This window comes from Schistocerca piceifrons, chromosome 3, assembly GCF_021461385.2.
Source record: "Schistocerca piceifrons isolate TAMUIC-IGC-003096 chromosome 3, iqSchPice1.1, whole genome shotgun sequence".
Classification (NCBI taxonomy): Eukaryota; Metazoa; Arthropoda; class Insecta; order Orthoptera; family Acrididae; genus Schistocerca; species Schistocerca piceifrons.
The window spans coordinates 437977291-438049379 of record NC_060140.1 but is presented as its reverse complement, the minus strand read 5'-3'; positions in this window follow the sequence as shown (position 1 = coordinate 438049379).

Genomic DNA, 72089 nt, shown 5'->3' with positions numbered 1-72089 from the left:
CTGTCTCATAAAATTCCCGGGACAGCGACGTTAACCAGTTCCGCACGTACAGCTGGACGTCATCGTCCGAGGTGAATCGTTTGGCCCCTCAGAGCCTTTTTAAGGCGACCAAAAATGGCGTGATCGCAGGGAGAGAGGTCTGGACTGTTTGGAGGGTGACCGAGAAGCTCCCATTTGAATTGCTGCAGAATTGCCGCGACTGTATTCGCCGTATGAGGCTTTGCATTGTCGCGGAGCAGAATGACCACACAGGTGTAATTGCCTGGTCGTTTTGATTTGATCGCTTGCCGAAGGGTGGTCAAGGTTCGCGAGTAGCGCTGGGCATTCACTGTTGTCCCGTGCTGCAGGAACTGAATCAGAAGGGGCAATCTTGGACAAAGAAGAAATTCAGCATAACCTTTCCTGCATTCGTGTGGACGACAACGCCCATCTGCACGCGCAGATCTGGTTAACATCGCAGGCCCGGGAATTTCATGAGACAGCAATTCAGAGCCTTGTGTCACATTGGGACAAGTGTCTCAACAATCTGGGTCAATACTTGTAACATACAGGTACTGGTTTCTGTAATTTTGCCTCGGGCTCATTTATTTTTGAACGCCCCTCATATTTCGCGAAAAGAAAGTCGTCTTCCCTCCAAAGATTCACATTTGAGTTCACGAAGCATATCCGTAGTACTCACATGTTGATCTAATCTACCGCTAACAAACCTAAAATTAATCAGTTTCATGTGAACACCTACAATGCACAATCTTCCAAGTCACTGCGCCAAGATACGTGCATTAAACATGCCGTGAATTTACGTTCTGCGTGCTACAGTTGAATGAATCTGCGACTGACACACAACAGTCTAACAGAATTCCAACAAAAATACATGGTTTCTACATTTATGCTGAGGTGACAAAACTCATTGGACACCGATGTGTACACATACACATGGCGGCAGGACCGTGTACACAAGGCATAAAAGGACAGCGCACGGGTGGAGCTGTCATATCATTCGTTTGAAAAGGTGATTATGACCGTACGGCCGGAATTAACAGACTCTGATAGCAGACTGGTAGTTGAAGCTAGAGCCATGGAATATTCCGTTTCCTTAATGGTTAGGTCTTCAATATTCCGAGACCCACAGTGTAAAAAGTGTGCCAGGGACGACTGACGCGAGTGCTTTTGCTAACAGCACGACGTGACCTGCAGCGCCTTTCCTGGTCTCGTAATCGTATCGGTTGGACAACAGACGACTGGAAAACCATGGCCTGATCAGATGATCCCCATTTGAGTCGTAAGACCTCATGGTAGGACTCGAGTGTGGCACAGAATTCATGAAGCCATGTACTGCATTTGTCAACAAAGCACTGTGGAAGCTCCGTAGTGATGTGGGCTTTGTTTACATGAAATGAGCTGGATCTCCTGGTCAAACTGGACCGATCGTTAATTGGAGATACTTATACTCGGCTACTTGGGGACAATTTGCAGCCATTCATGGACTTAATGTTTGCAAATGAAGAATGAATTTTGTGGGTGAGAACGCCATGCCACCGCAGCATAATTGTTCGCGACTGGTGTGAAGAACTTTCAGGATATTTCGAGAGAGTGAGTTGACTACCGAGATCTCCTGACATGAAAGCATCGAAGATTTATGAAAAATAATTGAGAGATCAGTTCGTGCGCAAAATCCCAAATTATTGACAGCAGCATGACTCAGTATTTCTGCAGGGTCTTCCAACAGTTTGTTGAGTCCACGCCATGTCTGTTGCTGCAATACGCCGAGCAAAAGTAGGCGGCATCCCATGACTTTTTTCAGATCCGTGCACAATGAAGATTAGTGCTTCCTACGGGGGTGCCCATTCTTTAGTTTGTTTTATTTATTAACACATACTTCTTCCCACCGCTCATGCATAAATGCGCTACATAGTGGGATGCAAGGCTGTAAGCAATGCATTGGTTCATCAACAGTCGTCAATTTTTAATTATCAAGTAAAAAGTTCCATAGGTGATTTTTAGTTTTCTAAATTTATAGACTCTTCCATCACTTTTTGGTAAAACATTCTCATATTTAAGGTTTACATACCAGCTGAGATGACGTTATACTAAGAATCGGCAGCAGTAGAGGTTGCCAGTTCTCATACTGCTTCCACTGCAACGACAGTTTCGGAATCTCCAGGACGAAAGGAACTGGCAGCAGCCATTCTTCATCTCACGTTGCGTCCACGGGCGCGGAGTTTGTGGTTTAGAGACTGCATGAAGCCAATCCGGAGGAGGCTTGCGGAGCGCTTTGCAGCTGCCGGGTGACAAACACGCACTATTTGAGCGGGCAAACTGCGGCCCAGATCGGCAAACGTTTGCATAACGGGCGGCTGGGCGGGCGGGGCGCGTGCCCGCATTGCTATGCGGCGCAGACGTGTCGCCCGGGAACCGCTCCTCTCTCGAGGTCCGCCAGCCGTAAACTCGCAGACCAGTCCGGACCAGCCGCCTGTCGAAGCCACTAAGCAGTTACATCACCCAAGGTGTAGGGAGTAACCTGCACCGTCGGACCTGTTTCTTAAAATCTGCCCTTGAAATTTCGAGAGTTACGAGGGATATTCGATAAGTAATTAAACTTTTTTTCTGAAAGCAGGATGCTTTTATACAGGAACTTAATGTACCATAGTATTCTTCACACTTTTCACTGAAAAACTCTATTTTACGACATAATCACAGTTCAATGCGACGTCCTTACTGAGAGGCTCTGAGCACTATGGGACTTAACTTCAGAGGTCATCAGTCCCCTAGAAGTTAGAACTACTTGAACCCAACTAACCTAAGGACATCACACACATTGATGCCCGAGGCAGGATTCCAACCTGCGACCGTAGCGGCGCGCGGTTCAAGAATGTAGCGCCCAGAACAGCTCGGCCACCACGGCCGGCTTACTGAGAGATCCTGTACGCCCACAATAGTACCACGTTACCGGTCAAGGTTGTAAGCAAAGTCTTGCTCCTTAAATAACCTACCCATCATTCATTTACTGCTTCCCGTGAAGTACATCCTTCATTGGTCCCAACATATGGAAGTCGGAGGGTGCGCGATCTGGTTTGTAGGGTGATTGACGAAAATCATTCATGAAGTTTGTGAACTCTTTTCGTGTGTGCAGGCGTGGGTGAGGCCTTGTGTTTTCGTGGAGAAGGAGACGTTCCTTTGCATTTTTAGTGACGACAAAAATAAATTGCCTGAGAGTAGCGCAGTACACTCGAGGGTTACTCGTTGTACCATGAGAGAGGACATCACACAGAACAGCCCTTTACTGAGGGTGTAGTTTTCAACTTTTTTTTTCGGAGGAGATGTGCCGTGTCGCCACCCTGTGAATTGCCGTTTTGTTCCGGTTCTAAGTGATGAACCCACGTGTCGTCGTCTGTGACAATGTTCTACAAGAAATTGCACGATCAGCCTCGTAATGAACGATCAATTACGTACCTATGGTCCTTCGTTGCTGTTTATAGTCTTAGTTAGGCAACGAGGAACCCGGCAGACAAACAGCTCTGAGTACCCCAGATGGTGGACGAGAGTGTCAGCACTACCAAGAAAGACGTCCAATTGAGCAGCGAAGGCGTCTGATAGTGATCCGTTGGTCACGTCGAATGAGAGTGTCCGCACGTTCTAGCATTGTAGGAGTCACAGCTGTTTGCGGCCGGCCGGCAGGTGAGAGATTGAACAAGTTTGCCCGACCTTGTTGCTTTGATAACAAACTTCTCTCCCAATGACTCACAGTGAATTTATTCACTGCCACGCCCCTGTAGCCATTCTGAAAACGTCTACAAATATCCGCAATGCCCTGGTTTCTACAGAAGAAACTCATTGACAGCTTTCTGACTGGAGCGCACCCCCCTACCGATGCCATTTTGGAGGCTACGTACAGCGCCACTAACTACCGGAATTCCGTGAAACTATAGGGGCTGAAGCGCAAATATTCCACGATGTCCCACATCAAATTCTGCAGCTTCTTTCAACCGCAATTTCCTAGAAAAAGGTGTGTTGCATTACTTATTGATCTCCCTTTGTATGTGTCTGCACGGTTGTGGGCAACGTTATCTGGATCCGTACTTCATCCGACCGTTCTTTATTTGCGTCCACAGGTCTGTTATCCACAACCACAATATTAAAATATAATAAACCACTTCAGCGGATCCGAAACGCAAGAGCATGTGTGGCTAACTGATGGCCCGGGCCAGATCAATCCGAGGTTGCGTTCGGTCCGGCCTGATGAAAAATCGTCCAAATGGTTCTGAGTACTACGGGACTTAACATCGGAGGTCATCAGTCCCCTAGAACTTAGAAATACTTAAACCTAACTATGCTAAGGACAACACACACATCCATGCCCGTGGCAGGATTCGAACCTGCGACCGCAATGGTCGCTCGGTTCCAGACTGAAGCGCCTACAACCGCTCGGCCACACCGGTCGGCCGGGCTGCTTAAAATCTGGTGGCAGACAGAGGGAGGCGCATGCATTGCACTTCGCCCGGGACTCATTTTCGGATACGTCAGCCGATGGTCTTGCATTTGCAGCTCATGACGCGGACCAGTAAAAATTTTCTTTGCTTCGCTGTGAACAATGTCTGTTCGCCTCCCTGGATCTAAACAAGAGAAACACGTTTCCACTCTGAGTGTGGTAATGTGTTCATGTGCGTGCGAAGAGTGGGGAAAACTGCTCACTTCCCAAGTAGGGGTGCAGGGAGATGTATTTCCGTCTCTGGATCAATGCTGGTAAAACACACGCATGCTGTTTACTGCACATTATCTGCGTCTGTGCTACACATTGATCGACCGCGAACATAATTAGTAGATGACAATGGCACGAAAATTAATGACTGTTCTCTTAACAAACTGGACATCTGTTCGTTAGTATGTCCAAGTGTATCCGCGCGTCTTTACTGAATGTAGTCGCAAGATGTCTGGCATTGCGAAAATTAGTTGCTGAATGTCACCACTTCCAGGAGAAATTGACGGAATATTATTTCCTTATCGTCTGCAAACCTAAATTTGTTTGCTTGTTGGAGAGTGTTTTAAATTTGTTATGAAGCAATGTAACATGAGAACGCACTTTTCGCCGGCCGGGGTGGCTGTGCGGTTCTAGGCGCTACAGTCTGGAACCGCGCGACCGCTACGGTCGCAGGTTCGAATACTGCCTAGGGCATGAACGTGGGTGATGTCCTTAGGTTAGTTAGGTTTAAGTAGTTCTAAGTTCTAGGTGACTGATGACCTCAGTAGTTAAGTCCCATAGTTCTCAGAGCCATCTGAACCATTTGAAGGCACTCTTCTGCAAAACACATTTGCTCAACAACAACTTACAGGGCAGTTAGGGATGAACAGAATTAAAATATTTGTTCCTAATTCGCGCAAGCAAAAGAGAATATTTGGTACCATTATCTGTTCGCCACTTGCTGGCTCCATTTGTATATGCCACGTGAGACGAATGATTTTGGCAGATACATTTTTTTTTTTTTTTTTTTTTTTTTTGTCATCAGTCTACTGACTGGTTTGATGTGGCCCGCCACGAATTCCTTTCCTGTGCTAACCTCTTCATCTCAGAGTAGCACTTGCAACCTACGTCCTCAATTATTTGTTTGACGTATTCCAATCTCTGTCTTCCTCTACAGTTTTTGCCCTCTACAGCTCCCTCTAGTACCATTGAAGTCATTCCGTCATGTCTTAGCAGATGTCCTATCATCCTGTCCCTTCTCCTTATCAGTGTTTTCCACATATTCCTTTCCTCTCCGATTCTGCGTAGAACCTCCTCATTCCTTACCTTATCAGTCCACCTAATTTTCAACATTCGTCTATAGCATCACATCTCAAATGCTTCGATTCTCTTCTGTTCCGGTTTTCCCACAGTCCATGTTTCACTGCCATACAATGCTGTACTCCAGACGTACATCCTCAGAAATTTCTTCCTCAAATTAAGGCCGGTATTTGATATTAGTAGACTTCTCTTAGCCAGAAATGCCTTTTTGCCATAGCGAGTCTGCTTTTGATGTCCTCCTTGCTCCGTCCGTCATTGGTTATTTTACTGCCTAGGTAGCAGAATTCCTTAACTTCATTGACTTCGTGACCATCAATCCTGATGTTAAGTTTCTCGCTGATCTCATTTCTACTACTTCTCATTACCTTCGTCTTTCTCCGATTTACTCTCAAACCATATTTTGTACTCATTAGACTGTTCATTCCGTTGAGTAGATCATTTAATTCTGCTTCACTTTCACTCAGGATAGCAATGTCATCAGCGAATCGTATCATTAATATCCTTTTACGTTGTATTTTAATTCCACTCTTGAACCTTTCTTTTATTTCCATCATTGCTTCCTCGATGTACAAAAAAAAAAATGGTTCAAATGGCTCTGAGCACTATGGGACTTAACATCTATGGTCATCAGTCCCCTAGAACTTAGAACTACTTAAACCTAACTAACCTAAGGACATCACACAACACCCAGCCATCACGAGGCAGAGAAAATCCCTGACCCCGCCGGGAATCGAACCCGGGAACCCGCGCGTGGGAAGCGAGAACGCTACCGCACGACCACGAGATGCGGGCCTCGATGTACAGATTGAAGAGTAGAGGCGAAAGGCTACAGCCTTGTCTTACACCCTGCTTAATACGAGCACTTCGTTCTTGATCGTCCACTCTTATTATTCCCTCTTGGTTGTTGTACATATTGTATATGACCCGTCTCTCCCTATAGCTTACCCCTACTTTTTTCAGAATCTCGAACAGCTTGCACCATTTTATATTGTCGAACGCTTTTTCCAGGTCGACAAATCCTATGAAAGTGTCTTGATTTTTCTTTAGCCTTGCTTCCATTATTGGCCGTAACGTCATAGTTGCCTCTCTCGTCCCTTTACATTTCCTAAAGCCAAACTGATCGTCACATAGCGCATTCTCAATTTTCTTTTCCATTCTTCTGTATATTATTCTTGTAAGCAGCTTCGATGCATGAACTGTTAAGCTGATTGTGCGATAATTCCCGCACTTGTCAGCTCTTGCCGTCTTCGGAATTGTGTGGATGATGCTTTTCCGAAAGTCACATGGTATGTCGCCAGACTCATATATTCTACACACCAACGTGAATAGTCGTTTTGTTGCCACTTCCCCCAATAATTTTAGAAATTATCATGGAATGTTATCTATCCCTTCTGCCTTATTTGACCGTAAGTCCTCCAATGCTCTTTTAAATTCCGATTCTAATACTGGATCCCCTATCTCTTCTAAATCGACTCCTGTTTCTTATTCTATCACATCAGACAAATCTTCACCATCATAGAGGCTTTCAATGTATTCTTTCCACCTATCTGCTCTCTCCTCTGCATTTAACAGTGGAATTCCCGTTGCACTCTCAATGTTAGCACCGTTGCTTTTAATGTCCCCAAAGGTTGTTTTGACTTTCCTGTATGCTGAGTCTGTCCTTCCAACAATCATATCTTTTTCGATGTCTTCACATTTTTCCTGCAGCCATTTCGCCTGAGCTTCCCAGCACTTCCTATTTATTTCATTCCTCAGCGACTTGTATTTCTGTATTCCTGATTTTCCCGGAACATGTTTGTACTTCCTCCTTTCAGCAATCAACTGAAGTATATCTTCTGTTACCCATAGTTTCCTCGCAGCTACCTTCTTTGTACCTATGTTTTCCTTCCCAACTTCTGTGATGGCCCTTTTTAGGGATGTCCACTCCTCTTCAACTGTACTGCCTACTGCGCTATTCCTTATTGCTGTATCTATAGCATTAGAGAACTTCAACCGTGTCTCGTCATTCCTTAGTACTTCCGTAGCCCACTTCTTTGCGTATTGATTCTTAGTGACTAATGTCTTGAACTTCAGCCTACTCTCCATCACTCTATATCTGCTTCTGGGTACGCCTTACAATCCAGTATCTGATTTCGGAATCTCTGTCTGACCATGATGTAATCTAATTGAAATCTTCCCGTAACTCCCGGCCTTTTCCAAGTATACCTCCTCCTCTTGTGATTCTTGAACAAGGTATTTGCTATTACTAGCTGAAACTTTTTACAGAACTCAATTAGTGTTTCTCCTCTTTCATTCCTCGTGCCAAGCCAATATTCTCCTGTAGCATTTTCTTCTACTCCTTCCCCTACAACGGCATTCCAGTCACCCATGACTATTAGATTTTCGTCCTCCTTTACATACTACATTACCCTTTCAATATCCTCATACACTTTCTCTATCTGTTCATCTTCAGCTTGCGACGTTGGCATGTATACCTGAACTATCGTTGTCGGTGTTGGTCTGCTGTCGATTCTGATTAGAACAACCTGGTCACTGAACTGTTCACAGTAACACACCCTCTGCCCTACCTTCCTATTCATAACGAATCCTACACCTGTTATACCATTTCCTGCTGCAGTTGATATTACCCGACACTCATCTGACCAGAAATCCTTGTCTTCCTTCCACTTCACTTCACTGACCCCTACTATACCTAGATTGAGCCTTTGCATTTCCCTTTTCAGATTTTCTAGTTTCCCTACCACGTTCAAGCTTCTGACATTCCACGCTCCGACTCGTACAACGTTATCCTTTCGTTGATGATTCAATCTTTTTCTCACGGTAACCTCCCCCTTGTCAGTCCCCTCCCGGAGATCCGAATGGGGGACTATTCCGGAATCTTTTGCCAATTGAAAGATCATCATGACACTTCTTCAATTACAGGCCATATGTCCTGTGGATACACGTTACGTGTCTTTAATGCAGTGGTTTCCATTGCCTTCTGCATCCTCATGTCGTTGATCATTGCTGATTCTTCCGCCTTTAGGGGCAATTTCCCACCCCTAGGACAAGAGAGTGCCCTGAACCTCTATCCGCTCCTCCGCCCTCTTTGACAAGGCGGTTGGCAGAATGAGGCTGACTTCTTATGCCGGAAGTCTTCGGCAGATACATATTAGCTCTAATTTCATGAGTTTTCTCGTTGTGGTCAGTTCGCGAGACGTGTGTGGGACGCAGTGACACGATGATCGACTTTTCCAGGCGTGTACCCTCCCAGAATTTAAAAAGTGAACAACTCCTTGATGCACAAAACCATTCTTGTAGGGTCTATCAGAAGACTATATGCAGCTGCGTTTGAAACGTGCCGGCTCGCGTCGATCAATCGATCGCAAGATCATGGTAGTCCTCCACGAAAGCGGCTTAGGACCGCACGAAGTTTGACAGAATTGGCGGGTCGAAGTGCAAGTGGCACTTGCAGGGCGTGAGACCTGTTTACCTATGGTGTCTGGAGCTGACAGTAAACGACTTTTGCACAAAACATACCTCATCGTGCGAAAACGGTATTTTTAGTTAGGTGTGGTGGCGAGGGTACTCTGGAAATTTGCCTGTACCGAATGCGTGGAGATTTTGAGTTCGTTTCGCTATCGATTCACCTAATATTTTGGTGGGTTATTTCTGCGGCGGTGGTAGGTGGTTAGTTCCTATGTGACCAAACTGCTAAGGTCATCGGTCATCGGTCCATAAGCTTACACACTACTTAATGTAACTTAAATTGACCTACCCTAACGACAACAACACACACACACACACACCCATGCTCGAGGGAAGACTCAAACCTCCGATGGAGGGGAGTTGCGCGAACCGTTGCAAGGCCCCTCAGACGGCGCAGCTATCACGCGCGGCTTATTTCTGCGCCTTGGTTTGTTAAAGTCGTAGCGTTGCGACTAGTTTCTCGCTCACGGAAGGTCCGCTGTGTTTGCTGTTTGTGGGCGTTCACTCCGAAAGAACTGAAGCTTACCTTAATGGAAGCGACTCTGTTTCATTACAGACAATAGCCGCAACTGTTTTTGAAATATGTGGAAGTTGTATCGTATTTGTTACATTGCTAGTTGAGGTACATTAATCAGAAGTGCCTGTTTAAATTGGCTTTCGATACCGTGGACCATTTTGAGGATTGAACTGTCTGTTGTTTTTCCTCTTAAATTCACTCAAGTCTAAATTAATCAGAGTGCCTTTTAATGTAATAATTTTGTTTACAAGACATTTTAATGGGGCTAGTCTAATTTAATCAGAGTGTCATTTCACTGTAATCAGTTTAATTGAGTATTTGTAAAACATTTTGTTGGGAATTTTAGTTGACCGTCACTAATATTTTCTATGGTAAATTATGCTAAAATAAGGATGTACCGTTCAACCTGGTAAACAAAGTTTGATATATAAGAATCGGTTGCTCAGCTACTCAAAATAGTGTGGTCTGCGTTATCGCTGCTACTTTAAATAGTGTTGTGTGCGTTAGCAGGAGCTGCCTGATTCGTCACTTAAGGCTAGCGTCTTCTGTAAAATTATTATAAATTTTAATGTTCTTCCATTTAGAAATAGTGTGTAATGACCGTCCTGCTGCATAATTAGTACAGGTAACTGTTTGCCAATTTATTGTGGGGGCATGTAAGCTTAATTGGTTTCCTCAGACCGTAATCAGAGTGCTAACCAGTTAGTAAGTGCTTTGTTGCTTGTTACAATATTCACTGATCGGGTGGATATAACGAAATATGTGCCGTCCCTTGTGAATCAGTGTACTGTTACTAGTTTTGTAAGGTAGTTTTTAGTCTTGCAGTTCAAGTTGGACGGGACGTGTCCCATGCATCAGCACACCCGTGGGTGGCGCGTTCGCACAGGCCATCCTGCCCATCGTGTTTATCCCGCTTGCCGTTAGGCTGAATTGTATCTGTATAACTTCTCTTGGTTCTGAACGTATGACACTAACGGTTGCAACACATTGCTGATGTTACTACTGTTGTTAACAAATCTGCTGCAGCCACTTCAGACATTATGTTTAAAAGTCAATTTAAAAAAAATTATAATTGTTAAGATTTTGGTTATTTGACACATTGCTTAGTTTCTGAACGGTTTAAAAGCCCTTTTGCTAACGTCAATTGCTGATCCCATTTTTTCGTTAATATTCGACAAGTTGTTTAATTCCTTACTTGCTTTTAAAACTATTAAACTGACCACATAAGTTGTGGACTTTTATTTACATAATAGATTATGTATGTTTTCAAATGTGAACACAGCTTTCTTGCGTCCTGGCCCAGACCAACTGTTTAACGGCGTATTAAGCTGATTTAGGGTACCTACACTCGTTTCAATTGTAACAGCGCGTTGTTTCGAGCCACGCACCTCTGGGTTATGGGCCCAGAACACTTACTAACTTTCAGTCAATATCCACATAATTCAGAAGGCTCCAAAATCTAATTAGTGCGAAAAATTGTCGCATAATTAGCTTAACAGCTAATGCGTACAAGTTGCTGACGTGAATAATATACAAAAGAATTGAAAAGAAAATTGAGGATGTTTTAGGTGACCATCAGTTCGGCTTTAGGAAAGATAAAGGCACCAGAGAGGCAACTCCAGACGTTTCAGTTGATAGTCGAAGAAAGACCAATGAAAAGTCAAGAAACGTTTACAGAATATTTCGACCTGGAATTCGACAGTCTAGAAAGAAGCAAGGTGTTCGACATCCTAACGAAAATAGGCGTAAGCTATAGGGAAAGACGTGTAATATACAAGATGTACAAGAGCCTAGAAGGAATAATTACGGCAGAAGACCAAGAACGAAGTGCTCGATCTAAGAAGGGTGTAAGACAGGAATCTTTCGCCTCTGCTGTTCAATCTATACACCGAAGAAACAATGACACAACTAAAAGAATGTTTCAGGAGTGGAATTAAAATTCAAGATGAAAGGACATCAACGATACGATTCTCTGATGACATTGGTACCCTCAGTGTTAATGTATAAGAATTACAAGATATGCTGAATGGAATGGTCTCATGAAATGTTCAAATGTGTGTGAATTCCTATGGGACCAAACTGCTGGGGTCATCGTCCCTAGACTTACACACTACTTAAACTAACTTATGCTAAGAAGAACTCACACACCAATGCCCGAGGGAGGACTCAAACCTCCGGCGGGAGGGAAATGATCTCATGAGTACAGAGTATGGACTGCGATTAAATCGAATAATGACGATAGTAGTGAAAAGTAGCAGAAATGAGAACAAATGGCTCTGAGCACTATGGGACTTAACATCTGTGGTCATCAGTCCCCTAGAACTTAGAACTACTTAAACCTAACTAACCTAAGGACAGCACAAACATCCATGCCCGAGGCAGGATTCGAACCTGCGACCGTAGCAGTCGCGCGGTTCCGGACTGCGCGCCTAGAACCGCTAGACCACCGCGGCCGGCAAATGAGCACACTGAGAAATTTTGCATCAGAATTGGCAATCACGAAGTAGATGAAGTTAAGGAATTCTGCTACCTGGGCAGCAAAATATCCCATGACGGACGGAGCAAGGTGGGCGCTGATGACCACGCTGTTTAGCGCCCGTAAACCTCAAGCACAAACACACACACACACACACACACACACACACACGGAGCAAGGAGGACATTAACAGCACATTAGCATTGGCAAGAAGGGCTTTCCTGGCCAAGAAAAGTCTAGTAGTATAAAATGTAGGCCATAATCTGAGGAAGAAGTGTCTAAGAATGTACTTTTAGAGCACAGCACTGCGTGGTTGTGAAACATGGACTGTGGGAAAACCGGAACAGAAGAGTCTCGAAGCATTTGAGACGTGGTGCTACAGACGAGAATAAGATGAACTGATGAGGCAGAAAATGAGGTGGTTCTGCTCAAAATCTGAGAGGAAAGGAATATGTGGAAAACAATGGTGACAAGTACAAGGAACAGGATGGTGGGATATCTGTTAAGGCTTCAGGGAATGACTTCAGTTTTACTAGAGGAATCTGTAGAGGGCAAAACTGTAGAGGGAGACAGAAACTGGAATACATCCAGCAAGTAACTGAGGACGTAGGTTGCAGGTGCTACTATGAGATGAAGAAGCTGGCACAGGAGAGGATTTCGTGGCGAGCCGCATCAAACCAGTCAGAAGATTGATAACTCAAAAGAGAAGGAATTTATTCGTTAATGACAATGAAAGATTACAAATTGCCACAAATATTCTTGTTTATGTCTTAGTATTAATTCAGATATCTCTGATGATGTCAGCAAAACGTAAACGTCGTGTGATTAGGGCCTCCCGTCGGGTAGACCGTTCGCCGTGTGCAACTCTTTAGATTTGACGCCACTTCGACGACTTCAGCGTCGATGGATATGAAATGATGTTGAGTAGGACAACACAACAAGCACTCCCTAAGCGGAGAAAATCTCCGACCTAGACGCGAATCGAACCCTAGCCCTGTCAGTGAAATCAGTGCGACTTGTGGCGATATCAGAAACGCATTTATTAATCTTTTTTGGAGGAGTCTAGATAAATCTAAGGCATCCATGTGGATGTGGTTCGATTGTTTAGAGCCTTTATCAAGTAGGTATGACAATGAATATCGAAATAATTTTTAGACCTGCTGTTAAGATAGAAACAAACCGGTTCAGCCTATACAAATGAGTAGCAGATATGATCGGGGAACTTAAAAGCGACTCTATTGAAGAAAAATGATGTGTTTCTAGCAAAACCCTGCTAAGCAAATTTAGAGAGTATTTATTCGAAAAAACTGTACGACTATAAAGTTGGAACCATAGCAGATCCCACGTTATGGCTTTATGATGTGATCATATAAGGTACAGTCATATACAAATATTTTTTCCCTCGATCAATAAGTGAACTAAACACGGAAGATACTGGTAAAATGTACCCGCCACAATGCACTCAAGTGTATACTAGTAAAATTTGCACTGAGAGCTACCGAATTTATTCCATTACTTCCATGCATGATGCATATGTTGATTAAACTTCATCCTTCCGCGAGTTTATTTTCAGAGTAGAAAAAGACCATTACTACAGATAGCAAGTGGCTTCTCCACATGATGGCTGTTAAGTATGTCTAACATTAGTGGAACTTTACAACTGGTAAACATATCACGGCATGTCCAGAAGAGGCGTACGTGCAGCTTATACCCAGTTTTCCGGCTTTTAAAGAGGTAGAAACACTCGCAATATTACATAGGATCATCATTGACGCATATCGCAAACAGTTGGCTGTAGTGCGAAGACTGCAGAAAGGTGTTTAAAGTTCAATACGATATGATCTGACGAAAGAGAAGATTTTGTACAAGGATGCAGACGCTGGAATTAAACCCTATGTGATCAAAAGTATCCGTACACCCCAAAAACATACGTTCTTCATATTACGTGCATTGTGCTGCCATCTACTACCAGGTACTCCATATCATCGACCTCAGTAGTCATTAGACATCGTGACAAAGCAGAATGTGGCCCTCCCCGGAACTCACGGGCTTCAGGTGATTGGGTGTCACTGAGTCATACGCCTGTACGCGAGATTTCCACACTCCTAAACATCCCTAAGTTCACTGTTTCCGATGTGGAAACGTAAAGGGACATGTACATCACAAAAACGTACAGGCCGCCCTCGTCTGTTGACTGACAGAGACTGTCGACAGTTGAAGAGGATCGTAATGTGTAATAGGCAAACATATATCCAGACCATCACACAGGAATTCCAAACTGCACCAGTATCCCCCGCAAGAACTCTGATAGTTGGGCGGGAGGTGTGAAAACTTGGATTTCATGGTCGAGCAGCTGCTCATAAGCCACACATCACGCCGGTAAATGCCAGACGACGCCTCGCTTAGTGTAATTAGCGTAAACATTGGACGACTGAACAGCGGAAAAACGTTGGGTGGAGTGACGAATCATGGCACACAGTGTGGCGATCCGATAGCAGGGTGTGGGTGTGGCGAATGCCGGTGAACGTCATCAGCCAGCGTGTGTAGTGCCAAAAGTAAAATTCGGATACAGTGGTGTTATGGTGTGGTCGTGTTTTTCATGGAGGGGGCTTGCACCCCTTGCTATTTTTCGTGGCACTATCACAGTACAGGCCTACATTGATGTTTTATGCACGCTCTTGCTTCCCACTGTTAAAGAGCTACTCGGGGATGGCGATTGCAACTTTCAACACGATCGAGTCCCTGTTAATAATGTGGCGGGGTGGTTACGCGACAATAACATGGATTGGCCTGCACAGAGACCTGACCTGAAACATATAAATCACCTTTCGGATGTTTTGGAGCCGGCCGGAATGGCCCTGCGGTTCTAGGCGCTACAGCCTGGAACCGTGCTACCGCTAAGGTCGCAGGTTCGCATCCTGCCTCGAGCATGGATGTGTGTGACGTCCTTAGGTTAGTTAGGTTTAAGTAGTTCTAACTTCTAGGGACCGATGACCTCAGAAGTTAAGTCCCATTGTGCTCACAGCTATTTAGTGTCACGCCTCACCAACCGGCATCAATACCTCTCTTCAGTGCAGCAGTCCGTGAAGAATTGGCTACTGTTCCCCAAGAAATCTTTCAGCACCTGGTTGAAAGTATTCCTGATAGAGTGGAAGCTTTCATCAAGGGTAAGGGTCATCCAACACTCTATTGAATTCCAGCATTACCGATGGAGGACGCGAAGAAATTGTGAGTCATTTACAGCCAGGTGTCGGGATACTTTTGATCACATAGTGTAGCTGAGAATATGAATCGCACGTTGCGATGTTCTTAAATGACTCAACAGCAATCTTCTAACTCCAGTGGATACTCAACGTACAATTTTGAAAGATTTCATACTCATCTCATTGGCCCTCCACTTGCAAATCTTTGTTCACATTACGATGTATGATATGGAATATCTTTCTTGATTTCAAGAGACTGCATAATGGTATGCCCAGTAATAAACGTCGTCCTGGAAACAAATATTTTGCCACTGATTTTCCATTATTGGTGTAAATACACTGAAGAACCAAAGAAGCTGCTACACCTCTCTAATATCATGTAGGGCCCACCGAGCATACGGAAGTGCCGCAACATGACTTGGTATGGATTCGACTAATGTCTGGACGGAGTTGGCACCATGAAGCCTGCAGGGCTACCCATAAATCAGTAAGTATATGAGAGGGTGCCGATCTCTTCTGAACAGCACACCACAACTTCCCAGATAGTAATGTTCATGTCTGAGGAGTCTGGTGGTCAGAGGAAGTGTTTCCACTATGTAGCAATCCTGGATGTATGGGGTGTCGCATTGTCCTGCTGGAAATGGCCAAGTCTGTCGGTATGCACAATGGACATGAATCAATGCAGGTGATCAGACAGAAAGCTTACGTGGGCGTCACCTATCAGAGTCTATCTAGAAGTATCAAGTGTCCCATATCACTCCAGATGCACACGTGCCACACCATTATAGAGCCTCCAGTAGCTTGAACAGTCCCTTGCTGATGTAGAGGGTCCATGAATTCATAAGATTATCTCCATTCCAGTACACGCCCATTCACTCGATACAGTTTGAAACGATTCTCCTCCGACCAGGCAACAATTTTCCAGTCATCAACAGTCCAATGTCGGTGTGGACGAACCCACAGGCACAGGTGACGCGTAGAACTTTGTGTCGTGCACTCATGAAGGGTACACGAGTGGGCCTTCGGCTCCAAGAGCCCATATCGATGATGTTTCGTTGAATGGTTCGCACGCTGACACTATTTGGTGGCCCTGCACTGAAATCTGCAGCAATTTGTGGAAGGGTTGCATTTGTGTCGGTTGAAGGATTCTCTTCAGTCGTCGTTGGTCCCTTTCTCTCAGGATCTTTTTCCGGCAGCAGTGACGTCGGAGATTTGATGTTTTACCGAATTTCTAATATTGACGATACACCAGTGAAATGGTCGTATGGAAAATCCTCACTTCATCGCTACCTCAGTGGTGCTGGTTCCATGGCTCGTGCGCCGACTATAAGACCACGTTCAAACTCACATCTTGATAACCTGCCATTGTAGCAGCAGTAACCGATGTATTAACTGCACCAGACACTTGTTGTATTACAAAGGCGTTACCGACCGCAGCGCCGTATTCTGTCTGCTTACGTATTCTGTATTCGAACACTCATATCTATACGACTTTCTTGAGCACTTTATGTATAACCTCTGGTTGCAGCAAGCGCCGTTATACAAGCACATATCTGTATTGTTGAACATAAATTAAATTAAATACATAAAATAAAAATTGACACACAAAAAAGTTTTGCATCACCTCTGTTCGCAGAGTTCCGGAACCTGTTCATAAAATTGGAATTGACATCAACATAAATATCATTTCTTCCCTTTTAATTGCTGATGAATAGCAAACCTTGCAGGTTGCACCACCTTACAGCGAGACCCTCAGAGGTCGTGGTAAAGATTGCTGTACCTGTAATATCCAGTACTACGTCTTCTTACATTGATGCATGCCTGTTTCGTCGTGGCATATTCTCCATATGTTCATCAAGGCACTGTTGGTCCCGATTGTCTCACTCTCCAGCGGCTATTCGGCGTAGATCCCTCTGTGTCGTTGGTGGGTCACATTGTCCATTAACAGCCCTTTTCAATCTATCCCAGTAATGTTCGATAAAATTCATGTCTGGAGAACATGCTGGCCACTTTAGTCGACCGATGTCGTTATCCTGAAGGAAGTCATGCTCAAGATGCGTACTTTGGGGGGCACGAATTATCGTCCATGAAGACGAATGCCTCGCCAATATGCTGCCGATATGGCTGCACCATCAGTCGGAGGATGGCATTCACGTATCGTACAGCCGTTACGGTGCCTTCCATGACCACCAACGGCGTACGTCTTCCTCACATAGTGCCACCCCAAAACATCAGGGAACCTCCACCTTGCTGCACTCGCAGGACAGTGTGTCTAAGGCTCTCAGCCTGACAAGGTTGCCTCCCAACACGTCTCCGACGACTGTCTGGCTGAAGGCGTGTGCTACACTCATCGGTGAAGAGAATGTGATGTCAATCCTGAGCGGTCCATTCTGCATGTAGTTGGACCCATCCGTATCGAGCTGCATGGTGTCGTGGTCGCAAAGATGACCTCACCAAGAACGTCGGGAGTGAAGCTGCGCATCTTGCAGCTTATTGCGCACATTTTGAAACGCAACAAAACTTCCTTTCGTGCACGAAAATCATTATTTAACATGGTGGAGCTGCTGTCAGGGTTCCTCCCAGCCGTAATCCGTAATAAGTGATCATCCAATGCAGTAGCAGCCCTAGGACGGCCTGAGCGAGGCAGGTCATCGACAATTCCTGTCTCTCTGTATCTCCTCTATGTCCGAATAACATCGCTTTCGTTCCCTCCGAGACGCCTGGCACAAAGTAACAATACGGACGCGATCGAACCGCGGAATTGACCGTCTAGGCATGGCTGAACTACAGACAACACGAGCCGAGTACATCCTCCCTGGTGGAATGACTGGAACTGATCGGCTGTCGAAATCCTTCCGTCTAATAGGCGCTGCTCGTGGATGGTTGTTTGCATTTGTGGCCGGGCTTAGTGACATCTCTGAACAGTCAAAAGGTCTGTGTCTGTGATACAATACCCACAGTCAGCGTTTATCTTCAGGAGCTCAGGGAACAGGGGTGATATGTGTATAAGGCGATATCCCGACTAAGTCAATACAGGAATTCGATGTCTGATTTAATGGAGAATTAATGCAATAAAAGCACCTAGGATATTTAATACAACAACTTCGTCACGAAAATGTCGTCTTATATAAGTATTGGTACTCTTTTATGTTCAGTTGGAGAGTTTTATTTGGCATTTTATGGATGAAAAATGATGCAGCAGCCACCGATTTTGTTGGAAGAAGAGTAATGAATCTTTTCTGAAGTAATCGTAGACTCCACTCCTAAAGGACAATCGCTGAAGTAGCCGGTTGACGCAGGAACACTAATCCAAAATTTCCTGCTGTCCTTTAGGATAGATCATCTTACAAAGACATGCATATGCCACAGAATGAATTCTAACCAGTTGGACTGAGTAAATCAGTATGACGCTAAGCGTTAGCATGTTTCCTTGCGGAAGGGCTACACTATGAGTAGATCCTTGGATTTTTCAACTGCCTCTGACGAATAGACGAATGACAATAGCTGAAATGCCGGCAGAGTTTACACTTGGTGACAAAAGTCATGACATCACACTTATTATCATGTATAACTTTCTTTTTTTCGGCATAATGCAGAAACTCAACGAAGCGTGGACTCAACAAGTCGTTGGAAAAACCCTGAGGAAGTATTGACCTATGTCGCCTCTTTAGCCAGCTATAATTGTGTAAGTGTTGCCGGCGCACGATTTTGTTCACGGAATGACTTATGGATTAGGTCACATAAATGTTCAACGAGTGGTCAAATAATTCGCTCCATTCATCCAGAATGCTCTTCAAACCATTAGCAAGCAATTTTGGCCCGGTGACATGCCACAGTCCATAAAGATTCCAACGTCGTTTGGAGAGATGATGCAGATAGTATCAAAGTAGCCGAACACGACCCTTTCCTGTCAATCATCGGTTCAGTTGGGCCAGAGGATCTAGATCATTTCCTGCAAACACATCCCACATCTTGAACAGTGCCTTGTTGACAACTCGCGGGAACATCTTGGTGGTATCTGTGCCACACTCGAACGCTATCATCAGCTCTTAGCAAGTGAAATGTGGACTCGTGTAACCGGCCATGGTTTTTTAGTAGTCTATGGTCCAACCGATACGGTCAAGAGCCCAGGAGAGGAGCTGCAGTGTATGCCGTGATGTTAGCAACGGCACTCGTACCAGTAGTATACTGCCAAAGCCAACTAACACCAAATATTGCCGCACTGCCCTGACGTTCCTCGCACGTCTCACATTGATAACTAGGGTTGTTTCAAGCATGTTGTTAGTCTGTTAGTACTGACATTTCAACATGAACGCGCCTGCCATCGGTCATTAAGTGAAGCCCATCGGCCACTGCGTTGTCCGTGGTGAAAGATAAAGCCTAATATTGGGTATTCTCGGCACACTCTAGACACTGCGGATCTCGTAATACTGAATTTCATAACGATTTACAATACGGAATGACCCATGTGTCCGTCTCCAACTACTGTTCGGCGTTGGAAGTCTGTTAATTTCAATCGTGCGGCCATAAACACGTGGGAAACCTATTAGCATGAATCACCTCTGTACAAATGACGGACCTCCCTAAGCAATACCCTTTTATACCTCACATACGATGTACTACCGCCATCTGCGTATGTGGGTATTGCTATCCACAAACTGTCAGGATCAGATTATTGGAACGTGGGATGAGACCTCGAGTTTCCGGAAGACGTTTTCCGTGGAGATCAGATGTACGTTCTGGATCCGCAATCAAATGAGAACTTGACTTCTGGTCAAAGCCAACGTGTCCGTACACGCGGTGAAAGAGCACAGGAAGTAGTGAACCATACATCTCCATCTCCTGAAATCACGTCGTGGGAACCTACTACATATGACAACAGGATTGTATTGGTACTTATTGAAGGAGGCTAATTGCTCGTCATTAAGTGGCTTAAATGGTAAAACTTGTTTGTCAAATGCTTCTTGACCAGTGCACCAGTTTTCATATCCCAGAAAGCAGTTCACGCTAAAAATGCCGTGAGTTGTGAACGGACCCCTGAACTGACTGCTGAGTGACTCGATGTTTTACCCGTAGAGCAAACTAGCTGCAAATCCACAAATCATCGACCGTTTTCCGCTCCCTAGTCGCTTCGTCATCCGAATACATCTCCGTCTCGCCTCCATACCACGGACTTGTTTAGAAGTGCGGTTAGTATGATCACAGTGTGTATCTCAGAATCCTCAGAATCACGATCATCGACAACATGCGGAACCAGCTTCACTCTGTGTGTGATGCAATCCTTGCGACTCTTTGTAACTACCGAAGGCGTCTCCCGGGCCACTGTTTAGGTCCTCATGGACATTTTCGTCCTTACGGCTACCCGTGGACGCACCAGAAAGATGACTCCTCCTTTCTACCACGCCATTTAGTTGTAGCACAACATTCAAATTTTAATATTTATCTCTAACTTTTGTTTTTTGAATGTTTATTTGTGTAATATTTTTCTTCAGCCACTCTGTATAGTCTGTCAAATTTTATTACCATACTGAATCAAGAAATGCTTTATGATCCTTGTGGTACTTCTACATGAACCTGTTTGTCCATGTACCTGACCAACCGCCTCCTTCACGTCCCGCCAGGGCGCATGCGCGCTCTGTACCGCGACAACTTAACGGCACTGCGCGTGAGTCTGCTCTAAGTCGCTACTATCGATAACTGGAAGATGGTCATCTAAGAGTACGTTTCGTCAGTCATTTGGCACGTGGATGCTATTAGCATTTGCCGAAGTTCATATAAATTTCAGCAGATGTGGGACTCTATGTTCTACCAACTTTACATACTCGAGAAACACGTTGCTCGGATTTACTGAAAGACGGCATAGGAACTTCGTCTGCCATTTTCATCTATTGAACTCACAGGCAAAGTCGGATAATTGAGCCAAAGTCGTCGGCACTTCCTGATCTTAAATTTTCTTATTTATATTGATTTATACATTATTTTATAATATTAGTCTATCAACTTAACACCAAGCTATGTAAATTGGTACATTCTCTGTTTCCTAAGATTTGCATTGTACTTCATTGCATGTTCTACTATTTGTTCGTACTCTCATGCACTTTAAAGAAAGAACAGTAGTCTGAGTGTGGGAGCTGCATTAGTCTTTCTCTGATTCAAGTAAAAGTTATATTTCGCATTGTTTTTGTTGTTCATATTATGTCTTGTCATTTGGTTTGTTTCCAGGGGTGACTGATGCGTTTAACAAATGTTTATTTGTGCATGAAGTATTATTCTGGAACATTTCATAACTGAAATGTCTCTCTATGCTTTCTAGGAGGATCTGAATTTATACTGCGATTTTTTAAATTTACTTTGAGACAGAATCATCTGATTGAGGTGAAGCTCGGCACAAGGTCATGACTTGAAATCTCAAACTAAAATTTATGAAATCTGAAATACTAAAGGCTATTGCTGTTTTTCGGATTGTCATAAATAATTGCATTCATCTTACGTTGTTAAATTTCACATATAAAAAAAAACAAATAAACAGTAATAATATTTACACAACTTGTTAAATAAAATTAATCTTTCCTAGGTGAAGTGTCATGTTTCCTGTGATTCCCAACTTCCAACTGCTCGGTTGCTAACTTTCTCACTGTACGTGAAATTTAACAAGCCCATTCGAAAAATACTTCATTTGTATTTTGCATCTGAATGGTACTCATAAAAGTTTGTGACCTTATAAAGCTCTTCAAATAAGCGACCCCACATTTCTGTATGCTGTAAACGCTGCAGTGTTATAGTGCGGCAGAAACAGTCCAAGGCCCTTAAGAACTATGCACAAAACAAGTATAACTGTATTCAAAATTGTTGACTGTCATGATAGCAGTAACCGCTTTCTAGGACGGGTTTCAGAAGTGAACCATGTACAATTTAGCATACAGTGTCATTCACTCAACATCAAGCACCGAACGAATTTTCTTTACTACTTCAACTGTACCATACAGAGAGTAGCCACTAGTTTACTGTTGAAATTCCGAGAGTATACAATTCGAGATGAATCTCGCAAAGAATCATGATCATCAGTTAAATTAGAATTCATGTGGACGTTTACTGACGAACACTTTTCCCACGCACTACTCGTGAATGGAATTTGAATGGTGGGATCATCTGGTGATAGCAGTAATACCGTCCGCCACACACTGTACAGTGGCTCGCAGAGTATGGAAGTAGATACAGATGTAAAAATACAAGAAGCTTTGTAAAACACATTTAATTTCTGTGTTGAAACAAGATTCACTTGGAAACAGTAGAGGTTTAGAGCAGAGTTTAAAATGTGTCGGTATTATTTGTTATAACAGCTTAATCAAGTTTCAGCATCAATGAGGTAATGGTTAATAATTATGAAAGTTGCGGCAAGCTGATGTAATTTCCGAGAGTTCAATTTTGCAGTTAAACGGAAACAAATTGCACCTCGGTGTAATACATCATTATTGACGAAATAAACTGCGTAGATAGCAGAAATGTTTCCACTGCATAATAAGAGTCACCGCAGCAGGCCTATGCACAGAGGACCTAAATAAACTTCACACACACACACACACACACACACACACACACGCGCGCGCGCGCACACACACACACACACACACACACACACACACACACACACAAACAAACAAACAAAAAACAAACAAACGTGGTAAAATTTAGCATCAGAAACATAGTCTTAGCACACACTGTGTAAACGCCTTGTCTGTCTGGATGACCACATCTTTAACAGTTCGACGTAGCAGTTTTATGTAAGTGAATGTATTTGACATGTAGAGTGTAACGATAATGGTGCTCTAATGATGATTTAGGCGCGTAAGTGAAAGATAATGTCCAGACACAACCTATAACCCTCAAATAACACCAGTGAGCTAGCCCATTTTAATGCTGAAATTGTATGCCTGAGCCATCATCGTCGCCCTATAACGTCCTAACTTGATGATGCAAACGAAGAGGATAGGAACCCATGCAAACTAAGAGAATTGGAATTTAACTCTGGACATGATCGTACAGATTATTAAGAAGAAGTGTAAGGCATTACTCTCACTTCCTTTTTCGATGAAACGCTGCAGATGAAACCATATCCCACAGATACGATAACAGCGTACTATCACCTAGCCTTGGACAGAGATGCATATGTGTCCCACTTACATCGAAGCTTACGTTTAACAGGGCGCACTAGATACAGGAGTAGTGACTCCAAGCTACACATAACATAATGAAACAGATTCTCCGGAGGTACTGATAATCAAACGAAGTCTTGTATGCTGGACGCAAGATAATTTCAAAGTAAAAATGTGGCGAGTGGCGAACCTGCAGCTCACCACCCGTACTCCAAACATGATTCACAACAGCAGAAGACTACCTGGAGGTAACTGCCTGGAGGAGGCACAATCTCTTTCCTAACCCCACATGTAATCATGCTTCGCAATGAAGACTTAAGTACATTTAACACCAATGTTGTTAGTATAGGCATGTGTATTCGGATACAGAAATATTTAAACAGGCAGAATACGGTGCTGCAGTCGGCAACGCCTATGTAAGACAATAAGTGACTGGCGCCGTTGTTAGATGCGCTACTTCTGCTACAATGACAGGTTATCAAGATTGAGGTTCGTCTTAACGCTGTGTTATATTCGACTTCAAGAGCTATGGTACACAAAATCTCCGAGGTAGCGATGGAAGTGAGGATTTTCCCGTATGACCACTTCACGAGTGTACCGTGAATATCAGAAATGCGGTAAATCATCAGATCTGCGACCTCACTGCCGCCGGAGAAACGTCCTGCAAGAACGGCACCACGACGACTGAACAGAATCGTTTAATGTGACAGGAGTACAACCCTTCCGGAAATTCCTGCAGATTTCAGTGCTGGGCCACCAACAAGTGTCAGCGTGCGAACTATCCAACGAAACATCATGGAATGGGCTTTCGTATCCGAAGGCCCGCAAGTGTACCCTTGACGACTGCATGGGACGCAGCTTTACGCGTCGCCTGGGCCCGTCAACATAGGCAGTGGACTGTTGATGACTGATAACATGTTTTCTGATCAGACGAGTCTCGTTTCAAATTGTATCGAGCGGATGAACATGTGCGGATATGGAGAAAACCTCCTGAATCCTTCGATCCTGCATGTCAGCAGGGGACAGTTGGAGTAGGTGGTGACCCTGTAATGGTGTGGGGCGTGTGCAGTTGGAGTGATATGGGTCCCTTACACGTCTAGATACATCCCTGGCAGGTGACACGTACATAAACATCCTGTCTGATGTCCTGCATCCATTCATGTCCATAGTACATTCCGACGGAATTAGGCTATTCCAGCAGGACAGTGAGACACCCCACACGTCCAGAATGTCTACAGAGTGGCTCCAAAAACCCTCTTCTGAGTTTAAAAACTTCCACTGGTAATCAAAATCACCAGACATGAACATTTTTGAGCATATGTGGAATGCCTTGCAACGTGGTGTTCAGAATAGATCTCCACCCCGTCGTACTCTTACGGATTTATGGACAGCCCTGCAAGATTCATGCTGTCAGTTCCCTCCACCAGTACTTTAGACGTTAGTCGAGTCCGTGCCAAGTGGTGTTGCAGCACTTTTGCGTGCTCGAGGGTGCACTACACGATATTCGGCACGTGTACCAGTTTCTTTGGCTCTTCAGTGTATTTTGACGTGTATTCGCACTACTGATCACAGCTGATTTTAATCTTCGCTCTTTAAGGAATGAACTTGCTTTTCTCAACATATGTCACGTGAGTGTGAACTAATATCTCACTTTTTCCGTTAAGTATTCTGTACGTTTGTGGAATATATGCTGCTGAGAGATTTGTTTTTATGGGGTCTATAAAACTGTCGAGAAGGATTGACAATTGTGCCCACGTCCTAAACTAGATTCAGCACGTAAACAAGTTTTATGAAACGTGTAACTAGTTATGGTACCAAACCCAGTTGGACATTTTGTAGAATCAACAGCAAACTCAAACTGACTTGGAATCACCGTATGACAGTCTCAACATAGCTGCACCTATTCTACATATATATTATAGTAAGAAGAATACGTGAAAAAATTTGATCATCTTTTGGAAAATTATTCCCGGGAAATGGCTATCAAAATTTTAGACTAAAAATTTTTAAATAATGTCAGTCTAGAACCTCATGTAATTGGTTAGAATTTAAAATGTAGTAATCAGGTAACCGGTTTCGATCGTGGTACGAACATCGTCAGACCAGAGAAACTCCACGGCGACAGGTGGAGAGAGAGTGGCGAGGAGCAGCCTGCTATGCAGCGACGATAAACACTGGTTCAAGCAGTGTTTGTCTTCGGGAGCAATGTTTATCGTCGCTACATAGCTGGCTGCTCCTCGCCACTCTCCCTCCAGCCGTAACCGTGGAGTTTCACGTGACTGACGACGATCGTACCACGATCGACACCGATCACCTGACTAACAAATTTTGAATTCTAGCAACTTACGTTCGATCCTAGACTGTTTTTATTCAGAAGCTTTTATTAAATTTCAAGATTATTTGGAGATACAAGGTGCAGTAACAACTTCTCTATCCTGCCTGAACATCGAGTACGAGTGACCTTAAATAACAGATATGGGTACGTCATGCAATGCTGCTTAAACTCTAAGCAAAGTTCATCAAACGTAGAAGCTGATGTGCTGTGTCCTACCAGTCACCTGGTATCTCATAATCAGATATTTTTAAGTGAATGAGAAATCCGGGTAAAGTTCTACCCGTGGCAACAGTCTATCTTCAGCTTAGAAGCAGCATGGGCTACTTATGGTCTTGTGTCCACTTTGAATGACACCACCGTGACCTCCAAGATGGGGAAGTGACGCTGATTTAACAAGTCCAAAATGTAAAGAATGTTCTCCAAATTACCGTCTGTGGGAGAATGTGATGATATACATCTACATCCGGACGGCGTTATCCATCTTAAAGTGTGTGGCGGAGGGCACTTTGTGTACCGGAGTCACTTCCCCCTTTTCGTGTTGCAATCGCTGGAAGAGCGATTGCTGGCAATCTTCCGTGTCGGCTTGAATCTCTCTAATAGAGTTGGGTAACCAGTGGCGGCTGATGCCAACAAGCCAGTTCCAGGGCCATATGACAGTGACGAACACAATCTGTGAAGGTTCGCTCTGCTCATAGACTCCGCTTATGGATTGGTCCATCATGATTAATTCGAGCAGTTAGTTCATGAGCACACGCGAATAGTAAACGGTTGTGAAAACACAACAGACCTCTTAGCAAACTTAATCCTGAGTTACGAGCGAGAATCAAAACGGATAGAGGAATTATCGGACACAGGTTATTCGTAGTGAGATTGAATATTGTAACCCCCAAATCCCCCAAAAACAAACGAAAATTATACCTGAAACTTCCTGCAAGATTAAAACTGTGTGCCGCACCGAGACTCGAAATTGGGACCTTTGCCTTTCGCGGGCAAGTGCTCTACCAAGTGAGCTACCCAAGCACGATCCATGACCCGTCCTCACACCTTCAATTCTGCCAGTATCTCGTCTCTTACCTTCCAGACTTTACAGAAGCTCTTCTGCAAACCTTGCAGACCTAGCACTCCTGGAAGAAAGTATATGGCGGAGACATGGCTTAGCCAGAGCCTAGGGGATGTTTCCACTGCAGAGTGAAAATCTCATTCTAGAAAATTACACCTGTTCAGAAAAGCACATAAAATTTCACTTGACACCTTGCTGAGAGACAGTCTCCACTCCTTTCAAATTAAGATCGAGAGTGGAGAAATAGTATCGGCAGCAATTGAAAGATTTATACCAAATACATTAAGAAACGATGGAGCTGATTCCCCATGGTACACAAAATGGGTAAGAACATAGTTGCAGAAACAACGACAAGTATGACAAATTTAAACAAATGAAAAATCTCCAAAATTTACGATTTTGTACAGAAGCTCGAAATTTACTTGACTGCGAGACGATTATAATTGTTTCCACTTCGAAACTTTGTCTCGAAACCTGGCAGAAAATCCAGAGGGTATGTGAAGTATGTTAGCGGCAAGAAACAATCAATGCCTTCTGTGCGCGATTGCAATGAAGATACTGTCGAAGACAATGCTGTCTAAGCAGAGTTACTAAACACAGCCTTCGGAAATGCCTTCACAAAAGAAGACGAAGTAAATATGCCAGAATTCTATTCGAGAACAGCTGCCAACATGAGTAACGTAGAAGTAAATATACTCCGAGTAGTGAAACAACTTAAATCACTTAATAAAAACAAGTCTTCTGGTCCAGACTGTATATCATTTAGGTTCCTTTCAGAGTATGCACATGCATTAGCTCCACACTTAGCAATCATATACAACAGTTCGACCGATGAAAGATCAGTACTCATTGACTTGAAAGTAGCACTGGTCACACCAAACAATATTCAAGAAAGGTAGTAGAAGTGATCCACTTAATTATAGGCCCATATCGTTAACCTCGATGAGTGCAGCAGGATTTTGGAATATGTACTGTGTTCGAACTTTATGAATTACCTCGAAGAAAACGGTCTGTTGACACACAGTCAACATGGGTTTAGAAAAAATCGTTCTTGCGAAACACAACTAGCTCTTTATTCGCATGAAGTGTTGAGTGCGATTGACAAGGGATTTCAAATCGATTCCGTGTTTTGGGCTTCCGGAAGGCTTTTGACACCGTACCACACAAGCGGCTTGTAGTGAAATTGTGTGCTTATGGAATATCGTCTCAGGTACGTGACTGGGTTCGTGATTTCCTGTCAGAGAGGCCACAGGTCGTAGCAATTGACGGAAAATCGTCGAGCAAAACAGATGTTTCCCAACGTAGTGTTATACGCCCTTTGCTGTTCCTAACTACATAACGATTTGGGAGACAATCTGAGTGCCCGTCTTTGTTTGTAGATGACGCTGTCGTTTACCGACTAATAAAGTCATCATAAGATCAAAACAAATTGCTAAACGATCTAGAAAAGATATCTGTATGGTGTGAAAATTGGCGTTCTTAGCCTAAATAACGAAAATTGTGAGGTCATCCACATGACTTCTGTTACACGATAAACCAGTCAAGTCTAAAGCCGTGAATTCAACTAAATACCTAGGAATTACAATTACGAACAACTTAAAATGGAAGATTGTGGGGACGGCTAACCAAAAACTGCGGTTTATTGGCTGGACACTTAGAAAATGTAACAGATCTACTAAGGAGACTGCCTACACTAAACTTGTCCGTCCTCTTTTAGAATATTGCTGCGCGGTATGGGATCCTTACCAGATAGGATTGACGGAGTACATCGAAAAAGCTGAAAGAAGGGCAGCACGTTTTTTATTATCGTTATATATGGGAGAGAGTCACTGAAATGACACAAGATTTGGACTGGACACCTTTAAATGAATGGAGTTTTTCGTTGCGACGGTATCCGCTCACGAAATTCCAATCACCAACTTTCTCCTCCGAATGCGAAAATGACACCAACCTACATAGGGAGTAACGATCACCACGAAAAAATAAGGGAAATCAGAGCTCATATGGAAAAATATGAGTGTTTGTTGATTCCGCGCGCTATAAGAGATTGGAATAATAGAGAACTGTGAAGGTGGTTCGACGAACCCTCTGTTAGGCATTTAAGTGTTATTTGCAGAGTATCCACGCAGATGTAGATGTAGATGCTGGATCAAAACAGCGACTTGTGTTAAAATACAACGTGTTGACCGCGACAGGAAATTGCTATAATGGTCCACGTGTTGAGAGTCCCTGTCTCTCAAGACATTGACGCACTGTCCATATGGTGACGAGCCTTTGTCAGAGTAAGACTTTTACTGACTTAGTGTACGTGAATGGTAGTACGACATAGAGTAACTGGCAGAACAATGGATCAGTCCTCTTGCGTGCTAGTTGCGAGGGACCAGTGAGATCCCGAACCCACCATCTGCGTTTTCCCACGATAGTAGGGTGACTCCGACCAACGCGAGCACAAATACCACTGAACGACAAACAACGAAGTCACTCTATGAGACGATCGTCCCACTACCGGAAACGAAGACTTCCTTCTAGACATTTATCCTTCTTACTCGCTGTCGACGGAACGTTCGTTTCAGTCCAGTCTTCCTCCCTTACTTATACAGTGGAACGTGAAAATAAGGAAACACCAAAAATCAATAACCATAATTGGTCTTTGGGATGAATAGCGACGTATCAAAATCTGGTTTGGTTCTAGGTGAGTAGAAAACAAAATGTATCTGTTTGAAAAACAATTTATTCCATACAAAAATCAAAATTATTGCACGAACTAGATTTTTATCTGTCTTCCTAACAAAAAATGTTACGTCTGTAATTACTTTACTGTAGTGTTAAATTGATTAATTTGGATTGTTTGTTAATACAATACCTCACAATTATGTTTAAAAATGATGCCTTTGAATCCACATGCCGTACCGAGAAGTAGCGAAAAGCTTTTGAACGGCATCGTTGTGACTAAAAATGACTCCTCATATGTTAAAATATACATGTTCAAACAACTTTGCTTTTGCGAACAGGTACCAACATAGTGTTTGCCTTCCAAATAACAAAATTGTACATAGATACAATTTAAATAAGTTCTTATTTTTTCCCATCCCTACGTTTTCTAATAACCTCAAATACCACTGAAGTATACTCTTAGAAGAAAGGAATTTATGGTTAATGAAATGGAACTGCAAATTTGCTTACGATGTACATAAATCAGGACATCACAATTTGGAGTGGTATTTACCGTAAAGACGAAATAAACAAATTCAGCACTACTTTCGATGTTTTGGGATGGAGTGCACAAACTATTAGCTGCCATCTTTGAAAATCATGATCTTCCTATTAGATCGGTTTGCTACCGACTTAGACAAATAAATCTTTCAATGCTCTTCCCATTTGTTTTTCGACACGATAGCATAGAAAGTTTCTGAAATCTAGATTCCATTCATGCCATTCTTTTTATTCACAACATTGTGCAATGTATGATGGTGGCAGCATAGAGTTTGTGGTCTGAATACAAGTTACCTAAATTCACGTTACAGGTTTCTGTGAAAAATGCTTCGTCTTACTTTCAACCATTACCATTTGCATTCCACGAGCACTTCTGTCCAACTTTCATATGGGCTCTACCGATCTTATACGAATCTAGAATCTCGTCTCTGAATAAGTTCAACGCTTTTTGTCGCGTATAGCTGAAAACGACTCCAAACACATTAACAACAACACAGAGTTGGCCACACATGTCTCGTATGAAATTTCCAGTACATATGCACAGTATTTTCTGAAAACCCTTCCTATAAACCTAAATCTTCTATTCTCCTTTACTAACCCTGAGTTTACGTGGTTGTTGAATTTCATATAATTCTTAATATAACCTGGAAATTGTTATAGACACTAGATGGTTCCTCTCGATATCCCAGTGGGACTAGGATCATCTAGGAAGAGACAACACCGTCCTATGAAGGCACATGTTTTACGTACCTCCATATGCAGAGGGGGAGAGCACAACCTAGAATATTTATCGGTTCACATCTCTACTAATTCCTATACAGTCCTCCACCTCCTCCCAACCTGCAATGGATCAACGTGCGCAGTTATGCTCCAAACATTCTGTAAATGAAATTATCAAACTACAATACAAAAAAAAAAAAAAAATTGCTGGAGGCTCAGTATATCGCACTGGAATGTCAAGTCTGCCCCATCGATTATAGGAGCGTGGGGCGGTGGGGATGTGGGATATTGGGGGAGCGGGAGAGGGGGCGATGGACGGAGGGGATGCAAAAATTCAACTAAACAAATTACACAATAAAATAAATAAAAGTAAATAGGAACAAATTGAACTGTCCGTGTGTAGCGCATAATATTCGCAAGATAAGACTTGGAAAACGAATCCCCTGTTTCGAGCACGAACGGCAGAGCATCAAATGGCACCTATTGAGAGCCAATGAGACGAGGCTAAGTGTTTCTGCTGTCAAATATGCCCACTTCATATTTCAGAATAACTGGGGTATAAATTATCATACTAGGGGCATAGTTCTGTCAATCCTCGGTAAGACGAAAATAGAAATTTGTGCTAAGGTCTTATGGGACCAAACTGCTGAGGCCATCGGTCCCTAAGCTTACGCACTACTAAATCTAACTTAAACTAACGGTCCCTAAGCTTACGCACTACTTAATCTAACTTAAACTACCTCACGCTAAGGACAACACACACACACCCATGCCCGATGGAGGATTCGAACCTCCGACGGGGGGAGCCGCACGGACCGTGAGAAGACACCTCAGGCGACGCGGCTATCCCGCGCGGTCTAAGACGATAAATTTTGTCACCAAATCACGTCTATTTCTGTCAGAGTGACTTTCGAAATCCTTGAGTTGAATTCCACGACTAGCTCCAAAATTGTTTTTGCCTACTCATTCACTCCCACCTCAACCGATGAAGATCTAGCACAGTTCTATAAAGCTCTGAAAACAGAAAAAAATACGGAAGACAACCCATTTCCCTTAAAACTTGTCAAATGCCTTTGGAAATTTTGGACCTGGAACGTGAAACCAGGGAGGAAAAAAGATGAGTCTACATAAAAAAGAACGTTTATACAGTACGAACTCATGTCAGAGAAAGAAAGTATACCTTTTTCCCTTGCTTGTACTATGAAGTCTTGCTTCATGCCTAAATTAATGACTGAAGACACCGGTAGGTATTCTATAGGTTTTGATGAATGGGTTTCCGAGTATCAAAATATGTGACAAAAATGGCCTTGCGTTTTGGTTGCATTGGCTTAAAAGCTTATATTTTTTCACACCGTAAACGGACCGTAGACCTAAAAATGTGATATCAACTTCAAGTTGATACGTCTACGTTCGTGAGGCAAAACGGTCTTAACAGACGAACAGACAGTCGGACAACAAATTATAAAAAATATGATTTTTCATGTGATGTAATAAACATTAACAATTTTCTTTTACTTGTACTGTCAAACCTTGCTTCTTGTTATCATGGCTATAGGTCACCGGGAGGTACCCCCGAGGTTTTGTTTACAGAGTTTGCTATTATAAAAACATGTGACATAAATGGCCTCATCTTTTGGTTGGATTGACTTGAAAGGTTACATTTCTTACAGCGCGGCGGCACCGTAGCCCTTAATATGTGACATAATTTAAACTTTATAAGTCTTCGAGTTCCTGATAGAGAGAGATCTTATCAGTCGGAAAGACAGACAGGCGCATAAAAAATGACAAAGCAAATATATTTTCGTGTGATATATTTAAAAATATTCACGGTTTTTTTATTATTTCCTTTACTACACTCCTGGAAATGGAAAAAAGAACACATTGACACCGGTGTGTCAGACCCACCATACTTGCTCTGGACACTGCGAGAGGGCTGTACAAGCTATGATCACACGCACGGCACAGCGGACACACCAGGAACCGCGGTGTTGGCCGTCGAATGGCGCTAGCTGCGCAGCATTTGTGCACCGCCGCCGTCAGTGTCAGCCAGTTTGCCGTGGCATACGGAGCTCCATCGCAGTCTTTAACACTGGTAGCATGCCGCTACAGCGTGGACGTGAACCGTATGTGCAGTTGACGGACTTTGAGCGATGGCGTATAGTGGGCATGCGGGAGGCCGGGTGGACGTACCGCCGAATTGCTCAACACGTGGGGCGTGAGGTCTCCACAGTACATCGATGTTGTCGCCAGTGGTCGGCGGAAGGTGCACGTGCCCGTCGACCTGGGACCGGACCGCAGCGACGCACGGATGCAAGCCAAGACCGTAGGATCCTACGCAGTGCCGTAGGGGACCGCACCGCCACTTCCCAGCAAATTAGGGACACTGTTGCTCCTGGGGTATCGGCGAGGACCATTCGCAACCGTCTCCATGAAGCTGGGCTACGGTCCCGCACACCGTTAGGCCGTCTTCCGCTCACGCCCCAACATCGTGCAGCCCGCCTCCAGTGGTGTCGCGACAGGCGTGAATGGAGGGACGAATGGAGACGTGTCGTCTTCAGCGATGAGAGTCGCTTCTGCCTTGGTGCCAATGATGGTCGTATGCGTGTATGGCGCCGTGCAGGTGAGCGCCACAATCAGGACTGCATACGACCGAGGCACACAGGGCCAACACCCGGCATCATAGTGTGGGGCGCGATCTCCTACACTGGCCGTACACCACTGGTGTTCGTCGAGGGGACACTGAATAGTGCACGGTACATCCAAACCGTCATCGAACCCATCGTTCTACCATTCCTAGACCGGCAAGGGAACTTGCTGTTCCAATAGGACAATGCACGTCCGCATGTATCCCGTGCCACCCAACGTGCTCTAGAAGGTGTAAGTCAACTACCCTGGCCAGCAAGATCTCCGGATCTGTCCCCCATTGAGCATGTTTGGGACTGGATGAAGCGTCGTCTCACGCGGTCTGCACGTCCAGCACGAACGCTGGTCCAACTGAGGCGCCAGGTGGAAATGGCATGGCAAGCCGTTCCACAGGACTACATCCAGCATTTCTACGGTCGTCTCCATGGGAGAATAGCAGCCTGCATTGCTGCGAAAGCTGGATATACACTGTACTAGTGCCGACATTGTGCATGCTCTGTTGCCTGTGTCTATGTGCCTGTGGTTCTGTCAGTGTGATCATGTGATGTATCTGACCCCAGGAATGTGTCAATAAAGTTTCCCCTTCCTGGGACAATGAATTCACGGTGTTCTTATTTCAATTTCCAGGAGTGTATTTCTGTAAAATTTTGCCTCATGAGAGATTTCATGATTGTGGGTAAAAGAGGAATACGCTGTAGGTTTCAACGTGAAACGTCTACCTACCCCTGAGATAATGGATTAACAGTCGGAGAAACAGGAAGAAAACAGAGAGACGTATAAGGGTTCCCTTTTTACCGATCGATAAGAGGAGCCCTAAGAACAGTATTTTTAATCCTGTGGTATCTGCGAGTGGCTGTTGATGTGTACCGTAGCATTAAGGTACAAGCTGTTAGCACCCAACTGGTCCGGCGGCCCCGGAGGCTGGCCGCGGCGCCTGGGCTATAGGCAGCCAGCGCTGCCTGTTGCGCTCGCCGGCCTGGCCTCGGCGGTTACGTCCGTCACGGCGCTTAGGTCCGTGCCGGCCGGGTCGCGGCGGCTGATCGCGCCCAGCTGCGCCCCCTCACCCCTCCCCCTTCCCCTGCTTTATGGCGGGATAAACAGACAGCCTGCCCAGCCTCCGGGCTTTCGCCTTTGATTTAGGGCGCCGTAAAGCCCTGCCGCAACACACGCGCCACCTCTGGCTTCACGGCTGTGCTTAGCATAAACTGGCAGCCGCTTAAAGAGTGAGACCCGCGCTAACGGAGAAAAATGTGCTACACCTGAGTGGCGTGCCTTCTGCTTTCCCACTGTATCTGCCGTGGTGGCCCTAAGCAACGTTAATATATTTACTATACCCCGAGATTTGCAGTACATACTTTTAGTCTTCCTAAACTCAGGTAAATCTACATACAAAACGTTATTCTTGCGACGGCGAAAACGTTCGGCACTCCTGGCTAACGCAGCCGTACTGCATGATAACGTTACAGCCCACACAACAGACGTTACCAAGAATTTTGTAAATTTGCAAACGGATTTGGTGAAATGTCATTAAAATCGTCCCAGATCTACAACAGCCACTTAGCATAAAAGACTAAAAGCATATAAATTACTAACGTAGCCTACGTTTTAGTAATGCTTCTGTGGCTTCAGTAATACGAAGAGGATCATAAAATTTCACTCACCATCTCAACGATTTGCACTCAGGAGCAACAAATGTAGTGTTGCGGTTCAAACCCCAGCGGAAAATCCGATCATTGGACAGAGATTATGACTACAGTATGACAGAGCCACAACTGGAATTAGTCAACAGAAATTCACCCAAACGTAACAAGTCGCATCTCTATGTATTCATTATACGAGGGTCGTTACGTAAGTCATGGCAACTATAGTATATTGAGCGAACATGTGGCATCGCCTTAATTGCAGTAAAAACATTGGAAAGCCTGAGGCAAACACTAGCGAAATCAATCGACAGATTGCTACCTCCAGCGAGGATGCCTCGGTACCAGCTCCTCTGTGAGCTTGGCTGTGCTGCAAGGTCATTGTAAGCAGAGTGGAACAGGGAGCACATGTGTAGATTTCCTTTATCTCTGGCGCATAAGTACTAGTCAGTGCCAGGTGGAAATACGAGCCGATATGGGTGACGGCGAAAACGTTCGGCACTCCTGGCTAACGCAGTCATACTGCATGGTAACGCTACAGCCCACACAACAGACGTTATCAAGAATTGTGTAAAGTGTAGGGTGGGAAATGGCTCTGAGCACTATGGGACTTAACTGCTGAGGTCATCAGTCCCCTAGAACTTAGAACTACTTAAACCTAACCAACCTAAGGACATCACACACATCGACGACCGATGCAGGATTCGAAGCCGCGACCGTAGCGGTCACGCTGTTCCAGACTGTAGCGCCTAGAACCGCTCGGTCACCCCGGCCGGCGGGTGGGAAATCCTCACCCACTCATCCTACTCACCAGACCCCAATCCATGTGACTTCGACTTTATTTCAGAACTTGAGAAACCATTGTGTGGATGGTGATTGGCAAACGGAGTGGATATCCTCACGACATTTCGGCGACAGGTGGCACACATTGGTGCCAATGATAATGGCATTCAACGCCTCCTACATCATTCTAAATGCTGTCTGGATACACTAGGGGACTATTTTGAAGGACAGTAGTTGATTTTGATACAGTTTCGTTCCACTTGTCCACGTGAACAATAAATTTACAGTTCCAGTGCCTGTGTTTTATTGCACCCTTCACAGCGATATCGTGTATCGGAATCCTAGTGTATTTTGGCTTTCAGGTACACGCCACCATACCGGTTCAATGCACATCGTGGAGTTACCATGTAGTCGCATTATCGTCAAATGTACTATACTGGCCATGACATATGGAGTGATCCTCGTATAGTCGTACAGAGGGCGGACAGAAATATGGAAACAAGTAAGACACGTTACAGTGCCTAACTGTAGGCATTCTAAACAGCTGCCAGTCGTCTCGGAATGGATAAGTACAGGCCCTGCATAGTTTTCATTTCATAGTGATACAATTCTCCCTGCAAAATAGTGGCGTCCAGGTAACCGTTACGCAGTTGTATAGCGATCACGCACCTTTCTCCAAAGTAGACCAAAAGGGCTCACTAGTATTGAGGTCTGTTTACTGTGCTGGCCAGCGGAGATCCGACAGCTCTTCATAGTACTCACCAAACCTGTCCTGGATGATACGAGCTATGTGAACAGGGGCCTTATCTTCCTGCAGCTCAGCATCACCATCTGGGAATAAACTTTTTATGAACTCCCGCCATGTTTAGTTGTTGGGACGTAAACTTGGAAACAACTTGAACACAGTGCGAAACAACAGCCATTCGACCAAATTAAACACTTTCATTGCTTTGTACTCCTGGTTTTAAGGCTTCGCCACTATGTTTTCGTTTTACCGGCATTTGCATCACCGATGAGTCCCTTTGGAATTCTGGTTCGTCCTGCAGTTCCCTGCTAATGAATTCCCTTCGCGTCGTAAAACTGAGTACACCCAAAGAGAGTACAAGGCATGACTGCTGAATAAGCCGGTCCTAGAAAAAGCTGGGGAAAAACAAATAATGAGTGACACTACTTTGAGCGTGTCTAAAATGCATAAAAGTTAACTATTGTCTGGGAAAAATACTTTAAGTACATGGGAAATACCACCAAAAAATTAATACTCTAGAATGGAACCGAAACGTCGACAAAGGAAAAAGATATGAAAAATAGCCTACCAGATAACACCACGATGCATATCTTATTAAGCCCTGTAGAAAACAGATGTATAAAACCAGCATAAACAAAACTTAAAATCCCAAGGTGATGTGCGTACTTCTGCCATCTTCCTAACAGGCCGATGTGTTGTAAGCGACAATTCAGATACAGAAAATCGTCAGTATATTTTAGTGTTTTAGTTCAATCTGATTATTCGATGTTGAACTGCCAACTACAATATTCTATAGAAATTTGTCACAGGTTCCTACTAGGATGAGTTTCACGTTAATTTAGCTGCTATGTTATACTGTATGATACTCCAGTACCATTCCTTTAGTAATTTTGTAATATTGAGGTACTGATGTAAATGTTATGTTTTATTATTTATTTTACACCTACAACTAAATACGAATTTTTTAAAGTTACGTAATGCGGTTCCCGGCCTTCGGTTGTTTCGCTAGTAATGATATCGTCCTTGTCACTGCTCGTGTGTTTACTTTGTTTTCCTCTTTGACCCGTATCCTTACAGCTTCAGTATTACTAGCTTCCACGAGCTGCTTACACCACATCGGCCTGTCAGCAGGAAGGCGGAAGGACGCACATTACAAGGGATTTTATTTGTATTGGTTTCATACAGCTTGTGTCTTCTGCATCTTATAATATATCCTTCAGCATGTTATGTGGTAAGCTATTTTAGAGATTTCTGCCATTTTCAACGTTTCTGTTCCATATTAGAGTATTATTTTTTGGGCGGTGTTTCCCATGTACTTACTTGCACCAGACGATAGTTAATTTTCACACATTTTAACCCCGTTCACAGTAGTAACCACTCATTAATGTTCCCCATCCTCCTTTTTTCTAGGCGTGACTCATTCAGTAGTCATGCTTTGAACATTTTTTCAAGCATCTAGTGAGAATTTACAAATGTGGTGTGACGGATGGTATGACTATTAACATGGACGGCTTCCCAGCAGCTGGAACTCCGTAACTGTCCACATACAGTATGGAAATGTAGCCATTGTGAGTACTAGTCATTGATTTTTGGTGAATGCCAGCATTATGGTTCTGTATGTCTACATTTTCTAAAACTTCAAAAAGGAATTAGTGTTCTTGACAGATGAACTTGAAAATGCGTCTGTACTGACACGAAACCGGTAGTAGCCGATAAAGCACCTTCATACAGCTACGCGGCTTTTGGAAACACCTCGTCCTTGACATTGGTATTGTTGTGATTTTTATGATTATTTGAGTGATTATTGTGTGTGGGGTGTTGTTGTTGTTGTTCATAACGTCGTCCTCTTATTTTTCGCCACGAACATTTTGAATGACATATCAGTATGACAACACATACTTCCGTCCGAGTTCTGAGTTAGCGGATGACGTTTTTCTCCTTTCCCTGTATGCCACATAAATCTTCAATACGGTGAAGCCTCTTGAAACACCGAACACCTCGGCTAATTTTGTTGTGTAAGCACCCTCCCATACGTGCGCCAAAATTTACTCTCGTTTCAGTTGACTTAGCTCCGAGATAAAGCCCTCACAACTACACAGAACACTTTCTGACTGGGACAGACACTTGCAGCTTGTTGAGGGCTTGGCACAAATACTGTTCGTGGTCAAATACAACCTGCAATCTTGGCTACCATGTGCATTTTATGTTCAAGCATGCATTTCTCACAAAATTTCCGTATTTTTGTCCAACGCCTGCCCTTTGACGTAAAAAACTGGAGAGGTGTACCATGGAATTGTCCTGTAGTCATAGGTAAATCAAATGGCAGGCTTCTGTACACTATAGGCTACTGCGCATGTACGATCACTTCAGAAAGAGGTCTGTTTGAAAATACTTGTACCATCTGATCGAAAGTGTTGTCCAAGTCTGTGAGACTCATATCAAATAGAACTAACAACTGATACTGGACATTACATAGAAGGGCAGCACGAATGGACACAGGTGCATTTGGCACATGGGATGGAGTTACGGATATTGTGGGAATCCTAAACTGGCGGACTCTGGAACATAGGAGCCAACTATTTTACTGATCAAGAACCAGTTATCATATACGAATTTAGGAATGCATTACACCTCCATCATATCTCTCACCGTTAACTATTTCAATCTTGACGACATTTTGTTAACCATCATATGACCCTAAAAGCAAGAGTGATGGTCAGTAGTATCATTTGTTTCATGGCAGGATCCCCTTTGGTTGTCATTTGGGCCACGTTTAGTGGACCCTTCACGGCAAGCCATCCTGGACTTACACTGCAGCAAGATAAAACCCGCCCGCACACGGCGAGAGTTTCTAGCGCTTGCCCTAATGCTTGCAAAACACTATGTTGGTCAGCACTATGTTGAACCATTATGAGCAAGGACCTCCAACGAGTTCGGGACATCCTAAAAAGCTATCAGTCAATACCAAGCCGAATAACTGCTTCCATAACAGCCAGTTGTCGACCCTTTCGTCACTGATTTGCTCAATTTTTTTAAGCTCTTTCTCGTTAATAGATTATCCAATTCTCTGAAATTGTTATTAGGTGCTCCTACACTTCGTACTTGTATGTATTTGGCTTGTAGGATCCCCAGATTTGTCGCCAATAAGATATGTGCGAGATGACCTCTGACATCAACTCCGTCCCACGCCCAGTATCAAGGATTTCAAAAACCAGTTACAACAGTTTTGGGCCAGTTTGCCTCAGTAGAGGATACAACGGCTTAATGACACCCTTCCGAATAGGCCAAAGGAGATGCAACATCATACTGATATGCGGGCTCGTTCTGCCAAATTCTACATAAATTTGACTATTTTGTAATCAGAGAAATAACATTACTTGCAAGTTAACCGGTGAAGTTTGTTTCTTCCTTCTGGGTCCTTTCATGGTGACGAATGAAAGCTGAGAACCTCTTTTCGTTGTTTTCATTAAATTTCTATTATTCTACTACACTACAGCTATTTCTAAACATCACTCATTTTCTTGATCATGTCGCTTCGGCTGACAAACGCTTCAAGAGAACCTTATATTGGATGACAAGATGTTCCAATAAGGGTAGCGTCCTACTTCACGTGAACTTGTAATTGTTTCGTGTAATCAGGTAATCTGCTCAAAGCGATAATCCCTGGGTTTTCGAACAAATATCAGTTAGCTTCTTGGAACCCTGCTTACGTTCAGTATCATTAGCCATTTTGCTGGAACCAGTTCTGTGAAGGCGTCATACATTACTCGACAGTAAAGGCTTGTTTATCATCCTGAAATTGTTTTGTACGGGTGTGCGGCCCAACACCGTGATTTACAGTTTTCTCAAAATAATTATTTGACTAAAAGTGCGGGTCTCGTTGGACAGAAACATAATTTATTCTGCAGCAAAAGAGGGGCCACAGGAACAAAAGTATAAACAGTGTAATGGTTTATTTAGGGATACGTAGAATATTGTTTCTACAGAAATTACTTCGTTTATTGAGAACGTTTCTGATTAGAATCCTGCCTTGAGGTTTTAACGGAGTTTGTGCTTTCCAGAAATCGCCTCTGTAATGTAACTGTGAGTACTAAAAGAATTCCACAACATATTCTCGTTTGTTGTTTGAGAACATAAATTTACGGCTTCCATAACGACATTATACTATTTCTCAGTATTTCATCATATCCTGTGTACTGTTTTCTGTTTTCCTTCTTCCTTTAAAATACCGCGCACAAAAAGGACAACAAAACCTAGTCTTTGCTAAGTCGTAATATTTTGAGGGAAGGACTCGTTTTGACACGTCCGAATCCTGTAACTTTTACACAAGACTGCTTTTTCTGATAAAAATTAAAAATGAAGGAGAAAAAGTTGGGTTATCAGACCAGATTACCGTCCAGAGAAAAAATAAAAGCTTAAATGTACCGGAGGGCCACGAATTTAAGTGGTTCGAATCCAGCCGGCCGATGTGGCCGAGCGGTTCTAGGCGCTTCGGTCTGGAATCGCGCGACCGCTACGTTCACAGGTTCAAATCCAGCCTCGGGCATGGATGTGTGTGATGTCCTTAGGTTAGTTAGGTTTAAGTAGTTCTAAGTTCTAGGGGACTGATGACCTCATATGTTAAGTCCCATAGTGCTCAGAGCCATTTGAACCATTTGTTCGAATCCATTCGGATTTTAATGAATGACGGAGGTCGGGTTGATCACTTATTATTCACAATTAAGTCAATCTTTGTACGTCAGAATACACGTATTTGCCGTTTTACATGGCGAACCGCTACTATATGGGAACAGCCGACCGACCGAGGTTCCATTGAAACTGTTTTAACCCTTGCCGCGTTATGTGTCCTTGGAGGGATAACTACTGATCACACCCCCTCAGGGCCGTCGAATGTAGCAATCGAACAGTCCCTAACGACCATCAACGCCTATCATCCTCCGTTTGTCAAGTTCCCAGACGTTAGAATTTCTTACATTATCAAGCGTTCTGCGCTATTTCGGATGGTAAGGTAACGCTAGTCAGCAAACTGCTGCATTGGTACGCAGCTCGCACGTCAGGCTGTCTGAGGTAAGAAGGACAGGGCCAAAGGGAGACTGAATATCATTCGTGAACTCCCTCTTTATTGTAACAGAACACACTATGTTAGATTTACTAAACCTCTATTGGAAAAACTCCTCCAGTTGTGTTATACTGCCTACTAAGAAACAGAATAATTTACGATCATACAGCACTACTAAGTTGATTAATAGCAAACATTTTAAATACAATAACAGAAACAGTAGCAGTACAATAAAAGCTGAAAAAATTCTTTGTCGATGAAGCTGTAAGATTTAGAATCCAAAATAGAAGTAGGCTCTGCAAACAATTTCCACATAAGAAAACTACTATAGCACCAGATAGTGGAGGTGCGCAGGGCAAAAAGAAAAAAAAGTTGATGTTAAAATGTTGCGTTCTAAATGGTACAAATAGACAGCGAGAACCTTCATGAATTTAACACATCGTAACTCTCCTAGAGTTCTGTCAGTTCAAAAACCAAGAGTGCATTCACGGAGAAGATAAATAACCATTCAGCTGGTGAGGCTAACCTTGCATAAATAAATTAGTGTAAAGAAATCTAAACTCAGTTGGCAAATTAGCAGGTTACCACTCCAGCAATTTACATAACTCAGAAATAAAGCCGGCCGCTGCGGCCGAGCGGTTCTAGGCGCTTCAGTCCGGAACCCCGCTGCTGCTACTGTTGTAGGTTCGAATCCTGCCTCGGGCATGGATGTATGTGATAGGTTAGTTAGGTATAAGTAGTTCTAAGTCTAGGGGACTGATGACCTCAGATGTTAAGTCCCATAGTGTTTAGAGCCATTTGAACCATTTGGAACCAGAAATTAAAAAAAATTAGTAGAGCTTCAGTAGGCGCTCGATGATTAAGACACACATACATACATCGCCGTGCTATACAACCCCACCTTGGCGGGGCATTGTGGGCTCGGGAGGATTGAGTGGCGCGGCTGGACGCGGACTTCGATTTCGGACGCTGCGCCTGCCCTACTAACCAGGCAGCTTTCACCCAAGGCCCACCACAAGAAACACAAATGGTAGCCAAATTAACAGAGATATATAGAATATAGTACACAACTGGGCCAGGCCTCTACTATAGATGGAACGCCGCCGCAGGGCAGACAAAATTATAGCAACAAGTAGAAAAGAAAATAATTTTTCAGTATGTTAACGGAGTGAAATAAAGGAAACTTGTAAGGCGGCCAAAATCTAAATACAGTTACCGAGCACGAAGTTCAACCGTCAATCAGAAATTGTACCAAACACACGCTACGAGGGCAAGGGGTAAACAACATAACCGCCGCACGGAGCGGGGCACTAAACACGAAGCATACGCGTTCGGTAGTCTAACGATCCGCTGAGTAACAGCACGTAGAACATAACCTTGTAAATAATGTTACACCCACGTATAAGATAGCAGTGACAAATGCGAATTAAAGTTCTTATTGGAGAGGCTTAATAATTAAGAGTAAGAGGCCGACCCTTGCAAACAATTAAATAAAATGGTGTCAAACTTGGTAACGTGAGCACCCAACAAGACAACAGATGAAACTGTGCGCTCCAGTAATAGTACATCCAGGACGTGGCCCTCGAAGTTAACCCACTTAAATATAAATGCGGGCCGCCACAAATCCGACACTCTACAGCATATGACACTTAGATTGGAGCATTAAATAAAGAAATAAATTCATTACTGTTATAGGAGAGCGCATGCAACTTTCCTGCATAGAAACAGATGCGGTACCAATAACCAAAAATCTGGTATGGAACCGGAAGTGAACCTCGAACAAACAACCATAAAACTACCGAGATAAACAGTCTCAGTACAGGTGCAGCAAATGACAATTATAGTTACGGTTACTGTCGATGGTCGGCTCACTTGCATCCGATGAACTAAGTGGGAAGCTTACCAGATATTTCCGTACAACGATCCCCGAAGGACAATGTTCAGCTGACACACAAAGTCAACCCAGTGGCGGTCCGTCGTCCGTCTCCAGGTCTGGTCGATCACTGCAGCACACAACACGCTCCTTCTGTAGGTACGGTCCCTTCATGTTCAAATATTTGCAACCGGCCATATCCGAGGTAATAATAGTTCGCAATCCAAGAACCCGCCGGAGTGTCTCTTCCTGCAATTGCTGCTATGCTCAGAGCCTGTGACTTAACTGCAGAACTTATATCAGCCATAAACTGCCGACACATTACTTACCTCCCCGCCAGATTCCAACTCGGACGCCTCAGCCCGAGCGAAGTGTTTCACCTTCCCCTCCGACCTCCGCGAAAACGACGCTCTCTTAAAGGTAACTATGTTCTGCTAGAGAGCATGGCGCGATCTATTTATCGCAAAATGGTTCACCCAATTAAGTGCATTAAGCGATGAATTAATTTCGTTCCTAATTACAAATGAATGCTATGGTATAGTCGCATTTGTCATGATACTGTGGCTCGTGTACCACACGTTTAAGTCCAATGTATTAAATGGCAAATGTAGAGTTACTTACAGAATGTACGTATAGCCACCTCGGCTGCATAAAATTGTAGTCCAATTGACCATGGTACACGAGGGTACACAAAGGATTACCTAGACAATGTAATGGCATGGCTCAAAATCTAATAATAATACAATTATAGTTCGTAGGTAATCGTATGTACTTTTTATTCTGATGAAGACCGCCTTAGAGCTGTCGAAACGGTGTTCAATTTGAAAACAATTTTATGCAGCCGAGGTGGCTACATGTACATTTTGTAATTAAGTTATTGCACGGTTGCTCGACTTCGGCCAATAACAATATTTAAAATTTCAAATGTAGAGGTTTGTGCAATCTGAAATGAATAACGAGTTCAGCATCCAGGCAACTCTGACATCCATTAACATCCTAATCGGAGTTCTATACAATATCTGGTCCTCGAGCAGTTAATTTAACAACGTAGAGACAACGTAGAGACAAGGTTGGTACTCAGCACGCCATTGAAGTCGAGGTCATTAAAAATGCCGAATCTTGGGACGATAATTCATTGGACAGACAGAACCTATACTACTTAACTGGCAAGCCAGTGCATGGCTTATGGTTCGTGTTTCAAAGTTTCTGTTGCAGGTTGCCCACCTAACGGGATCCATGGGCAACAGAAAGATGGCTTTCAATAATCATATAATTACTGATTGAATTAAAAAATTCAAAATGCTGTCATAATCTACCAGTCAAGAAGTACAATGTAGTCTGAAAGGTTTAACACAGCACTACAAGTATTGCAGTTAGAAACTGTGTACATGTTGCAGGCACATATCACGCGAGCTCTGTTCATAGAGTATTTGCGAATGAGAGCACTCAGCGACTTCCAACAAGCTTCACATGTAAGTTCAAACCATTAACACATTTTTCTTCCGCTTAAATCCTTCACAAAACGAAAGAAGGATAAAAAGTCTATGGCATTCGTTTTCGCTATTCATGGAGTAAAACACAGCATCAGGAGTGACGCTTTAGTTTATTTCTCTTCGCTAGTAGTTCCGTTCGTAACACATTTTGCAGAAAGTATCCATATGTACCACTGAATGAACCGGGAAAATTGCATCACTGTACGATACAGCGTTCAGGAGACACATGTGAAATTAGCTTTCCCTTAAAACGGAGTGCAAATTCAGTATTTCATAATAAGACCACTTAGTTACCGCTAGAAAACCTTAAACATAATTTCAAACCTTTTCTAAACTTTTTCCGGCTTATATGATATTTAAGAAGTTAACTCATTTGTGACCTAATCACGCATTTGAAGCTGCTCGATTCACTACATAATCGGGAATTTACTCCTTTCTTCTATCACGTAAACTCTGTCATCAACCCGAAATCTGTTGTGTACAATTAATGGTTTACAACCCATGGTCTCAATGGTGATGGTATCAACCCGGAATTTGTCTGTACATCAATGGTTTACAAACCATGGTCTCAATGGTGGTGGTATGCCGTTGCCTTCCACCGTTCCCTTCCTCTGATCTCGAAATGACTTTCCTAGCCACCTGTAGGAGGATCTAAATTTTAACATTAGTTCCTAACTGCATAGCTACTCGACATCCTTCACACAAATAAATCAGAAGTGAAAGAACCGATAGGTGACGGGTACAACACTAGGACTGGCTGGAGATGGGATCCCAGTCTTAGCTTTATGGTCTGGCAGTTGAGTCACTGTTATCGCAAACGACATCAGTTCTGACTCATTTACTGTACACTGGGCACAGTTTCTTGTTCAATATAGTTAAAATGCTAGATTACTCCGCTGCACAATCTGTATACAACACGAAAGGATCCCATCGAGCCCTCGTGCATTGTTGAATTTTGGCGATTTTAGCTATAGGCCCTATCTCAACGCCACTGGCACTAATGTCTGCGTCACTCATGTTAGCAGTGCAGTAACTACTAATCATCTGTATCTACACTTAATCGCTAACTCTGCAAGCCACTTTAAGGCCTTTATCACAGGAAAGTTAGCATATCGACACATGTTGTTTTCTTCCCAGTCGATTCGCGTCTGATGTGTGAGAATAGTGACTGCTTCGAGGCGTCTGTGAGTGTTTTTATTTCTTTATTCGAATAACCTTGTGAAGCGTACGGTAAATCTACTTCAATGTTGCTTCTTTGTATTTGATTTTCGTTTCATCCTTCAAGAATGTCCTTCGTATTCTTCCTGGGTCCACTTTCTTTCTTCTGAAAACCTCGTTTCTTCCCGAAACCCTACATTTTCTTCTCTTCCAATACGTATTCCGTTATCTGTTTTGTTCATTCAAATTTCAGTCTCTTCCACACCTCCACATTTTTTGTAAGCCATGTGGGTTTGGATTTGTAGCTGTGTAGTAAGTTTAGTAGCTGCATGGTTAGTCTGTTAGCCGTTCGATGTATGTGTCTCCTTTTTTTTCATTACATCGGTTAACTTTTCCATTTCCAAATACAGCTCTCTGATTGACCTTAATTTGTATTCAGTGCTACTATTTCTTTTAGGTCCCAGAATTTTCTTTAGAATTCTTCTTTGAAATTGCTCCAGTTTTTCAAGATCTCGACATCTTGTTGGCTGAAGTGTTTCCGCTGCATACACTGTTTCAGGCTTTATTACATTTTGACTGTGTCATAGTTTTGTGTTCCAGAGAATCTATTTTCTACGGCTCTGACTTCTGTTGTATTGCTCATTATACATTCTCCTAGGCATTTAAAATAAATTTTTTTATGTGATATTGTGTTGTTATTAAGTTTAAGATTTGTGTGCTCGTTATTGATACGAGTGCAGTGGACGTGCATTAATTAGTTTAATCTTGTTATTACGATATCTACAGGAGCCCTACCGTGGAGGCTGAAGAATGTTTCTAGAATTTTAACGTAACACGGGTTCTTGAAATTTTGCGAATAGTCGTCTGCCTGCAAGAGTTCCCACTCTCATAGGTCATGTTATTGTGTTAACATTTGTATCGCCCTACATCGTATATGTTCAGTATTCCTTGATAGTCCTACTTTCTCCTGGTAAATTGTACCCACTCTCCTCTGTAGACTGCGTTTTACAAGTATTCTGAGTATGAACTAAAATCTGACACTTGTATCACCTCCGAATGCACCTATGAGATCATTCCATTTCGTATAATTGCAAATTGTTTTACCAAGGCATTTACATAACTTTTTTCATTCCAGATGTAACTTACTCATGTTTTAGTCATAGATTAATATTTCCCTGGTTTTTGACGTCATAATTTTCATTCTTGTAAATATAAAACAAGTTGCTAATTCGAGGATGACATTTCACTCTCAGGCGAAGCGTGCGCTGATCTTAACTGTATAGCGGACCGGGAGACGAGCTATCGAGGCCCAGTCGGTAGGGCAATAGCCCACGAAAGGCAAAATGTCCCGAGTTCGAGTCGTGCGTCAGCACATAGTTTTAATCTGCCAGAATGTTTCAAATCAGCGCACTATCCGCCGCACAGTGAAAAATCAGGCTGTAACTAAGCCATGTTTCCGCGATAACCTCTCTTCCAGCAACGTATTATTCCAACAAGTTAAGCAACAACAGAACGTTTCAGAATCAGATGCAGCTGTAACTATGGAATACACAGTTGGAAACGTTTTATAACCCGTGGATTGTCTGAAACTGACAAATTTCGGCAGCCAAATAAACTATGTGATCAAAAGTATCCGGACACCTGGCTGAAAATGACTTACAAGTTCGTGGGGCCCTCCATCGGTAATGCTGGAATTCAATATGGTGTTGGCCCACCCTTAGCCTTGATGACAACTTTCATTCTCGCAGGCATACGTTCAATTAGGTGCTGGAAAGTTTCCTAGGGAATGGCAGCCCATTCTTCAAAGACTGATGCACTAAGGAGAGGTATCGATGTCGGTCGGTGAGGCCTTGCAAGAAGTCGGAGTTCCAAAACATTTCAAACGTGTTCTATAGGAAAAGTGGCTCTGAGCACTATGGGACTTAACTACTGAGGTCATCAGTCCCCTAGAAGTGAGAACTACTTAAACCTAACTAACCTAAGGACATCCACACACACATCCATGCCCGAGGCAGATTTGGAACCTGCGACCCTAGCGGTCACGCGGTTCCAAACTGAAGCGCTTAGAACCGCACGGCCGCACCGGACGGCGTTCTATAGGATTCAGGTCAGTACTCGGTGCAGGCTGGTCTATTACAGGGATGTTATTGTCGTGTAACCACTGCGCCACAGGCCGTGCATTATGAACAGGTGCTAGATCGTGTTGGAAGATGCAATCGACATCCCCGAATTGCTCTCGACAGTGGGAAGCAAGAAAGTGCTTAAAATATCAGTGTAGGCTTGTGCTGTGATAGTGTCACGCAAAACAACAAGGGATGCCAGCCCCCTCCATGACAAACACGATCACACCATAACACCATCGCCTCCGAATTTTACTGTTGGCACTATACAAACTGGCTGATGGCGTTCACCGGGTAATCGCCATACCCACACCCTGCCTTCGGATCGCCACAATGTGTATCGCGATTCGTCACTCCACACGATGTTTCCCGCTGTTCAATCGTCCAATTTTAACACTCCTTACACCAAAAGAGGCATCGTTTGGCACTTACCGGCGTGATGGGTGGTTCAAATGGCTCTGAGCACTATGGGACAACATCTGAGGTCATCAGTCCCCTAGAAGTACTTAAACCTAACTAACCTAAGGACATCACACACATCCACGGCCGAGGTAGGATTCGAACCTGCGACCGTTGCGGTCGCGCTGTTACAGACTGAAGCGCCTAGAACCGCTCGGCCACATCGGTCGGAATTATGTGTGTATTATGAGCAGCCGCTTGACCATGTAATCCTGGTTTTCTCACCTCTCGCCTAACTGACACAGTACTTGCAGTGGCCGGCTGGAGTGGCCGAGTGGTTCTGGGTGCTTCAGTTTGGAACCGCGCGACCGCTACGGTCGCAGGTTCGAATCCTGCCTCGGTCTGGATGTGTGTGATGTCCTTAGGTTAGTTAGGTTTAAGTAGTTCTAAGTTCTAGGGGACTGATGACCTCAGATGTTAAGTCCCATTGTGCTCAGAGCCATTTGAACTTGCAGTGGATCCTGATGCAGCTTGCTATTCCTTTGTGATGCTCTGGATAGAAGTCTGCGTACAACACATTATGACCCTCTTCAACTGTTGGCGGTCAGTCAATAGACGCGGTCGGTCTGTACAGCTTTTTACTGTACGTATCCATTCACGATTCCATTTCACTATCAGGTCGGAATCAGTGGACATAGGAATGTTTAGGAGTTTGGAAATTTTGCGTAAAGACGTATGATACAAGTGACGCCCAGTCACCTGACCACCCGATTCTGCTCTCTCACGATGTCTAATGACTACTGAGATCGCTAATATGGAGTACCTGGGAGTAGATGGCAGCACAAAGGTTACCTTCCATTCAGGAGGCTGTTGCACGCAGTGTCTATTATATTGACTTGTAAATAATAGACTTCTGCTATCAGTCGTCCTTTTTAAATTTTATTGGCAGATCTAGATGGCTAGAATGACTGGTTTCTAGCTGAACTCCAGATCTGGCAATAAAATTTAAAAAGGATGACTGATAGCCAAATCTATTATTTACTAGAGAAAAACCTATGTTTTTGCTGCTGTCCGGATACTTTTCATCACATACTGTATAAAATTACTAGTGCATCTGTGGATTATATAACACTCTTCCTACGTGACTATCATGAAAAATGGACAATGGATATTACTTATTAACGGCTATTTATGTAAACTCTTATATGTGTAAGGATATTATCGTTTGCGCGTTTTGTGATTTGTGTTAGTTACACTGATATATGTTAGCCTTGCTGTGTCATCACAACGGTATTTGTCAAATGTTCTTTATATATCAACTTCCCTAATTGTCCCCTATTGATTAAAGAGTCACGTCTAATTTCTTTAGTTTATTATTTCATTTTCATCGGATATGCAGCAAAAAATTTCCATCAATCGTCTTGACTCGTTTCACATCATGTAAGAGCTCAAAAATATGCTGTTCCACGCAGACGTATATCATATATCGGTGGTATGACAGAATGATGCTGTATCTGTACGTAACGATCGTTCGTCTTTTTTTATTTATCTCACCAAATCTCATACAATGGCTGAATGAGACATGTCACTGACAAGAAAAATATGTGCTTTCCAACACCAGTGAAACAATAACTCATCCTGATACGGAACAATTCCAATTCCATCAGTTAACGATTAATTCTGATTAATATTGACTATCTCAGCGAGATAATACCAGTTTCGTGTTGGATCGGATTTTGGTCTGCAACGATGTTCAGTGACACAAACCGCGGTATTTCAAACTAGAGTCTAGGTACTTGAATTTACTACTCCGCTGAAAGCAAATGTAAATTAAACGAAAAAGAATTGAAAAATCATGAATTGTGTTGCAGATTGTGTATACAGTATTACATCGGCTGTAAATTTTGATATACACACAGGAGAAGGTGTGCCAGACCAGGACTCGAACCCGGATTGCCCACTTAACCACGTTTCTTTTTTTTTTTTCCTTACTACTTTGACGAAATTAAGGCAAGCATACGCCGCCTACGTAGAAAACAGAAGTATTGGTGAAATAAAGGACAAAGAATCGGAAAGGGTCGGTATTCCCTTATCAGAGTTGTCCAGGGAGACCACACGAATGGGCTTGCGTTTGCCAAAGCATGGATCGGGGGGAAGGAGGGGGGTTAATACATGACGATAGAAGCGGGGTGAAAAATAAAATCCGCCATTCACGGAACGCTTTCTTATCCGCGGTGGTCGTGTCGTTTCTTACAAGGGCGAGATGGGGGGGGGGGGGGATGCGGGGAGGGAGGGTTGTAAGTCATCGTTGTCAAGTTGCTTTCAAAGGAGATAAAGATGGAAATCCGACAAACCGATGTTGTGCAGTCTCTGTTTTGTGGCAAATTTCCTATTGACTGTTTAGTACCCCGTATCCGGGACCTCGGTAAGAGGAAGGACTGTTCGATGGTACGCCAGACCACAGGCCACCGGACGGAGAGACATTTCGGTCTCTGTTACATTACAGGATGTGCGGTGTAATAGCAGGGTGCAATAATTTCGTCTTGGGCGGACGAATGTCTGGCATGTCGGGATGTGCTGACGACGAAACGTGAAACACTTGTAGTGCGATGTGGTCACTTCGGCTATCCGTGCATGCATTCCAGACCGAGCCAAACTTCCGTATGTCACAGCGTACACCTCCGGCAGTGCTTGCACACCGTTTCAGTGATTTTCGCATGCATGTCTGAAGGTACAGGTACTGCTGACGATCGTCAGCCATATTAAATTAATAAATTTTATACGGTTGTCCATAGTCAGCAGTGTCTGAATTTAAAAAACCATTTGTAGCATGATGCACTGCAGAATCTTCAGTAAACAAATCAATGCACAATACTAGTTACGTTAGCTTTCAGAATCCAAGACAATTATTAGGGCCATATTAGGTGACAACTTCAGCTGTAATATTAGGTTTCTATCGTATCCGGAGTAGGGAAGACTTTCGCAGTGCTAGTCACCGTTCTTGCTTCGGGGTTCTTTACGTAAACAAAGGTTGTGAAACTATCTACAGTTTCATATATTCATGGAACTCATCAAGTCGCGTATTATAAACCACATCGCCGGCCGTTGTGGCCATGCAGTTCTAGGCACTTCAGTCTGGAACCGCGTGACCGCTACGGTCGCAGGGTCCAATCCTGCCTCGGGCATGGATGTGTGTGATGTCCTTAAGTTAGTTAGGTTTAAGTAGTTCTAAGTTCTAGGGGACTGATGACCACAGATGTTAAGTCCCATAGTGCTCAGAGCCATTTGAATCATTTTCTTTATAAACCACATCGTTCACAATGTGATAACAAATGTTAGGACGCACAGTTAAGAATGTCAGTTACACATCCATAAATACCCAAGTTGTTATCATGGTAATAAAAATCTCGTTTTTTAATGTCTTCATCAATAATTACCTATTCGTAGACTCATGTTACATCAGACCAAAAAATTCTGTCAAGAATCTGATGTATCCCTCCAGGCGAGCAGGGAGAAAAGACTTTGACTAAGGTTTCGTAGTATATGCGCAATTCAAACCTACGGCATACGAGTATCTACAGTATCTATCCATATGAAACAAACTATCCAATTTTTTGCAGTTTGTACACTAATTTATTACTCTTCCACCTCGAGAAAAGCGTAACACTGTCCGTTTCAAGGAGGAATACAAGGCTCTCTACCAGACACTGTAGTTTTAAACTACTTCGGCGTCTCCAATGGAGCTACTGCGAGTAGTCGAGGAGTATAGGCCCCTTTGATATGTCTCTATATGTCCATTTTCTCACAGACGATTGCGGGACTCCGCTATTCGATGAAGGACGTCAAATTAAACATCTTTCAGCAGTCCAGTTTTCAAGCTATTTTATTTGCCTACCAGTTTCGGTGGATTACTACACCATATTCAAGCCCTGTGTAAAGACAACAATGGTACCAGTATGAGATAGATAACAAAAAAAGGGCGTTGTGCAAGTCTTATAAGCGGTGGTAATATGTACTAACATACTAACATAACGATAGCAACCAGTACAGGAAGTTGGATAAAGCTACAGATAAGTTAAGGAATAACATAAGAAAACAGTTGCACATTACATTAGCTTAAAATACTAAGCAAAGTATATATATCATATCGTAAAAAGAAATCTACTAAACGGAGGTCAATATTTCATATGATGCATAGACAATCACTGTATATACTAATGCAATGCCCGTGAAACAACTGGAGTAAAATAATATAGTCATGTACTGACGAGTAAACACTGAACATAAGACATGGGATTACATGCTGTCGTGTTGTTGTTGTTGTGGTCTTCAGCCCTGAGACTGGTTTGATGCAGCTTTCTCGTATACCAGTAAAACATACCACTTACTGGAGGTCAACCCCATAACTACCTGTATCGTCATGTTCCATATACTAATAATATAAAGAGAAAATAAAACTAAAACAGTGCAATTTATCAATCAAAATCTCATAAGATGCTACTTATTTAATAAAACATTTCTAGTGAATCAATCTAAGGATCTAAAATAATACACCGTAACGAATTCCCATTAAGCCGTAATTATTGAATATATGGAAAAGACCAAACCAATGTTATCATGAAAGTTATAAGTCTGCCGGTAAGCAGGTGAAATACTAAACCAGAAGCTATGGAGTAAGTCTAAAAGAAAAATACTGCGATGCTTACGCAGAATACTAGTAAGACACTCACTGCAATCAGAGCAACCAAAGGGCGTGCCGCTATATGTAATATGGCCCTTAAGCAAGGAAAGAGAAAAGATTGTGTGACCTAAGACAGAACAGCCACCAGCACATATGTCGGTTTATACCATACAATGTGTAATATATCAATTAGTACCTTTTTGATTAGACGTTTAATTGAGAATGTGGATCTCAAGGAATGTACTGGGACTCTGTGTCGGGTATTCTGAAGGCAATAGAGGTTCAAGGGTGCAACCTGAAGATACACCCTTGTCAACTAATAAAATTAGTAATCGCGAGAAAAATAGCACTCGTCACGTAACATGAAAACAGTATAAGGAGGGAAGGAACTCACAACACTAACACCATAATGCCAACCAATAAAGTGTAGCAACCGTCGTGGCTACCTGTCGAAGAATGAAGTAAAACAAGTAAATGGCTGGAGAAAACTTTATCCCACGCTATCCAGCACTTATGAAAAAATTGGGAAGTTACAAAGAAACTAACGACGTGTGTATTATTTAAAAAATATTGACTACACGGTTGTAGTGTGGCCTAGGAAGGTGACCTTCCAAACCAAGTAATGAATATGCGTAAAGAAAAATTCCTGTACATGTTGAAGATCAGTAAAACAAAATCGTGTGTCGTTACACGTCTATTGCACGAAATTGTTGGCGAGAAGTGTGAAGGTCACAAATACGATTATATGTTTCTCATAGAGTGGTGTCTCATATGTACAGCACACATGAAAGCGTTGCACTCAATACAGTGTCTTAACCAGGAAAACTTTTTGATTTACTTAATATACAGGCAAACACAAATATAAAGTAAAACCACCTATTAATTAACAATGAGCAAAGTGATCAGACATTTAAAACTTCAGGATATCGCTCGTTGGTCTACAACTATACATGGGAAACCAAGCCCTCATATTTCAAGATGATCAATTCTAAAAGGAAAAAGAAAAGATGTTTTGAACAAGCCATCGACCGTGGTTATAGTATAAAATCACCTTATTCCAAAGAATGAGTAACACATTGGCGTGGACTAAACGAAGAGGGGGGGGGGGGGGGGAACCCGAGAGAGAAAAAGTACATCCATATCAGGTTGAAAAATGTGTGTTACCTGGATTCCTGGGTTGGAACCATTGATAATAAACCGTTGCAGTGTGAAACAGTTAAACCAAAAAATGAGAGACATATGTCATCAGCACATAAAGTGCTGAAGACATCTGAATGTCTAAACGAAAACTGCCAATTCAATGTAACCTATAAAAAGATGTGGAGGGGGGGGGGGGAGAGAGTGTAAGCATACAACATGGGAAATGGCGTATTTGGGGTCAGAATTGAAGGAGAGAAACCACATAACCAACTAGTAGAGACCATGAAGTCAGTAAGAGTCAATGTCAAGTAACGTCAAGAGACTTATCTGTTGAAAATTCTCAAAAAGTAGCATGTCTAACGATCTATGTATCGTCCCTGTAGCATGTGGAGTACTATAGCCCTGGACGTACCATAGACGGCGAAGCCATATAAATCTACAATTTACAAGATCAATAAAACCAAATCTACATCGAAGTGTGTAACCTCATTTAATAACCGGCTGAGGACGTGTCTTTGCTAATCATAGTCAGTGCTTAAAGGAAAGGGGGAAATATTATGTAGTAACTCGTGACAGCAGTAGAGTCAATATATGTATCAAAATACGAAATGTTAATGAAAGCAGCACTGTTTTAGGTAAAGTATGAGTGAGAACACACTAGTAAGTAAGAAAGTAACTAAATGAGAACGTATGAATGATAGGGGCAAATGCTATGATGTATAAAAACAACAAAAAGCCACACAGCGAGAGACGGCCTCAGATGCTTATATATAGTCAGAACATAGGACTGTTGCAAGTATGTGCAATCATTGCTGCGTTCCTAATTACATGAAATGGAATACGAATGCGGCTACCTAAGGTCTAGCATCCTCGCTCATAACCGTGATCATCATACTTCTACCGAAAAAAGAAGTAAAATCGAAAAATGAAACACTAGGGAAGTATATATTGTCAATAAAACTATACTCATTCGACTTCTAATGGAGAAAGGAAGGAAGAACGAAAACTTAAAATATAATCTTGGTGCCATAAACTGGATGATATGTGCTCAAAATCTGATATGGTTTTTATGCGCCAAAACTTGACACAAAAACCCGTGAAGAACAATGTATGAACGGAAACTTAACCCGACCGACGTGTAGAAAGATACCACTTTGCTAGTGATAAAAACAGGGGCCAGCAATACTGATATTAGGGGATATCTGTTCAAAAGAAATGAGACGTAGGAAGTGGCAAACGACAGGAACCACGATTGAAGTAATCACACAAGATAGAAAATAATATATATATATATATATACCTTTTGCTAAAGCGATACCTTCAATCATCATCTACCAACTGTTAAATAAACTTTCAAATCAAACAGTTCAAAGACGGAAACCAGTGATTTCCAGAGACATGGGTCCTAGTCGAAGGAAGGCATCTCAGGTACATGTCACTATAGTTGTAGGGGATAACTATCAAACCTGTCGTAACCAAAATTGTGGCCTGAAATTTTGCCACACTGATTCACTTGGAGAATATCATTGCACAAACAAAAGGAAAGTAAACTACAGGTCATTAAAATTGCTACTTCACAAAGATGACGTGCTACAGACGCGAAATTTAACCGACACGAAGAAGATGCTGCGATATGCAAATGATTAGCTTTTCAGAGCATTCACACAACGTTGGCGCCGTTGGCGACACCTACAACGGGCCAACATGAAGAAAGTTTGCAACCGATTCCTCATATATACAGAGCAGTTGACCAGCGTTGCCTGGTGAAACGTTGTTGTGATGCCTCGTGTAAGGAGGAGAAATGCGTACCATCACGTTTCTGACTTTGATAGATGTTGGATTGTAGGTTCTCGCTATTGCCGTTTATCGTGTCGCGCCAATGCTGCTCGCGTTGGTCGACTGTTAGCAGAATATGGGATCGGTGGGTTCAGGAGGGTAATACGGATCCAAACGGCCTCGTATCACTAGCAGTCCATATGACAGGCATCTTACTCGCATAGCTGTAACGGATCCTGCAGCCACGTCTCGATCCCTGAGTCAACAGATGGGGACGTTTGCAAGACAACAACCATCTGCACGAACAGTTCGACACGTTTGCAGCAGCATGGACTATCAGCTCGGAGACCATGGCTGCTGTTACCCTTGATGCTGTATCACAGACAAGAGCACCAGCGATGCTGTACTCAACGACGAACCTGGGTGCGTGAATGGCAAAACTTCATTTTTTCTCATGAATCCAGGTTCTGTTTACAGCATCGTGATGCTCGCATCCGTGTTTGGCGACATCGCCGTGAACGCACATTGGAAGCGTATATTTTCATCGTCATACTGGCGTATCTCCCGGCGTCATGGTATGGGGTGCCATTGGTTACACGTCTCGGTCACATGTTGTTTGCATTGACGGCACTTTCAACAGTGGACGTTACATTTCAGATGTGTTACGACCCGTGGCTCCTTCTCTCGATCCCTGTGAAACCCTATATTTCAGCATGATAATGCACGACCGCATGTTACAGGTCCTGTACGGGCCTTTCTGGGTACAGAAAATGATCGCTTGCTGCCCTGGCCAGCACGTTCTCAAGATCTCTCACCATTGAAAACGTCTGGTCAATGGTGGCCAAGCAACTGGCTCGTCACAATACGCCAGTCACTACTCTTGATGAACTGTGGTATCGTGATGAAGGTGCATGGGTAGCTGTACCTGTACACGCCATCCAAGCTCTGTTTGACTCAATGCCCAGGCGCATCAAGGCCGTTATTTCTGCCTGAGGTGGTTGTTCTGGGTATTGTTTTCTCAGGATCTACGCACCCAAATTGCGTGAAAATATAATCATATGTCAGTTCTAGTATAATATATTTGTCCAATGAATACCCGTTTATCATCTGCATTTCTTCTTGGTGTAGCAATTTTAATGGCCAGTAGTGTAGGAAATGTCCATATGCTGATAACCACAGCAAGACCACTACCACAGTAAAGTGTGCTGAGTACTCAAGTAAATAGAAAGAGCCTTATATATCGGTAACGTGTGAAGTGAAACATCATGAAAGATAGACCGGGAATTACTAAGAAATACATTGCAGTAGTAGAAATTAGTTAGCGTTAACAAGAAAATGTGTATACAAATCTATGTGCATAAGAAATTAAGAAAACAGCCGAAAAACTATTCTGTATGTTCGTTCAATAAGTTCGTTCACAGGCTCCTTGTGTAAGTGCATATAGATTTCTAGATCTTCTAAGAGATCCATCGTACGTCCTTTGGCTTCGAAATGTAAACAGTGTTACTCAACGAATAAGATTTGTAAGCCCTTATAATGTTGCCATCTCCTAATACATTTTTCGGAAACATTTTTGTGTGTGAACCACAGCTTTAGCTCTAAAACCTTTTTTAATCGTATTTTCTTGTTACAACTGAAATAAACCATACTAATTGTTTATGTACATCATAGGTACACATCACTCAAAAAACAAACAAAGTAGAAGGTTTATTTTCTCCAGTGGGTTCTTTACATTATTATCCTTAAAGTAGACTATTGCAAAGAAGGTGCTGTCATAAATTGTAGTATGAAAAATTTTGAGTAACATTACCAAAAATTTTGAAAATGATTTCAGGGTTTTCTTCAAAGAAGCATATTACTTTCAAAATTCACAAGAGTAGTCTACTTTTTAGTTAGGCATATTTTAAGACCGTATAAAAATTTCAGCTCTCTGTCTTCAATAGTTTTTAGCCAAAGTGGACCAGAACATGAAATAATTTAGTTTTTTGGAAATTCAAGTTAGAGTTAAAGCTAGTTTTTCTATTAAACTTGCATGGCACTAATGCATCCCATTTCCATATTCATTTTGTTTCCTGTGTTGTTCTTCTTCATTCCCACTTTTCACAATTCTTCTTATTCTTGCTTCTTTGATGACTTCCAACACGGATTTTTCTGCTTTGAAGACTCCTTTCGTGAGTGACTATTAGAGCTCTATGTATATTTAGTGCAACTGGCACTCCCATTAGTTCCATAACATTAAGCCTTGACAGTGCACCCTCAACTGAAACATGGAACAGCACTTAACCCAGCCATTCTCAAGGTATTTAGTCCTACTACAACAGTTTTTTGTACCTGTTCCCATATACAATTGTAGAAAATTTCATTTGGATTATGAGTCCTACCATGTAAACATTTCTCTAATAATCTTGTGTCACTAAGATCCCTATTTATAGGTTTTACAGCTTACATTATAGTAAATGGCTAAAAATGTTTATGGTTGTAGGTCTCACCTTGAGTAACAGCTCTGGTAACCACAGCTTTAATCACTGCCAGGAGGGCAGAGTGCATAACATGGGTTGTCGTATGTGGAGGATTTATGAAATAAAGGAGCCCATACTGTATTCCATCAAGGTCATTTTTAGTTTGTCTTGTGGCTTGTCCATAATAACGCTACAACCTGTCTATTTCTTTGTCTGTAATCTGACCATGTCCACTAATGCACTAACCATCACCTAATTTCGTTCCCTTCAAATTCCTCTTCAAGTTCCTCATTCTTGTACCTAGTCTTTTCTGGATATGTCCAAGACATTCCATTTTTCCAGTATTTGTGTCAGCATAAGGTTTGGATTCACAAACTTTTTGGTACCCTTTCGAGTCTCTGTCTCATAGATAAGATGGATACATCACACCATATTTCTCAACGGCCCTGTGAAATATCTTATCAACATCTTCAGATTCCGTCCCTCCACTATAACCACCAAAAGTAATCAAACATTTATGATTTTCAGTTCCATTAGTACATCCATGACAGTACTTACATTAACAGCATTTTTCATACTATCGTTTGCTACTTCTTCTAATGTCTGTAGAATAATTTTATTCTATCCGTCAAACCTTGTAGGGGTCCATAAGAGTACAGAAAATTTGTGCACTTCTTTACCCTTTGCCAGTAAACCTCATAGCATAACCAAGATTAATATTTATGTTATACACTCTCTGTATAGTTACGCACAAGTACCGCTACAGCCTCATTCGCTTAAGTCGCTAAAAATTACAAACAACACTATTGCCACATTCCTTACACTGCGAAGCTTCATTTATTAATTAAGATAGAGCAGAGAGTTCAACAACAACACAACCTGAATCAGCAGTTGGTGTCTCTATATTATCAACATTAATACGGTCAAGCCCATTGTCCAAATATTTCCGTGTCACCTTCGAAGCACTGGGAGTAGCTGAAGTTGATTCAAGTGTTGCATCACGTAGTATTTCAGTATTAGCAGAGTCAATCCGTTTCGTGAGCCGATTTCCATAAAATTTCCGTTTCTAACATGAAGCTTCTTAATTCTTCGGATCGTTCTCAAGTGGAATAAGAAACTCATGCACACAATAAGAAACTCAGGGACACAATTTATCGCTGTAAACAAAATATTCGTGCCAGAACAACAGCAAACAATTAACAAAGTCTCTGCGTAAACAAAAGATAAGAAACAGTAAACTGTTCGCAGGTTAGCCAACTTAATGGACTAGGAAGTAATCAAAACACAAAACAAATGAGAGCAAAACTTTATTTTTAGAAGAGCTGACTGTATGTTATGAGGACATCGTGACGAGTGCAGCCACTTTTAATTTTCTCTAATTTTGGTATTTCCTGTGGTCCATTTTCCTGGAAGTTAACTTTTTCTCGTTCAGAGGGCTCCACTGTTTTTATGTGTTCTTTAAATGTGGGTTGTTTAATCGTGTGGAGGGACATATCTTCTCAGTATCTTTCTCTAAAATACCTACCTGTTTGACTGATATGAACGGAGTTTCAATCGTCACAGGTAATGTTATATCAACCTGATCTTAGTAATGGGTTGAACTGTTTCACAGAATGTGTCAACAATTTGTTATTTAATCCTATGTTAACATCTACTTCGCGAGAAATATGTGCAACGTTAGTAGCGAGAGGACCATCTTAATTCATGCAGGCAAAAACTTTTAGCTTACTTCTGTGTCTTTCAAGGGAGATCTCATTTATAAGATCAGAGTTTTTTCGAAGAATATTTGAGCGTATCAAGTCAATCGATTCTGGTTGAAATCCGTTATTACAAGCTATGTCGTTTTGTGTATGTATTCTCATCAGCCTCTAAAGGAATTTTTGTCACTCTACTGACCAAACTATAGCAGAAGGAAATTGCATGCCTATTCAAATGGGCAGAGTGAAACGGGATAATCGTGTCTGTTGTCATTGGTTATCTGTAGATAGAGAACCTATGTTTCTCATTATTGTCGTTAATATAAGATCAAGAAAATCAATTATTCTGTTTTCTTCCTTTTCGTATGTAAATTTCATCTTGTGACACATGTTATTGAAAGCCTTGAAGAAAATTCATTAAACTGCCATATCATCTGTAGACAGTAACGATGTGTCGTCAACGTACGGATAATAACATAAGATCTTGTTGCTGCGTGAAAAACTTTTCCTCAAGGTGATTGACAATGAAATTACCCAGTGTACCTGCTAGGCAACGTCCTATCGCCAGTCCAACTCAGGTCTCTGAAACTCGCCTCTGAAAGAAAAATGATTGTTCGATAGCACAAGCTCTAAAAGTTTTAAGAAGTCGTCAGTCTCGCCAATGGACATACGTCCACGTTTAATAAAATTCGTCGTAACAAGGGGAATGATCTTTTTTAAAGGAACCTTAGCGTATACGTTTACTATGTCTAATGACATCCATCTATAGTTACCTAGTTTCCGAGCGTTCTTAATTTTCTCAACCAAGTCATAAGTATTTTTAACAGAAAACTGTCACTCGAACACATAGTTTTAAGAAAAATATCATTCAACTTATTACATAGCTTGTAAGCTGGACTGATATAGTTTTATATTCTCCTTTTATTAGTAGTATATGGAACATGATGATATAGAAAATTATTGGGTTGACTTTCAGTAAGTGCTTCATGTTCTTCTAGTATATGACAGCATGTAATCAAATGTCTTATGTTCAGTCTGTAGTCGTCAGTATATGACTATACTGTTTCACTCTGGTTCTCTCGCATGCATTGCAGTAGCATCACATCCTGATTATCTACGCATTGCATAAAATACTGACATCCGTTTAGTAGGTACTTTGCTCACTAGTGTAAGTTAATATGATGTGCAACTGTTCTCTTGTTTTATTCATTAATTTACCTGTAACTTAAAGCAACTTCCTTTGCTGTTTGGCAGTGTTATGTTAGTACATATTACACACTACATGTAAGACTTCCACCACGCCCCCCTTTTTGGTTATCTATTTCCTACTGGTACCGTTGTTATCTACACTCAGGGTCTTAAGATGATGTAGTAAATCACCGAAAATGGTAGGCAAATAAAATAAGTTTGGAAACTCGATGGCTGGAAGGAAGTTGACATTCTATTTAATAATATGTATCCTACCGGCGTCCCTTACGGGATCGAGGCTGCAAAGCACTGATGTAAGCACTAAGTGTGACTAAGTGTTCTAAGTGAACTGAGGCTAAACTGACAGTGCAGTCACATCTATTAGCCTTATCAACTGGAACGAAGTACAAGTCTAAGACACAATATGACAAAATCGTACTTGCATCTTTTGTGTAATCACAACACCAAACCAACAAAACTATACAGGGGTAAAGCTTGAGTCGTCTATCACCTGCTGTAAAAATATTAACAAGGCGCATATGCACGGTCTTGTATCATATTTTTTACCAGTAATGAGCTATTCTGTTAACTATTATACTGTGCAAAAGAAGAAAACACGATCACTTTTTCGAAACTCCGTAATTGTCTCACATTGCGACATACAAGTTTGAAATAGTGCAGAAGCGTGGCACCCTCCAACGTCACCCTTGGGCTCGTCGACTCAAACAGCAGTATGTCGACCTATACGATAAAGGCTCGCAGCTCAGAAGTTCACATGAAGTGGGAGATGGGTTGATGATAACACGTTGGTAACAAATTTCTCCAGAGTTCTGCAGCTCCACCACGGACGTGTCACACAACGGTAAGGTCGCACACTCTCTCTTACCAAAATTTCACCAGTTCTTTTGACGCCTCTGCATGGCGGTCGGAACCGCAACCCCCCGCGTTGAACTCACGAAATTTTCTTATGAATGGTAGAGGAAAACGTTTCAGACACATCACCGCTCAGTGTCGTCACCAAAAGGGTCTTAGCAACTGCCATAAAGAGCGTCAATGAAGCCACCCCTTTCCTCCACGCACTGTTGCCACATATTCTGCTGTCGGAAAGGACGTGACGTCTTTCAGTGCGAAGAACTGCAGAACCATGCTCTCGCAAACCCTTGAGACCGCTGACACCTCCGCCCCCCGCCCCCACCCCCCCACCCCCCCACCCCTGTTGGACGATTCAACTCTGGCCACGACAACCTTAAGGTCTGAAGCATGTGAAGGGTGTCAGCAGTGCCAAAGGTTACCAAGAATGCTCATTGCACTGTGAACCGTCGGTTTAGACCGCAAAATGTGTAGGAATTAACACCCTTCTGCCACCCACTCAGGTCTCTTCCTACCGATACTGAACGATGCTGCATCTAAAACTCGGGCACCCATGAAAACTACGCGATCTCAACGCTGGCCGTCAAGGTCCATACATCCATCGCAGAGGCGTCAAACGAAGGGGTGAAATGTGAATAACAGGTGGTGTGACGACTTTCCTGTTTTGTAACACATACACGATGGCATTGAGCAGAATTGTAGTGAAGTTTGGTGTCAATGTGACATCATTAACCCATCCCGCAACTCACATAATTTTCTGAGCTCTGGCCTCCTTTTCGCATGTGTTGACGCCTTACTGCCTGAATTGTCACCAAATCCTAGGGTGATGCAGTAGGAACCCATGCTTTTGTACTGTTACGGAGGAAGGTTGTAAAAAAATTTGAAACCTCTGCGTCGCAATGCACAATGGCAGAAAATTTTCGAAAAGTGATAAGAACAATGAGAGAATACATAAGCGTTCGTCTTTTCTTATCAGGGCTACACAGTCATATAAAATTTTGTAAATGATGTGACTGTCGCTAGCTGGGGTTCACAGTCGTGCAAAAATTTTGTAAATGACGTCGCATTCGCCATCTGACTCTAAAATTATTTATTGGCGCAACCCACTATTGCAGTTTCGACAGTGTAGCCATTATCAAATGGAAATAATTACGTTTTAGCACACGGCATACCTAAAAATTATTTGACAGTTATGCGTATCTTAGGCACACCTGTGAGTTGTCTGTTTATTGTATTAAGCTTCTTTATGCGAGTGACGTCAAATCATTACTCGCATACATTATATAAATGTCAGTTGCCATATTACAGTGTCCCAGAGAAGTGACTTGACGTAATGAATGTAAAAGTGCTTAGCAACTATACCCATAAAGAGCCAACTTGTGACTAATGTGTGAATACATGCCAGATGAATTTTAGGTTTCGGTATGTCCTAAAGCGCAATTATTTCCACTTGATAATGGTCATACGTCTGAAACTGAGGTAGTAGGTTGCAGTAAATACTTCTACAAGCAAAAGGTGACCATAACGTCATTTACAAAACATAAGAGCTTGGTATTCTCATGTACCAAGTCATTCAGCTTAGTTGTTCACGTCAAACATTTCCGGTAATGTTGAAGATATCGTAATTAAAGTTTCACTCAGATGAATCCTGAGAAAACCCACACTAAACATTGTCCAGTCTGTTATCATAGAAACACTAATCGGCTTTTCCTAATGGAATTACAGTAATTTCCGCTGCTGGTTATGACACAGGCCAATTTAAAGGAACTCCACTCTTTTAAATTCGATTACTAGTTTCGTTTTAATTAGGAATGTTAGAACTTGTAGTTAATCTGTTTTGAACATGATATCTTTTGGCGTCTTATGTGGAAATTAGTGATATCAATCCAGAATAAGGAAACATGTTACGTCGGGTAAAAGTGGAAACAAAGTTGCACTCCAACGACACCGGTATAAAATACGACTAGAGGACCTGTAGCTTTCATTCTGTCAGTGCCGATGACGTGCGTAGAGTGATAGTTAAACTGAAAAAGTAAATGTCTGCGGCAAACTAAGGGAACATGGGTCACACAGAAAGAACGTGAAGAGTTGTATATACAAAAGATATCTCGATTTTGTGTCCAACAAAAAGACCATCCCGCGAATGTGCCAAAACTTGTCATTGGACGGGTAGTAGAATATTACACAGGCCGTAAAAAGTAACCCTTCAAACACGGCGGAATGAACAAAACTTAATTTTTGTAAGTCCATCCTTCTGATTGGAAGTCTGAGGGGCTTCGACTGTTTGCTTATGTAATAAATTACGATGTTATTTATTTATTATAAGGGTGCTTTATAGCACCGTCTTCAGGCCTTAACTGACACTGAGAAGGGCAACCTTAGCTTGGTAGTTCATGATTGGAGACACCAAGTCTTTGTTACGGACAGTCTGTGAAAACCAGTTATGTTGGCCACTAATGAATCGTGTATACGACAGCAGTTAACCCTCTCAGGGTCATTTAAGGCGGGCGGCCAACAAACTAATAACCAAGGTTTTTCCTAGGAGCTGGATAGGAGGTGATGACTGCACATTTGTGTCATTTGACACCACAGTACATTTTATTTGGGATAATCTCAAAGATAAAGTTAATTCAGAAGTTCAGATGATCGAAGAGGGTTTAAAGTTTCACACTGTCTCAGTAAGTGAAGTGACATCGAAGCAGTCCCTTCAGTCTATCTACAAGTCCTTACAGCAGCGAACGCAAACGTTTATTGCACTTTCAGATGGTTCAAATGACTCTGGCCACTATGGGACTTAACATCTGAGGTCATCAGTCCCATAGAACGTAGAACTACTTAAACTTAACTAACCTAAGGACATCACACACAACCATGTTCGAGGCAGGATACGAACCTGCGACCGTAGCAGTAAAGCGGTTCCGGACTGAAGCGCATAGAACCGCTCGGCCACAGCGGCCGGCTATTGCACTGTCGGTGGGCGTTTCGAACACCTCGTAACCTCAATGGATACTTAGGGAAGTGTTTCGATAACACTCCTTTGTAGTTTCCATTCCGTTCCTATTATGAATTAATGTTCTTTGTACCTAGGTACCGCTTTTTACAAATCATTTAATTTCTGACGTGTCATCTGTCTTTCTAGGCTGTGACAGAAACGGAAGTAGAACTGTTACCGTAGCTACCTGCTTACGTCAACCGACGGAGGCTACTCAAAGGTATCTAGCACTTACACACACAACGGCAAAATCTCTGTCGCCGTCGGCCGGATGAGCCGATTATTGAGAGTGTACTTTCATTATCAAACCAGTTCACTTAATTATTTCGTGTTATTTAAACTGTTTATTGATGTTAAGACCAAATTCTTGTTTGAAATGAATAGAGAGAAAATTCTAGTTTGCTTTTCTATTATTATGTCGAGGAATGCTTGCTTGTGAACCACTAGTTATGCCTTCTTTTGCCCTCTTTTTAGCTTTGTGAACGCGTCACATATATATCTACAACGTTTTATCACTTTCTTACCTTTTTTTAATTATAACAGCAATTACCTCCTGTCAAATAATTTTCTTCTGCTTTTTTTTGTGTTTCTGATAGCTACCAAGTAGATGTACTTTCACCGACTTTCATTACTCCTTCACAGTAAGACTCTCAGCAGCTAGATTGGTAGACAAGTTTATCAAGTATTGTGAAAGGTTATGCTTAACGAGTGAACATGTGCATTTACAAAAGAGATGTGTCTGTCAGTACCAAATATAATTTGAACATACAACACCCTTGCTCCATTGCATAGTGGCTGTAGATGGGAAATGTCCCCAGCGTGAGTGCAATAGAAAGAATTTAATTACAAAGACTACTACTCAGTTGTGTTAGTGTGTATTACTGTTAGTAAGTATATTTTGTTATGTGCAGTTTTGTAGCTATGCAGAAGGCTATACTTGTAGATTCTTAAACTGACTCAGCTGTGGAAATCAATAGAAAGCGGTTCAAAAAACCTACGTGATGAGGAGTGCCTACCAGGCAAGGTATTCCGAAAGTGCCAAATTTCTTAATGCAACAGAAATGTATCGTAATATTATGCAGCAGCAACATCACCGCAGACAACAACAGGACTCGGCAACAGACTTCGGAAAATTTGTTGTCACTAAGTTGAAAGAGCTTCGCCCTATGAAAGGACGACGGCTACAAAACGAATAAGTGACGTTCTGTACGAGGAAGACCTGAATGCTCTATGGAAGCAGCAGTGTACAGTAATAAACATAGATGCAACAGGATCATCAGCTTAAACTTCAACCGCAGATTCCCCTGTCACATTCATTAGCAGCATATCTGATTTGGAATCTGAAGATATTAACTTCATGGAAGAATGATAAGATGTAAACAATAATATAAAAATAAACATCTAATCAGTTAAATACGTCGCAACCTGGCAACAACAGTGGCACAACTCAAAAGTGCAAAATTTCAAAAAATACTATTAAATAGTCATAGGAAGCTTATACTGAAGTAGTATAAGCTTCTTTTACATTTGAAGTAAGTATTTAAGGCTGTTATATTATATACAAAAGTAATACTGTAATTGTATCGATATTTTTCGGTGACATAAACTCAAAACTGCCATTTTCGACTTGTGTCAGTTTTCTTGCTGGGGTATGTGTTTCAGTGCTGTTAACATAACTTAATTACCTTTACGTAATCCTTCAATCCCTTATCCAAAGCTTCCAAAGTTTAGGAACACTGTGAGATATGGCTGGCTTTGAAATGTGGAATAAGTATGGAAGGCTTTGATAGGAGTCTCCTGGTGCCAGAAAATGAAGACTAACAGCAAGTCTTTGCTCCACAGGGAAATTTGTGTCTTTCTTTGAAACAATTGGTCCTATTATATTCACCAACATTTCAAAATCTTACGGCGACATCCTAGTGAAGTTACGAAAGCCAGAACCGTCTTCCAAACTCAGCTCACAAAACATGTCATTCCCCCCACGTCTTCTATAGTATGTTTTGATCCACCAATGACGACTGTGTCATTTTCTTCGTCTTTTCATTTCGTTAAGTATTAGTAATGCAGCAACAAATGTCTTTAATTCTTCCTCTGCACTTGACATAGCGTATCTCTTGATGTGTATACACAAAGTGAAATGGTCGCTGTTAGTTCACCGTAGCAGACTATGCGAATACATACCCAGAAATGTTAGTCGCTAGTGTAAACAAGAACGTGAACATCGAACAATGTTGCCAAAATGTTGAGGGAACAAGTTGAATACAACGTGGGGAATAAACACATGTTGTGAGCTAAATGTAAACGCGCCTTTGCAGTAACACTAGAAGTATGTTCTAAGCATAAAATGTTCAAATGAGTGTAAAATCTTATGTGGCTTAACTTCTAAAGTCATCAGTCCCTAAGCTTACACACTTCTTCTTTAGCGACTGCCTTTATCCCGCATTGTCTGCAGGGTCGGCAGGGTTAAGTACGGATTTGGCATGGTTAATTTTAAGGGGTGGTCGGATGACCTTCCTGCCGTCACCACGTACCCCCTAGGACGGAATTAGTGTACCCCAGCTGTCTGCATCTAGTGTAAATCGTGAAATAGTGGGAACGTGTTTCAAATGTCTGCGAGTCATGTAACTGAGGCGCGACGTGGGGACCAGCCCTAGTAGGATGTGGAAAACCGCCTAAAAACCACACCCAGGCTTGCCGGCACACCAGCCGTCGTCGTTAATCCGCCCGGCCGATTCGATCTGGGGCCGATGCGCCTACCCGAGTCCAGGAAGCAGCGCATTACCGCTCTTGGCTATCCTGGAAGGTCCCAAGATTACACACTACTTAACCTAAATCATCCTAAGGACGAACACACACACCCATGCCCGAGAGAGGAGTCGAACCTCCGCCGGGACAAGCCGCGCAGTCTATGAGTGCTGCGCCTTAGACCGCTCGGCTTATCCTGTGCGGCTTGTAAGCATTGCTAGACGTTTTAAAAAACTTGTCATTGTCACTGATTTTTTCCAATAATTGTATATTTGCACAAGTAAAACATCTGTTAATGATAGCCCACCACAGTTGACACCATAATAAAAAAGTAAATATATAATGTAACTATTAAACGCTTGCAATGTTAAGATCCTGTGTTTGTGCAGAATGTGAGAACTACTACTTCTAGAATATCTTAATAGAATTTCTTCTAGTACATACGTGACAAAAAGTATGTATTTGCCAAAATCATTTATCATTCTTTCTCCCAACACATCAAAGTCGTTCCGAATTCTCAAGCGAACTTCACTCCAAGCATTTCTGTTAGCGTCTTGGTCTTTGAATACGTTGACGGTTTCGTAATATATACCTGGATTATTCATGGTTTCAATAGAAAAAGAACAGTTAATAACCGTGTACGCTCACGAAAGCTCAACTCACACTGAATTAAACATTCTCGACGGCAGAATTGCCGCTACTTGTTTAACCACGATTTCCTGGCGCACGCCACTGCTTCGGAGGTGACGGTTAAACCATCTTCGGCGCCAGTGGCAGCAGGCGGTCGCACGGCTACTGCCAACGGCAAATTTAACATTCGTTTATTTTTTCGCTTAATGTGCTCTACTGTTGGAAAGACGGAAAAATCCCCCCTCTTTGCAACCGGCCTTAGATGGTATTTCCTTTGCCTTCCAGTCGCTTTGTTGGACCAGACACATGCAGCCAGGTGTGATTAGTTGTTTCAAACTAAACTTTTCTTTACCTTTCTGCTCGCTGCATCTGCTACACCACTCATCAGTCAGACGCTACAAGTTCGTCTAACAACACGAAATTCCGCCTAATCCATCAATCTGTTTCACCTTCTAAAAGTTGAAGTCCCAAGTATTGTAATTACTCTGAAACTAGTATTCGGTCTTTAAAGTGTGAAACACCGTAGACTTCGTTTCTCTCAGTACAATGGTAATAACAGCAAGTATTACTACAGATCCATCTGAATAATCGATGTTAATACAGGTGTCTCTGTAATAATTACAGTAATGAAAAGAAAATATACGTCAGATGGTGAGAAGTTTCTAACATGTCGTCTGGGTGAAAACAGACTTGCGATATGTTAAACGGCTAAGGAAATATGTAAGATAAACCACTTGTGTCAATCATCCTGTATACCTGTCGTGTAAACGATGTTTGTCTATTAGCTTTGTATTACTCGGCAAAGCGAACTGGGTCGTGTTTACCTCCCGAAAAACATGTAGGGGAAAGGAATACCGGTGTACACTGCCGTATTGTTACAAGTGGAGCGTTTTCACACGCTGCCTGCCTGTCACCACATCCCATCCCATCAAACTTCGATTTCCGAGTGTCAGATGTCGAAAACGTACGGATTACGTAAATCTGGAGCTCCGATTTAGTGAACTCTGTGAAGTGAGATTATCAGTATCTTCATAGAATTTTTTTAATTGAATGGAGTGGTAAGGTTGTTCAAGAAGAGATGTTTAAAAATATTAGCCAGAAAAGAATGTTTTATTATCCCGTTAGATCACATGCACTATGAAAAATATATGGGAAGTAACCACTGGTAGAACATTATTGTAACCAAATATTTTGGGCACTTAACAATAGCTGGAAATATTTTGAATGGGTAAATACACGGTTAGTGATCAACAAAAATATTTCGCGTGATGTACCAGTATCTTTCCCACTAAAATTACTACCGTAGCCTTAGGTAGTGGCATAGCGTAAAAGGTTAATACAACTGCGAACAGTAAGATTTCAGTTCGAATCCCTACATGCACCTTGAACTTCTTTTTAAATACTTTATCCAATTAAATTTGCTCATCTTTTTTATTTAATTGCTTGTATTTATTTCATTTCCGATCATTTGTCATGTCATTTTAATCATACGAACTTTTACGTATTTGCCCGCCACCTTATAGATAGTATCAAAAAGTCGATCCCATCCCTTCCATTGTGAGTAACCAAATATTTTGTTAGCAGAAAATTGTTGCAAACTTGCACTTCGACAGTAGGAGAAATTGTTGCAAACTTTCAGTTCGACAGTAAGAGAAATTCGGTGTAACAGTTTTCAAATTAGCCTGCTACGAGGGGTAACGCGTTTACCTCCAGTTAGCTTTGTCATGTTAATTTAGGAAATATTTCAGCATTTGTGTATCTTGTTTTGTGAAAGAGAGACAAACTGTTATCCTCCTCACGTAGATCAAGAAAAGACTTCGTATTTCGTTTCTGAGTGAAGACCCACGTTTTGGATTTTGAGTCATGTATGAGAAGTGAAGCCTTAACATAACCCAAGTCTCCGCCTGCATGCACAGCAATTGAACGCTGACTGGCACTCCCCTTCGACGATACTCGCACACTGTCAAAAAAAATGTTCAAATGTGTGTGAAATCTTATGGGACTTAACTGCTAAGGTCATCAGTCCCTACATTTACACACTACTTAACCTAAATTATCCTAAAGACAAACACACACACCCATGCCCGAGGGAGGACTCGAATCTTCGCCGGGACCAGCCGCACAGTCCGTGACTGCAGCACCCGAGACCGCTCGGCTAATCCCGCGCGGCACACTCTGTCACTTTGCCAACAATTATTTACCATATAATGTGTGTGATTTTATTTTTCATGTGATAAACGATTGATCGCTTTAAGTCTGATGTTTCATTCTTCTGTGAAAACATAACGCAACAATGAACTCTCGTTCGCATATAACACGTTTATTTTTGCTTCTTATAAAACTAAATCCGATAGAACAATTTTTAGAACAATTTTTCTAAGAGTTCGCATGCAAGCCTTGAAGTTAAGTTCTGTGAGACAAAAGCTCTATAGTTTTCGCAAGTTGGTATTTCTTTAAATTGTTCGCAATAGCGTAGTAACTGCTGCCCGATAATTCATTTACCCATATCGTCACTGGAATAATTATTGTGTGCATCTTGCTTCTCCTCCTTTGGCGTAGAAATCTCAATTCAGTCCGGTCGGCTTCGTGTCTCTCCTTCCGTAATTTGCAAGCCATCCCCTCGCTCAGCTACAACATTTTGGCTGCATGTTTCGCTGCCTTATCCGCCGCAACGATAAATCCCATCTCTTTCTCATAGTCAACAAATTTAATCTCGTTAACCACAAACCGTCGCGTCTGCCCACAAAGAAATTTTCCGCGCTCACCTTCCATGCTTGCACTGAGACGTAGCGAGGCGCGGAGTGCCACTGTACTTAGTCACGGGACCCAATTAGTTTCTGCTACAGCTCCATTAGCACCTCGCTTTGCCGTTTAATAACAGTGCTGTCGATCAATTTAGGTTATGTAATGAATCTGTTGCCCTTCCAAAATGCCTTTCAGGACGACACACACCGCTTGTAACGTTCAGTACACTCCTAGCAACAGCCTGCTCCTACTGGAACAATGAATCTCCAAATTACCTCATTCGTGTGAATCAACGTTCTCTGCTGTCCGTAAATGTTAACTATCGATAATCG